General features: G+C 47.6%; 2 protein-coding genes across 3 annotated transcripts in view; one reads left to right on the top strand and one right to left on the bottom strand.

The window, feature by feature from the left end:
* LOC119710231 (agouti signaling protein) overlaps window positions 1-13,696 on the top strand; it is a 21,526-nt gene extending 7,830 nt beyond the window's left edge. For both annotated transcript variants that reach the window (XM_038159009.1, XM_038159010.1), the window contains exons 2-4: window positions 9,245-9,447; window positions 11,558-11,619; window positions 12,591-13,696. In XM_038159009.1, the coding sequence (XP_038014937.1) occupies window positions 9,267-9,447; window positions 11,558-11,619; window positions 12,591-12,767 (420 nt within the window). In that variant the 5' untranslated portion in view covers window positions 9,245-9,266 and the 3' untranslated portion in view covers window positions 12,768-13,696. The remainder of the gene's footprint in view (window positions 1-9,244; window positions 9,448-11,557; window positions 11,620-12,590) is intronic.
* A 12,605-nt stretch (window positions 13,697-26,301) lies between these two features.
* On the bottom strand, window positions 26,302-51,650 carry AHCY (adenosylhomocysteinase). The gene is made up of 10 exons (XM_038159165.1): window positions 51,499-51,650; window positions 49,676-49,866; window positions 46,916-46,991; window positions 45,011-45,163; window positions 40,118-40,230; window positions 37,289-37,496; window positions 36,405-36,492; window positions 35,429-35,546; window positions 30,955-31,149; window positions 26,302-27,278 (listed from the first exon to the last, which is right to left on the bottom strand). The coding sequence occupies exons 1-10, from the start codon at window positions 51,524-51,526 to the stop codon at window positions 27,147-27,149; spliced, it is 1,302 nt and encodes a 433-aa protein (XP_038015093.1). The 5' UTR covers window positions 51,527-51,650; the 3' UTR covers window positions 26,302-27,146.
* Window positions 51,651-71,469: the final 19,819 nt, after the last annotated feature.

The following is a 71,469-nucleotide window of genomic DNA, read 5'->3' as shown; positions in this document are numbered from 1 at the left end:
CTCACCACAGCTGTCTCTGAAAGCCAGTGAATCTGGGCTCCTTGCTGCCATACATATAAAGTATGATTCCCACCTTTTTCACCTGAAATTTGAGCTATGATGGCACAGAGAACTCAGCTGAAAATCCTCCAGAGAGAAATTTGCTTTCTTCATTTCCAGCCTATCCAAGCTCAAGTGGTTTTGGTCTAAACAGTGTGGCACCTACCTAATTAGAGGGGGCTTGATAAACCAGCATAACTGTGAGAGAAAAATACACACAGGATGGTTTGAAAGAGTGTGTGCTGAGCTGTCCCCTCCCTCTCACACACACACACACACAGAGTTAAAAATGGTTGCATTTATATTGATGTACACAATAATATATACAGCATCTGTAAATCAGGGGTTTAAAATATATGCAAACTAAATTATGCCTGTCATTGCATATTCCTGCACTTGGCAAATCTTTTTATGTTGTCTGACCTTCTTAACTGCTCTGTAGACATCAAGGAGCCACAGAGATTTGGAGATCATAGGAAGGATTGATGCAAAAAGGGGAACTTTTGCTAGTGGAGTGTAAGGAAATTGGGTACAAAGCACAGGACCACTGGAGGTGTTGCTGGATGGCCTTTTATCTCAAGCAATTATTATTATTTGCTGGCATTCTTTCTGACTTGCACACATTTTTGCTTCACATTGGTGACCAAAATTGGACATGATTCTCTAAATGAAGACCAGTATGTGCATTATATTTTGAACGCTTTCATATTTCAGTTACAAAATACTTCTCTAGACACACCCTACAATTCAGTTGCCTTTTTATACACAGCTGCATCATATTCTCACTTTTGGTCATGCTGTGAACAATACAGCCATTTCTTCTTCTATAATTTGAAATCCAGAAGTCGTTACCTTCAGAAATTGGTGGGTTTTGGCTCTCAAGTTAAAGTGCTTAAATGTGACTCTGCCCTGTTGCATCTCATTCAGTTTCACTGCTTCATTCCTCAGGATTATTCAGCTGGAGATGCTAAGGACAAAGGTGGGGAAGCAATGAAAGTGTGCAAAGGAAAAATAACTAAATACATGGCAGGCAAGAGAAAGCTGCCAAAAGGGAATTCTGTCAAAAGTAACAGGGCACAGTGGATGGCTGAAAATGAAAGAAAACAGAATGTAGGACTAAAAAATTGAAATAAAAGGAGCAAGAAGGGTAGATTGAGTTCAGTAACTTAAAAAATGTTAAGGGTAAAATTGCACAGAAACATATTGCATCAAACACTACAGAATTCTCTCTGGTGCAGTTCTGTCTGCATAACAAACACAATTCATTTTAGTGAACTGATTGTGGGGTCAGTATAGGGGAACTAGAGAAGACACAGTTCCTCTTGGACCAGGCCCCTGTTCTTGGGAATGACAAAAAATACACAAAAGACCAGACAGAATTTGGAAGAAAGAGCCAAAGGAATGAGAATGAGCTGAGGAAGGCCTCCAATGCCACTTGTCAGTTTGATTTTGGTTTTTTTTCAGGCTTTTTTTCAGTTTAAGGGTGAAAAGGAGCAGAAATCTGGATGTAACACACTGGAATCCCATAGAAATCCCAATCCTAGAAATTCATGTCCCTTTTTTTTTCTGCTTAAAAACAAGTGAGGATGACACCATTTTATACAGATGAATAAGGATTTAAACCCATTTTATTAAAAGGGAAACTGAGTTCTTTCAGCCACCTGGCCACTGCAGGGAGGAGTTTGGTGTCCTGCCATCCCACCATGCTCCGAGTGAGGGTCTTGCACAGGCAGGAATGTCCCAGTCTAGCAGCATGTGAGCACATGGATGAAATCCCTGACTGCAAGGGGAGTAAAAACCAAGCTTGACTTGCAGCTCTGCCTCCAGGGTCATTCCTGGGGAGCCAAAGGGAAATTATGTGGGCTGGAGGAAAACATTAGCTGGTAGCTTTAAGTAGGGGTATTAGAGGAAAACTAAAAATAGCCTCAAGTGTTACCCTTAAAAGAAAACAGACTTGGACCTAATTTTGTTTGAAAGTCTGAAAAAAGTTTGATTTTCAGCTGCAGACATGGCTGTCTCCATAGACAGCACATGGATCAGTTTTAACCACACCAAGTTTATATTTAGACCCAAGCACCACAACTGAATGCTTTGCATTTTTTAAAAATGAGCCAAAATGCAAAGGTAGGACATGAAATAATGAATTAAGTGTGAGACTGGAACACTCTTGGAACCTGCTTTCCACAACCATGGGCAATCTTTTATGAGCAAATCAGAAAAGAGATGTTAGAATGAAAGATGTCCAGAAATAAGTACACAAATAGGACAATCCAATAGTGACATTTATCCTGGCTCTTGAATAACAAAAACCAGATATTGGGGGATGGAATCAATAATCATTGACTGACAAATGAGGAATCATGTGCAGAACAAACACAACGTCTCTTGCAGTTTGTGTAAATGCATTTGCACAGTGATTACTGTAGTTATGTGTACAAGTTAACCTGAATTCCTGATTCAATGTTAAAACCCAGTGGGATTAGCACTGAACTGCTCATGGCTCCCAGAACAGCTGAGTTTGGCAGAACTGGTGTAATTATAACCCCAGTGATCTGAGCTAATGAAACACAAACCCTGCAGAGAAATGTCCATGCAAGCACTGGGGCTGAGGACAAGATGTCCATGCAAGCACTGGGGCAAGCACTGGGGCTGAGAAATGACATTTCTCTCCAGGCAATGTAGTGGTATTTATTATCCTGCATCTCTCTGTGCTGCAGGAAAGAGGAAAACTGGGAGTATATTGAGGTTTTCTGTTATGATCAGTAGCAGATGGGGTACAAGGGGTATCTCCCAAAGGGAAAATACTGAGCCTGCAGTGAAGGTCAAGTGGAAGGGATGGATGTGCACACAGAGACCTCCCTTACTGGGAAATAGCCTTCCACTCTCCTGGCAAAGTCACTGAAGGTGAAAAGATTAGAAAACATTTGGAAACTGGCTTCCTGAGCAATGCCAGAGAAAGCCTTCATCTCAGTCTGTGGGCAGGCTGTATTAAACAACCTGCTTGGGTCCTCCTCCAGAAACATGAATGGTGGCACAACTGCCAGGTGGAACTTGAGTAAAACATGAATAGATCCAAATGCTGAGGAAAACATATTCCCTGGTGTGGAATCAGAAAATCATGGAATCACAGAATGATTTGGGTTGGAAGGGACCTTAGAGATCATCCAGTGCCACCCCCTGCCATGGGCAGGGACAGTTCCCACTAGACTAGTTGCTCCAAGCCCCGTCCAGCCTGGCCTTGGACACTTCCAGGGATGGAGCATCCATGTACCTGCAAAATTAGAAATTCCATTCATTTTTGTTCTTTTGGATGTGCTCAAGAATTTGCCTTTTGCAATTGGATTTGAAGAGCATGAAAATGCTCTAAGAACTAGACCAGAACACAACAGGGTAACAGGAACATGCTGGATTTTCCCTTTTCATGCTTCCTAGGATCTACTTCAACACATGAAGGGCAGACCCCACCCTAACCCAGGTGGAATTGAGCCTGTGTTGAGTGTATTTCCAATCTGCAGAGTCACATTTCCACATTAAGGTCTCCCTCAACTTTCCTCTTATTTTAATAGTGTGTTGAAAAAAGGCAGATGTGCTGGGTGGGGATGGCAAAGAGCTGTTCCAGGGAGGCATGGGAGAACATGGGGAGGGGATTGAGGAGTTCGGGTGTCCACTCAAACACCAAAAACTCTCTGCAAGGTCTGACCCTGTCACTATTCTCTCAGAGGTGTATGGCAGGCCCACGCCAAAAAGGGGCACTGAGATTATCAGCCCAGTCCCCCAGCACTGAGTGAAACAACTGAAATTCAGTGAGGTTCAGGTCAGAATCCAGCAGAGCCGCCAACAGGGTTCTGTGGTCAAGCAATTTCAATTGCACAATTTGCATAAATTTGAATTTAAATTATTTTGTGGTTTAAGGAGGAATAATGGCTGTTTCTGTGGTTTTTCTTATGTGTTTTCACATCTTTACAGCCCTGGAAAAGCACCTATCTTTTCTGTGTGTATTCTGTGCAGTTGATCCTAAACTGTTAGGAAACTTCCAAGGCAGAGGAAGCCTTGTGGCTGGGTGAGCAGAGCTCTGCCTGGGGCACTGGTGATTCCCATTTGTCTCAGGGGGATCGTTCCTTTCCCTCCGAGCGCTCCTTAACACACCGTTTCCCTTTTTACTGCTATTCCTTTGCTGAAGCCTGAGGGTTGAGTTGGGATTGCTCTGCTGACTGGATAGGATGGTTCTAGGTGACCATGGAATTCCCTCAGGAGGTCCTCAGTCATCCCGTTAACTTCCATGTTTCATTTCCCAAATTTTTCAGTCTCTCGCCTTCTAAAAATCTCAACACTTTTCAAGGCAGCCACTAATTCCTGGGTTTTTTCTTGCATTCCCTTTTTTTTCCTGTCCTCTCCTATGGTTTAGTGGGCATGGTGGTGTTTGTTCAAAGGTTGGACTTGGTGATCTTGGAGTTCTTCCCCAGACTTAATGATTCCAGGATCTTTTCAAAGCAGAAGCTCAGCAGCCCAGTGTAGGTGAAGATTTACTGAGTGTAAACTGGTTTTTTGTATTTTATAGGCCTTTGTTCACCTACTTTACCATCTCATTTTCCCAAGCAGCTGTTTTCAGCTCTGTAGAAAGATGCTGATTAATTTGTGAGTCAACCTGAAGTTGTCAGAAAATCTGTCTAAGAAAATTTCAACTTGTCCCTTCCAGCATTCGTGGCAGACTTTTTGCTTTAATGTCTCACAATCTTCACTCTGTTGTGTATGAAGATGAATCTCTGAACAGAGTGAAGTCAGCTGTGACAAGAAATAAGTTCTCCTCAAAAGTGTTGAATATACCAGGGTGTTTCCAAGCAAACCAAATTTCCATGAAGACTTTTAATATGGCACCACAAAAAAACTGAACTAAAAAGAGAAAAATTATGGTTCCCATCATCTGTTATTTTCCAAATTTACATTCGGGAAAAATGTTTGTGAAAGACAACAATTGGGGTAGAGATTAAAATGCTTTATTTACATATTGAATATAATAATCCAAAGCAGAGAGGCAATGGCACAGAAAAGGGTACTGTGATCTCTGATGACAGTCAAGAAACTTTCAAATGTCTGTCTTTGTTTTGGTTTTAAATAAAATTTGGTCATTCCCCCGGCAATCAAGGCCATTGCAACATATTAACTATTTCCTTACATAATTTGCTAAACTGCAGCTAAAGTTCACTTCTTAAATTTCATTGCTGGGCAAGACTAAGTCTCCAGAACCAAAAATTAAAAAATCATATGTTAAAGTTCTCCTTGCTCATTTTAGTAACATTAGGGAAATTGGAACCCTCCTCTCAAGACTCCACTATTAAAGCTATTTATTCTAAATTGTTAGGGGCTCTAAAGGAAAATAAACTTTCAAATGTAAGTGCTAAGAGAGAAACAGATGTGAAGACAGCTAGAGGTAAGGAAAATAGTTTGATTGCTTTAATCAGCCTTTGATGAGTCCCAGAAGGAAAATAATGGGCAAAATGGAAAAGTAAGCCTCTCTTTAATGCCAGAAGAAGAAAACAAACTTAGGGAAGGATTTTGCAATACGATGCAAAAGAGGAAACCCAAGATCAGTCATAGAGTCATGGAGTATCCTGAGGTTGGAAGGACTCACAAGGAACATCAAGTCCAACTTCTGGCCCAGCACAGACACCTCAGCAATGCCACCCCGTGCCTGAGAGCATTGTCCAAACACTCTTCAAGCTCTGGCAGGTCTGGGGCCATGAACACCTTTTTACTCTACTTCTGATTCCACTTTTCTCCTCCTTCATCCCTCCATGAGCTCGGCCCTCACAGACTCCGCTGCTCCAGGGAGCATTGCTTTTCCAGCCAATGGATAGAATTTTGCAGAACAAACACAAATTCCCCAAATATGTGCAATTTCCAAGTTCAAACACTCACCCCAGAGCTGTACAATCCCTACCACCCAAGTGCTTGTGATTAAAAACCGCCATGTGCACCAGGAGTCAAAGCAAGCCAGGTTTGCATTTCTGCCCCAGCCATGGTTCAGGTGTTGCTGTTTGAAGTAAACAGATGTCAGCTGTAAAATTTTACTGTTTGCTCAGACAAAATCACATCTAATGGCAATTTTGCTGCGATAAAGACAAGGAAATACAACAGAAACAACATTTTGGGATGGAAACTTGCTTAAATGGTACGTTGGGGACAGGCCAGTGTGGTGTCCATCAGGCAGCTTTGTGGCAGCCAAAATTCCGGGTGGGCAGCACACAGTGACCTGAACACCACACCTATCTTACAGAGTGTATCCTGCAACAAGGCTAAAAAGTTACTTTAAAAACTAAAATCTGCAGCATGAACACCGCTGTGTGCAAGGCACAACAGCTTCCAGCTCACAGCTTGCTCTTGTCGTTCCAGCTCAGGGCAAGGAAAGAATTAGAGCCCAAATGTCTCCAGCCACTTGCCACAGACCTCTGTTGTGGAATTGTGGAATAGATTGGGTTGGAAGTGAACTTTAAAGGTAATTTAGTCCAACTCCCCTGCCATGAGCAGGGACATCTTCATCTAAATCAGGTTGCTCAAAGACCCTCTAACCCAACCTTAAATGTTTTCTGGGATCAGGCATGACCACCTTCCTGGAAAACCTGTGCCAGTGTTTTATCACCCTCACCATAAAAAATTTCTTTCTTCCCTTTAAGCCTAGATCTGAAAAATCAGGAAACTTCAAGGTATAGCAGGCTAAGACTTTTAGGCAATATATTATATATAACCAACTGTATTTTTAGAAAACATAGACAAGCTTTTGGGCACACAAGTCATTATTTAGTTCTTGTATGAATTGTAAACATCTGCCTAGAACATGAACATCACCAGGGATACTCAGATTGGTAAAATCTGTTAGATGAAAAGAAGTTCCAATTGTGAGCTGAATGGTTATGACCTAATGGCTATTTACACACATAGGTATGTGTTAGAGCAGTTTTTAGGAAGCATCAAGAAATCTCAGTGAGGTTTGGGCATCTTTTGTAAAAGGAGATGGGGAAGAGCAAATAAAAGGGCAGCTCCTCTGAAGATAAGAAAAAGTAGGATCCTGACCTAGCACATATTTTCACATACTCCCATTATAAATGGGCAATTCCCACAGGCCAGGGCTGAGCTTCTGTACAAGAGTTTGCAAGATCAAAGGAGGAAAAGAATTAACAAAGAAGTGTCACCTTGTTACTTTACTAAACTGTAGTAACTGAAAATTCAATTTTACCATGACAACAAAAAATTCTCATGGCAGGACTTGTTCCTTTGGTTACTGGAATTTTTAAAGTCTTCTAAACAAGATGCACTTTCTCCTCTCAGATTCAGAATCAAATCAAAAGCTCTTCACATCTGATATGATAAAATTTTAATCAACTCATTCAAAGGAGACTCCTACCCACAGCCATGACTCTGTTCCAGCCAGGGTCTGAACTTTCACATCTGCTTTGAATGACTCCAGCTGTGCAGCATTTCAGACACAGCAGCACTGCCTCCCCAGAGGTTAATCCTCCCCTGTAAAACTCCAGGCTCAGATACATCTCTTTCAGTTGCAGCTCATGCAGATGTATAAACCACAAAGAATCCAGCACGTGCATCCCTGCAAATCCCAATGGAGCCCAGACAGATCCAGGAGTGAATTATGGACTGTCAGAATCGTTTGGATTGGGAGAGACCTTAAAGCCCATCCAGTTCCAACATGGACAGGGACACCTTCCAGTACCCCAGGCTGCTCCAAGCTCCATCAAAGCTGGCCTTGGACACTTCAGGGATCCAGGGGCAGCCACAGCTTCTCTGGGCAACCTCTGCCAGAGCCTCGGCACCCTCTGAGTAAAGAACTTTTGTCTCCAATCTAAATCTCTCTCTTTTAGTTTAAAACCATTCAGCCTTGTCCTATCACTCTCCGTCTGGATAAAAAGTTGTTCTCCCTATCTTTGATAAGGGCTGAAGGGGTTCTCATGTCTCCCTGCAGCCTTGTCTTCTCCAGGCTGAACTCCCCAGCTCCCAGCCTGGCCCCAGAGCAGAGGTGAGTGTCCTCATGGCACAGCTACAGCCACCAGTGGATGCAGCCTCGCTCCCCCCACCACTGATTTGGCACAGGAACATGGTGTGCAGAACAGACAATTCCAGAACTGATCCCAAGCACCTGGAATTAGAAGCGTAACAGTGACCATCTCCCAGGGAGGAGTGGGTCAGTGGGGCTATAAAAGCAGGTGTAGAACAGACCTGGTGTAGCAGCAGTGACCAGACTGAAGCCCTCTCAAGGCAGAAACTCTTCATCTTTTAACTCCCCAGTAATGAAGTCATTACAACCAGATGAATGGCCCAAAACTCTTGGTTTCACTCACTCTTTTTACTGCATCCAGCAGCTTTTCACTGACACAAAGCCACCCATAAATCTGGAGACTGGCAGTGCCTCTGGGGGAACGAGACTCCCATAACCCTGACAGTGCAGAAAACTGATGCACATGGAAATAAAAAATCAGCTTTGAAATACAAGAAAGTACAAGAAAAGGAGTGCAGGCTGGTGACACGCTCTGTGTACCCTGCAGGGACTGTCAGCTCAGGTGAATGGCCACGCTCCACAGCTCAGGTGCCTCCATGAGTATCCCCGAATCCCAGACTTTGCCACATCTTGGAAGTTATTCAGCACATAACCCCAAGGCACATGAACAGTTTACAGCACTGGGCTTTTATAACTCACATGAGTTATGGCTGTGATTCATATGGGATTAGAGCAGCCACTTTGAGGTGTAATAAAACAAGATATTACTTCATTATTTATTTTTCAGACCAGAAAATTAACAGGAAACACAGTTGGGGGTAGGGAGTGGAGGGTTTAAATTGTCATTATTCTTTTATGTTTTCTAGCACATTTTTTTTAGACAAGATTTCCTAGGAAAATTTTGATGATGTGGTTGAGTTTCTGCCCTTGGCCATCTAATAACCATTATAAAGCTCAGTTGGGAGGACCTTCACATCTTATGGGGAATAAACCTTTTGTGAAAAGAATCAGGAAAAAATAACATCTCGGGGAGTTGTATTTGAGATAGCATTGTTCCACTCTTACAACTACAATCTTAGGTATTCCAGTACCAGATGCAAAGTGCTGGAAATAAAATAATTGTCAGAGATTTGTTGCTAAAGCTGCACAACGTGACAGAGAACCATTGCAGAGATTCATATCCCCGCATCACTTCTACAGGTTTTGACCAGCTTTGGTTTTCATGACAATGGAATTTTTCCTCTCCACCATGGCAAGAAAGAACCTCTTCCTCAGCCTCCTGCTCTGCTACAGCCTCTTCAGGGCTGCTGATTCCCACTTGGTCATTGAGGAGAAGACAGAATGCAACGTGTCCAGGAGGAGCAAAATGGACCTCTCAGATCTTCCACCCATCTCCATAGTAGGTGAGTAAAACCTGCCCTTCAGTGCCAAATTAACAGGATTTGCAGGAAACGCTGCTTTTGATTATTCTGAATTATTTGGATAACTTTGCTTGGCTTCATAGGGCACAGAACTGTGGTGGCTGCAGCACCCAAGAATGACAATGTGGTAAACCTCAGTTTAAGGGAAAAAACCCCAATTTATTTCAGTTTTACAGTTTTCCCTTCAGATGCCATCACACTGTAAACCTGTTTTATATTGAAGAGAAGTGGTCTTGTGCTAATATGGGAAACAACCTTGCTTAGACAATCTTATGCATATGAGAAAAAAACATAATGTGAGGATTTAAGGGTCTGCTCTTGTGGTAGAAAAATCAACAGTATTAACAGGTATTAATATAACCTCAGTTTACCTGGTCTTTAAACAGGGGAAGAAAAGAGCACTGCAAGGGAGAGCCAGGGGTCATTAATTTATCTGTCCAAGACAGGACCAACTCTTTCTCTACAGTTACTGGCAAATGTCCCCCTGTCCTGTTTAGGAAGAGCCTCTTTAACTCTTTTCTTCACAAAATTCTTTCCTCATGTCTGCCTTAACTCTTTCCATGTTATTTATACCAACTTCTCTCAAGAAACTCACGGGTGTTTGGAGTTAATCAGCTACAGAACATTCATAACTGTATCAAAATGCTAATAATTAAAAAAATAAACCTTCTCTTGTTTAGCTCCTTTCTGCACATTTTTAGGGCTGTAGTTTAAAGCACTCTGGTTCTTACCTTGTTTCCTGTGTTTTCTCCATGCTCTTGCTCCGGACAACATATTTTTAAGGAGAAACAGTTGCCCCACACATGCATTTCTAAAAAAATCTGAAACTCTGAATCCTGAGTTAACTCAATGTTGTTTAACTGAGAGTTTAGCAGAGCTTGTGCTGTTCTGCAGCCTCCCAAGCTGTACCATTTCAGCGTCCTTGTGATCCTTGATGCCTCCACTCTCACAATTCCCACAACTTTTTCATGTCCCAATTAAAATCAGAACTATAAAATGCAATCCCTTCAGCTGATATTGCATCTTCTCACAGAAGTGAGCCCATGCTTTTGACATGGCAGGTGGGCTGAGCTGTGACACATTTCTCCCCAGTGCTTCTTAGAGATGCATAACCCTAGCTTTTAGTAATACAAGAAAAATAAATGAAACCCCTCAAACCAGCTCAAAATATTTGTTCTTCATTTTACAACTCAGTAAATCCTAGCAATTATAAAATATTCAAAAATGTGTTGATAGAGGATCCTGGAATAGATAAGGAGCCGCCATTCACCGGTGGGGATATGGATGGTTTTTTATCTCAGTCATCCATTTCATACAGGTAGTGCTTATTACAGAACTCACACACCCAGAATAAAGGTATCAAAAATACCACAATGCCTTTGTGAGCTGGGAAGTGTCTCACACTTTTAACACTCTTGCTGTGTTAGAGCCCAAAACAAGCCCCAAAACAAGCAATTGAATTTCCACAGTTATAAATATCTCAAATTAGATATGGTGACAAATACATAGAGGGAGCAAAGTTACAGGCATGTGAATGAAACACCTTTGCAAGTAACATTATGTAAAATGAGGTCGTGGGGGGAGAAGGAACAATGAACTGCAGAATGAAAGGTGGCATCACAGATGCAGAGTATATGCCAAATCAGCAGAGTTTTTGCTTGTGGAAAGCAGTGTACACTTGTTAATTCCTTCCAAAATTATGCATGTAGCACCACCTTTTAACAGAAGAAATTACAGAATTCTAAAGGTTTTTCCTATTTTTCTTTATGTGGCTACTGTGCATGAGCACCCCAATCTTTTTCACAGAGACCTTTAATTTTATTTCTCTGAAATAATTAATTGTTTTCATCTACCAAACAATGCGTAAAAACTCCCTTCTAAAATACAAATATCAGTGGCTCTTCTGCTTCACACAAGCAGCAGTGACAGAGTTCAGAGACTGAATTGAGATGAACATCACTGCAAAACATGCAGCAATGAGGTGGCAATGCAGGTTATCTGCCTCCTCTCGCACAATAGATATTTCAATATCTCATTGAAATAACATTCTGTAAAACTGATTCCACATTTTCCTGTGCTATTCTCATTGAAGATTTAACTAGAAAATCCCAGAAAGTCAGCAGGAAAGAGGCAGAGAACAAGAAATCTTCCAAGGTAGGTGGTTGTTCAAAAAACTTTGTTGGATTTGAACAGTTTGTTACTTCTAGAGCTTCCCTTGGAGCATTCATTTGAAAGGCTTTTACTGTCATTCCCTGATTTAAATACATACAGCTTAAAGCTCTAAATGTGGTAAAAATAGATGTGAAACAATAATGGTGGAAAGAAAATTAGAAGATGTGGCTGCCCCATCCCTGGCAGTGTCCAAGGCCAGGTTGGAAGGGGCTTGCAGCCACCTGGGATAGCAGAAGGCATCCCTGTGGCAAGGGGTGAGATGACATGGGCTTTCAAATCCCTTCCTATCCAAAGAATTCCATAACTCTGAGTTTCAGAAGTGCACAGGGTGCCTGCAGCCACTGGGCTCCAGAGATCCCTCCCAGGTCCCAGGCACATGCCGAGCAACCCAAAATTTTCCACCTTTCCATGTCCACAGCAGAGAAGCTGCACTCCTGGGGGGGATGAGAGGCCTTTTCCCACTCCCTGAACTGTGTGTGCAGGGGAGGATTCCCATGGATGCAGGATCACTGGGCTCATGAGGTGGAGCACTGCCAAATCACTGCCCTGCTCTCTCAGCTCAGCAAACAAGACTGACAGGGAGTTTTCACTCATCTGAAAAGCTGAGAGATCCAAACATGACACCTTCATTGGTTTTATTGATAACTTCACCATCTGAGTACATTTTGGCACCAATGTACTGCTCCCAGTTGTGCAATTCTTTACTGCTGCCACTCTCCCTCCTAGAGACCCTTTCCAAAGCTCCATCCAGTCATGGTCAAAATGAGGTTTGTCATTTTGATCAGAAGGTTGCTCTCAAGCCACCCTTTCCCATTTCCCCGCCCCACCATGCCTCTGCATTGCTAGCACAGCTCCCACTGCCACAGCCAGCTGCTCATTCCCCCAGAAGCTCCTGCTGTTCACCACCCTCATTTCACCTGTCTATGAATTCTCATGTTTTTTTTTTCTTCCAGAAAAATGCTAAACGCAAGATATCTCCAAAGCCAAGGCCCCCACCTGCTGCTAACTGTGTGCCAACCTTCAAAACCTGCAAGCCACACTTGAATTCCTGCTGTCACTACTGTGCTTTATGCAAATGCAGAATCTTCCAGACGATCTGCCAGTGCCTGATGTTAAACCCCAAGTGTTAAGCGAAGTCAGAAACACTGCAAGCCTTCTGTCTTTCATTAGCTTCTCAAGTGCACATTTCAAATTGCCCCATGTCTCTAGTAAAAAAATAGAGAGCTCTGAAGCTTGAATTTACCCCTCTTAAAATTTAATGGACAGTCGTTATTATGGGGTTTATGTTATCACAAGCTGGATGTTATTTCAGGAAGCAGACAAACCAGGGAGATTGGCACTGATTAGGCATTTTTAGCGAAAGAGCTGTGTTTTATGATGAGTTCTGGATTCCTGTGGGTTTGAGCTTTTATTTGAAGGGTCATATTAATGCCAGTCTGCAGAATTGTCTAAGCAGCACCATAAAACCTGCCCCCACGGCACCCAAATGGCCACTAAAACAGGACTGGTTAGGCCAGTGAGGGACTAGAGCTGGGCTTTGCCCACAGGGACATCATCACCATTCAGCACAGCCAAAGTGTCAGGCTGAAAATGCAGGGTTTGGGTTTAACTCCATTTTCACATATTCAACAAAAATCAGGACAAGAATTTATGTAGGTTATTCCACCTGCAAAGATGGACCCAAGGCTACAAGGACATTTTTTAGTCATTCTCAGCTAAGCATTCACCTTCAGGGGTTTCGGTCATTCTGCCACCAGGCAGTACCTCCCAGGGGTATGACATATATATATATACTTAAAACCTAAATGTATCCATGCCTTGGAATATAAAAACCAGATTTTTTTTTTTCTCCAGTCATATGTGTAGGAATCAACTCTTCAGCCTTTCTTCTCCTGCTGCCAAGGACGCTGCATGTACAGAGCCCAAAAGCAGGAAGACATATCTGGAACTTTGAGGAAGAAAGGAAAGATCAGCAAAAGATGAATGTATGTCCCACATGTACATCTTTAAGCAAACCATTCCAAGCAATCAATTCTTTGCCCTTTCTTGCTGCAGGAGCTCCCAGAACCATCTCCAAGTTTGAATTCAGGCAGGAATATCGAAGAGCTGCAGCAACCAGGGGAAAAAAAGTACATCCCATGCTGTATCAAGACTTAAAGGCTCAAAAAAGAGATGGCTGAAGCTCAAGGCAACAGAAGATTTCTTTCTCTTGTTCTTGAAGCTCTTTGTCTTAAATTTGAGGTATCCAAGATGGCACAGAAAGAAAACCCTTCTTGGTTAAACTCTCAGGAGAGCAAGGAGGGAGCAGACGCAGAAAATGTCCCTGACACTGAAGATTTTTTATTTGCCAGACTCCAGCTCTTGTTTTTTACCTCCTCTGTTCTATACTTACAGTGTCTCTCCTCTGCTCCCTTACTATTTTTTCTCCTGCCATACTTCCTTGTTTTTAGTGTTTTCCCTTTATCCAACTGCTATTCTTAGTTACCACAGGAGCACTCCAGGGCCAACCCACATCTCCCATGTTCTCTCCACCTGCCTGCACCAGGGTCCCTTCCAGTCCTCTTTAGCTTTCACAACCAGATTTTTCTAGCCATGAATTTATAATCAGGAAATCAGGAATTTTCTAATCCCCTGTGCAGGTGTAATTGAGAAGACAGTTGTTTACTGATTTATTTCTAAACACAGCTGAGGGCTACAAAAGACTTCTAGGCAGGAAAAGATGATACAGGTGACACTCCAAAGGGCTCAAGCGATATAAATGTTTTTTAGGTTTTTTTTTGTTTTTAATTCTAATAATCAGTCTAAAGCCCAGAAGTCAAAACTAAGGTCAGATATTGACAGAAATATTTGTTTATACTAGAGATATATATATAGTTGTTGGATTAATCCAAGAAAGAACCCTAATGATGACAGAATGTCATTGTGTTCCTTATCTTTTATAAGGCACATCAACTGGCATGTCTGATATAAGCTTGAATTCTTGTAAATATATGTAAATGTGTCTTTTAGCCAGATTTCTTGGCTTAGGAATCTGTAGCCACTCAGTTATTTTGAAAAAGGAGATGAGAAGGAAGAACAATACATTATAATGGATTTTGGAATGTGGCTCCTTCTTTTACTAGGTAAAGATCTAGGTTCCATCAAACTTTTAAAAAATTCTCATAAGTATAACAAACTGTTGTTGATTTGATGCCTTAAGTTTTAGCTTTCCCATTTTCCAGATTCTGTACTGCATTAGTTTATAACTTTGAATTTCATATAAAGTGTTAGCAAGCTCTCCTCACAGCTCAGTCAGACAAAACAATCCTTTTCCAGGCCCAGAACCAAGGACACTGCTGCAGCTTCAGGCACAAAAAGTGCAAACAACAGCGAATTAAAGAGAGCAGTCTGGGAGGATGGGATTGCAGAACCTGGAGCTGTAATTGGACAATTAAACCCCAATATGGAAATGGACAAAAACTTATAAAAGTATGAAAACTCATGGCCCATATTGGTTGTAGCCTTGGCCAGGTTCCTGTACTGTCCAAGGTGCATCCTTTGAAGGCCTTTTAATAAATCCCTACTTTATTCCTGTAACACTGTCTAGCCTCTGTTCCAGGTAGCCTCTCAAGGCATCAGATTGATACTAAAAACATACCAATAATCACACTACTTCTTATGTGGAAACAAGATCATTTTTGTAAGAGGAAGTCCAGCTGGTCAGAAAAATTATATTTTACCATGGTCAAGGGACGTGGGAGCAGAGGGAAGGGAAAGAAGGAGAGCCAGAAATCCAACAAACAGCTGCTCTGGAGTGCAGCTCCCAGTCCAGCTTTGCAGAACCTCAGAATGGTTGAGGTCAGCAGAGACCTCTGGCAGCCATCCAACTGGACCTGCTTGCCCAGGACCACGTCCAGGCAGCTTTTGAACATCTCCAAGGAGGGAAACTCCACCCCCTCCCTGGGCAACCTGTCCTGGTGCTCAGTCACCCTCACCATTAAAACCAGGAAAAGGAACGTTTCCTAATGTTTGACTCTGCAGTATGTCCCTGTCTCTCTCGCACTGGCAGCCCAAAGGGGACATAGCAGTCCAGGGATGAGCTCCTCAGTGAGGAGCAAGGAGGGATCCTCTCCTTGGCCTGTGCTGACAATGCTCCCAACACAGCCCGGGGCACGGTTCACCTTCTTGGTGCTCCCCAGGTGCCCCAGGGCCTTTCCCAGCTCCCTGCTGGGCGTCCCCCAGCATGTCCTGGGCTTGTTCCTCCCCAGGGACAGGACTTTGTGCTCCTCTTGCTGAGCTGTCCAGCCTGGCTCGGTCCCTCTGCACAGCAGCACATCTCTCTGGCACATCAGGGCTGTGTGCCCAGACACCTCTGAGGGCTCCCTCTGCCCCACCATCCACATCATGATGGAGATGTAGCACAACTTGGGGCTCTCAGACAAGGAAATCAAAGTGCCAAGACCCACCCAAGGACTTCCAGAGACAGCAGCTGACCCAAACAAGGACAGGACGGCACGTGTAGGCAACGAAGGAAAAGGAAAAAAGCTGTTGATGACAGTAAGGGAATTTGTTTTTCAACATATATGGACATAGTTTTTGATATAGCATCTATCTGCAATGTATTTTTAAATTTGATTTATTAATAAGCCTTCTTTGTAACTGGAATTGATTAGAAAAAGGCTTTGCTTTCTTTGCTGTTCATCTATCACACCAGAGAATACATATCATCAAATACTCTGGAATTGTTATTAGCCTTAGTGACTTGACTTTTCTGGGTAAAGATCACATTGCATGAGGTATTGACATAGGATGCAGAAATCAGCAAAATATGTACACCAAATATTTGCTTCAGTGTATTTAGTTTGAGCAGTTATTTATACTGAGGGGATGTTTGTCAGAGCAGGAGTTCCCCTGGAGTCCCATCAGAAATGTCATCAGCACACAGATGATAGAACATGCACATGACAAAGATGGAGTATGTAACTTTTACCTGTCACACACCAAGTTGTCTCCATTGAAAACTTACTGGAATTCAAGTGTAGAGACAGTCTCAGGAATGCTCTGTGACAGAGTCATTGTCCTCCTAGAGACTAATGGAAATTTTACCCCAATTACAGGCTAGTAGGATGAAACACAAATAAATCACTGTTAGCTTTTCCATATATCGCGCGCCTTGTGTAAATTTAAAACATATACTGTATTTTCCTGACTTGATTGCTTAATGTCACACCCACAGCCCATGAAATCCAAGTTTATCTTGATGGATAAAACAAGTGGTAGAATTAACACCTTAATGGCTATACCAAACTACCTCTAAACACATCACAGTTTTCCAGGCTAATCACTCAGGTTCCCTGGAAGACTGCAAAAGGAAACCAGCCAAAGCCTTTAGGAATTGCTGAGAGAAGGGAAGATTTGATGGAAGGTAAAAATTACTTTTTCCAAGTTCTCTAGAAGAGTCAGCAGTGTCTGTGACTTTATGGCTGAGGGTGGTGAAAAACTGAACGAGGTCCCTTTGAGATGGGGACAGCATTAAACCCATGATGGAAAGAATTACTGGAGCAGCAGCAGGAGATTTGTATAACCAAACCGAGGGGCCGAGGAAGAACTTGTGACATGCCAAGCTGTGACTCTGTGGGAGCTCTATTTTACAGGGCCCAAATGACATCCATTCCAGTGCTACAGCAAAGAGGCCTCTCAGAGCATGGTAGGACACGCTCCTCGTGAGGTCCTGCAGCCTCCAGTTCACTCCCTGGGCAAGTGTAGACATTAAATGGTACTCAAGGCCAATGCAAAAAACCATTAAATCATAATATATTTCAACAGAGCATTTTAAGATGAATTAGACCATTCTGTGGCCAGAAGTGATCTACAAACACGCTAAACAGACCAGTTCAACACTTGTCCATGTCCAGTGATCTATTGAACTCCAAGACCTGCCTCTGAGTTGCCCTCTCAGGCCTGGAAAAGAAAATCACTAACAAAGGATTCTGTTAGCAAACCCAGGAGCAATTTTTTTCTGTCTGTTCCTGAGCTCCAGCCTTGCTGCTCTTCTGGGCAGTGCTCCCCACACAGGCAGTGATCTCAGAACCCATCGGGAAACACATGAGATGGCCCTCATGCGTGGTTACTGCGCTCCAAAATCCCAGTTACCCCTCTAATACCTGTAGAAGATTTGCCACAGGCACCTCATTTCCAAAACCAAGAATGCACAGCAAGCAGCTATTCATTGCCAACTAGAAATATAATCTTACATTTTTGTAGTACATTTTTAATAGTTGGAAAGAAACAATTGCTTCCTGGGCCAGGTGCAAACCACTTGAAGCACCATGTGCTTTCCTGACTGTAGGGATGAGAAAGTCACCAGTCAATTTTGGCAAGCTCTGGCCAAAGGCAATGAGTGAAGTCCTCAGCGTTATAAAGGCAACAGTTGGCAGATCACAACGTTGTCATAAAAACACCACTGGGGACATCACAGGTGGGCAAACACACACGGGCAGTGCTGAATCTTGGCACTCCATGAACAATTCTTTCCTCTCTTTGTACAACCTCCGCTTCAGCTTTCATTTTGCCAGTGTCCACATTCCAACAGGTATTTTTCAAAGGCATCAAGCTCCTGGGATAGCACAAAGAACAGGAATACACGCACCAGTCCCACAGTGCATTTCCTCGCTCTTAGAATCACAGAATGGTTTGGGTTGGAAGGGACCTTAAAACCACCCAGTCCCACCCCTGCCATGGGCAGGACACCTTTCACACTCCCAGGCTGCCTCAAGCCCCATCCAGCCTGGCCTTGGGCACTGCCAGGGATCCAGGGGCAGCCACAGCTGCTCTGGGCACCCTGTGCCAGGGCCTGCCCACCCTCAGCATAAAAAGCAAAGATCTTCTTCATATCTGGTTTAGATCTACATTCTTTCAGTTTACAACCACCACCCCTTCTCCTGCCACAACAGGCCCAGCTAAAAATTCTGACCCCATCTTCCCAACAGACCCCCCTCAAGTACTAAAAGGCTGCAATTCGGTCTGCCCGGAGCCTTCTCCCGGCTGAGCTCCCCCAGCTCCCCCAGCTCACCTTTGTGGCCTCCTCTGGACTTGCTCCAGCAGCTCCATGTCCTTCTTCCTTTTGTTATGGATGAAGAATGAGATAGTTGGCTCTCATAATTAAAGGGTGAACATTATGTTAGGAAAATTAATCCACAAACACCAGAGGTTTATGTCCAAAAAGGAGACAGAGGAGTCCTTTTACTTTATTCCAATAAAGGCAGAGGCCATGGGGCATTCCCCTGGGGTCTCTCTGATTTCTGGAGGACGCAGCCTCCTTTTTATCCCAATTTCCCAGCCACATTTCCCTTTTCTCTTTCCCCATTTCTGAGGTTCAGACTTCCCAGAACGCCTGATACCAGAGATTACCCTCTAATGTATAACCCTCCCTTTTGATTTTTAATTCTTATGGAATTTAGGGTTTTTCCCCATTGTTTCTCTCATCTTTCAATGTCTAATTTCATTTATCACCAAACCTAAAGTCTTTTCCATTCATTAATCAGTGGGATCTTTTTCATTGTTTCTTTTTTCTCTCAGTGCTGGTTTTATCTACCAGCAGACCCACAGCTTGTTTGTAAAGACAAATCCACTGTTCCTCTCAATTAGATGTATGTTAAGAGGAGTTTTATAGATGTATAGTTGTGTTACTGCAATGTGTTCCCCCCAGTATTGTTATCATGGGATGGCCTTGGCAGTTGGGGCATTTGGGGAGGGTTGGCTCTTTACCATGGCAGCACCTGACCTCCAATCAAGGTGTAAGAAAGTGATCTCCACCCCTGGACAGCAAGGAAGGAGTCGACTGACAGCACTTTAGGAGAGGCTAGAGGTATAAAAGGCAGAGCATCCATTTTGAAACAAGCATGTGGCGGATAGTCATGGGGATGGGGGGGGGTCCCAGTGCTGTAATTTTTCCTTATTTGGTCCTTTTGTTGTATTTTTGGTTAAGGTCTAATAAACCTTTAACAATTTCAAGAAGTGAGTGGTCGTTTCTCACACGTGTGAGCCCCCAGAGCTGCAGGCAGCCCCCTGAGAGGTGAGCAGAGAGGCAGGGTCCCCTCACTGCCCTGCTGCCCACGTGTGGGGTGAGCTTGACACACGGGGGGTTCTGGGCTGCCCAGTGCATGTGGCCACCCACAATAATAGCACTTAGACCTGTACAATGGAGTTTCTCAGCTAGAAAGGGGTTTGGTGGGATATTCTTCCCCTTCACCAGCAAATTATCCCTGATCTGGGGACAAAGACACCCCAGTGTCAGTGTGGCGTGATGGGCTAGTTCAAGTTTTTCTGGTCCTTCAGAATCAACATGAGTATTTTCTGCCTCTTGCACAGTCACATCAGAGAGGGTTGGCAGAGGGAAATGAAATCCTGCCCCTTGCCTGGCCTGACTTCCAGCAGAGGCCCTGTGCTGTGGAAGAGGTTTTACAGTGACTTCTGTGAGCCAGAGAGAAGTTTGATAAGAGGATCCATGTTTACCCCTGAAAGAATTTTTTACCAAGGTTGTTGACAGAGAGACCAAGAAAGAAAGAAGGATAAATAAGAGAAACCTGCAACTGCCTGTCCCAATGAGCACTTTGTTTGACTTTCCTGACCGATGAGTAAAGGGTAAACTGAAGAGTTTTGTAAGAATGTACAAAAAGCAGGCATGCTGTAAAAAAACAGGTTTGAAGCCTTCTGAAAATGGAGTGTTGCTTTGGATTGTGACCATCTCAACTACAACACTGTGTGAGACCAGGAGCACCCATGCCAGGCTGGCAGGTGTGATGTGGGACCTGGGGGACACCATTCCCACCTGCAGGAGCAGCACCAGGCCAGGGACCTGCGGGGCTGCCTGAGAGCACAACCACCCACTCTCAAAGTGCCCCTCTGAAACCTGTGGGGCCTGCAGATTACTTTCTGAGGTAATACAAAGATTTTATTGGCAAGCTTCCCAGATGATATGCAGATGGCCAACATATGGTCAAGTCACTCTCCCAGAAGAAAAAGGAGGCTTTAGCAAGGTTTTTGGTTTTTTTGGGTTGATTTTTTTTTTCAGTGAAATGAGAAACTATATCAATTGCTGCATGGCATATGCACATATCTTTCCATCCAGGAAATCCTTAAAGATGAAACCCTGTCTGAAATATGGGAGCCCTAAAATGGCTATATTAATGTCATAACACAATCCACATGTGGTTTCATTTAATACAGATAAAGGCAGGAAAAAACTAAAATACACCATTTCCTAGTGATCCACTGCAGACTCCTCTGAATCAGTGGAAATCATCTATTGACTTTAATATACTCTAATATACTTTAATAACACCTTCATCACTCACTCTCTACATTTTAGCTAATCTATTGGATTTACCTAACAATGTTCATGTGGTACCGTTGCTATTTTGGGCAGTTTCCTCAGCTGAAATGTCATTTGGGATCTCATATGGGCTTCCCTTCACTGTGCACAGCTGTCTCAAATAGATGAACAACAGCATTATGTGACTTACAACAGTAATAGCCAGAAATGAACCACGAGAATACACAGCCTCACTCTTCCTTGTGTTTCAAAACAAGTAAGAGTGGAATTAAAAAAATTATAAATATATACATAAATTTATTAAAAGAATGCTGTTTCACTTGTTGGTGAAAGACATTAAACCTTATCGTCTTCTAAAGTGGAAATAGGAGCATTCAAAGTAATTCTACACCCAGAGATCCCTCCTTCTCTGAAAAGACCTTAGAAATATCTGACAGAGCCAGACCACTTTAAACATGAAGGTTTTAGTATTTCAAAGATTTCCTTGCTATAAAACAGTGATTCAATTCATGTTAATTTCTCGGTTTGGGAAGCAAATATTTGGAGCCCTGCTGCTTCATCAGGGAAAGGGTTCACGACTGTGGCCCAATAAATATTCCCTTACAGAAATGATTTTCTGGTTAATGAAACCAAAACCAGGGTGATACAGAAAAGTATCAGGTTTGCTGAAAAGTGTCTCTGGACTTTGCAGTGGAACAAGAAGTAAAAACTTTACTACAAACTTTCTAAGTATCCTAAATTATTTAATCTTTCTGCTGTGCAGTTTCAGGGAATTAGACAAGAAATTGGGGTGTCCCCATCCCATAAAAAAGATGCTGTAGAACCTTAAACCCATTTTATTTTTATCCCACTCACTTCTGGAAGTATTTTTTCACAGACTTGTTTGGTTTTTTGTTGTTGTTTGTTTTTTTTTTTTTTTTTTTTTTTTATTATTGTTCAGTCTATTGTTTGTTTTTGCTTTCCCTAAGCTGGCGTGCAAACCACAGGCACGAAGGGGATTTTAAAAGAGAAGAAAAATAATTGTAATTGTTACAGTGGTGCAAAGCTGTCCAATGGCAAACAACGCTACTGCAAACCATGCTGAGGCTTCCCAGACTACATTTACTACATTTGATTTGTCTTAGCAAAAAGCCCCACGGGCCAAAAAAACCACAATTAGCTTCCAAGAAGCTTCATATCATCTGCAGGAAGAACCACTGCGATGAAAACAAGCTCAGTCATGAATCGCAGAGTCATCAGGGCAGCATCCCTTCAGCCATGCCTTGTTCCCCTCTGCACTGATCTGTATTTCCCAAGGCAACCTGTGCACCTCCATCAATCTCCATTTCACAGAGCTCCAGCCTCGCAGAAAAATAAAGAGCAGGGCCTAGGAAGACGATATTGCAAATTTAAAAATCACAGAGTCTGGCATTTCTGGTTGAGATAAATGGAGAAAAATGTAGAGCCTATGCTCTTTCATCACTTCTGACTCAACCATGGAGGGAAAACAGAGGCAGGAGATGCCTTATTTACAAGAGAAGAGTATTTTCTCTGGTAACAATAAGGAAAGCATTAACAGAATGTTAGTCTGAGACATTTGAGAAATACTTGATTACTTTTGGCCAAATTAGAGCTGTCTGATTGTACCATGAGTACAATCTTTCATAATTAATTTCATTTGATCACCAGATTCCATCAATTTGCAGGGACAGATTTGCCAGGATGACAGTGCTTGTTACCACCCAGAATGACCCAATCCCACTGAAGACAATGGGACAGTGGAAACCACTTGAACGTGCTAAATAACAACCTGAAATTGGACACAACATGAAACAGTAACTTTTCCCAGTGTGGAAACAAATCTGGTTTAATGCTGCTTTACTACTGAAGGTTTTTTCCTGATCGAGCAGAAGGAAACAGCAGGAAAAGCCCTGCTAAATTAGCCAGGAATGGCTAAATTTAAGGAACAGCAATTAACTAGAGTGGACTTACTATTTCAGTTCTCAGCCTGTGGTTGCTGGTCTTGGAGAGATAAGGGGTGGGAGGAAGCTGCAAATCTGAGCCAGCTGCCGCTGTATGAAAGAGAGCACACAGCTCTCCTCATTCCTCACCCAGTGCCCACACTTTCCCAAACTGGACATCCTTTGGGCACACATGGAAATCTCACTTGCATTTTTGTCCCTCAAAATGAGCCTGCAAACAAGGCTGGGGGAAGAGGCTGCTGAACTGAAGGTAGGGGTGCTTTGGGACTTTGTCCATTTGCCCAGCCTGGTCGGGAGAGGGGCCCAAGGGCTACTCTGGGACAGCCTCTCCCCACATCTCCCACAGGGAGCAAACACTGCTCTGTGCATCCATCCCCTGCTCACCCAGACACCAGACCTGAAACTGAATCTCACCTTTGTTCCCCCTGCCCCTGTCAGCCCTCCCTGTGCTTGCAGTGACCCAGCTCCCCCTCTCCGGGATTCCCTGCTGGACCCAGGGGGCCCGTGGCTGGCATCTCGCCCAGTGCTGGGACATCTGCAGTGCAGAGGCCCACAAATGAGAAAAGCTGGAGCCTGTCACTGTCCTCTGACTCACCAGCCAGATGTGGGATGCCAGAGGAGCCCATTTGAGGGATTTTGGTGCTGGGGAGGGGGCACTCCCCAGCCTGGGCACCTACAGAGGTCAGGCTCTCCTCGGTGCTATTCTTCATTCATTAGCTCCTGCTAAAACCATTGTAAAGCAGCCACACTGGGTCTGGCAATCTGTAGTTAGGCAGCCTAGATGCTCCACCTCAGGCTAGAGGGAGCTCTGAATTAATAGCATGTAGATTGGAAACAAAGAGGAAGGAGGGAAAAAATCAGTTGTAAATGATTTAGCTGAACTTTGCCATCAGCTGTGTTCTTGCCCACAAAGAGCAAGCAAGCAATAGGGCTGAGTGAATCCAGTGTCATTGAGGTTGAAAAAGATCTTAAAGACCATGGAGTCCAACCATTCCCCAGAACCTCCAAGTTTGCCACTAGCCCATGTCCCCAAGAGCCACACCCATGCAGCTTTTGAACCCCTCCAGGGATGGAGACTCCAGCACTGCCCTGAGCAGCTGTGCCAATGCCTGGCCACCTTTTCCATGACATTTACTCCAATATCCACCCTGACCCTCCCCTGCAACAACCCGAGGCCATTTCTTCTTGTCCCAGCCCTGTTCCCTGGGAGCACAGCCCGATCCCCTCCCCCGGCTGTCCCCTCCTGTCAGGAGTTGTTCAGAGCCGGAAAGTCCCCCCTGGGCCTCCTTTTCTCCAGGCTGAGCCCCTTTCCCAGCTCCCTCAGCCACTCCTGGTACTTCAGCCCCTTCCCCAGCTCCGTTCCCTGCCCTGGACACGCTCCTGCCACTCAGTGTATTTCTCATGAGGGGCCCCAAAACTGACCCCAGGATTCGAGGTGGTGCCTCAGCAGTGCCAGCACAGGGGGCAGTCAGTGCCCTGCTCCTGCTGGACACACCAGGCCTGGCACAGCCCAGGTGCCCCTGGCCTCCCTGCCCACACTTTGGCTGGAATGTGGATTGTACACGGTAAGAAAGCAGCAGGGAGTCATTATGTGGAACAACAGCATGTATTTTTTAAAGGAAATCAGCTGCTACACCAAAGGTCAGGTTTCAAAGTCTTCCATTCATCCTGGAAAGCTTCTGAAATGGAAGAATAATCTGTGTATTTCATTGCAGATTATTCAAAATTGCCCTTGAGAAAGAGTTCAAACAGCTCATATCACAGTGAGGGCTAAGATTACCCCACTGAGGCTAAACAGCTGTACCTAAAGAATGTGAAGTGCACAAAAAAAGGCTGAACAAAATATTCAACATGCTCCTGGTTGCAGTCCAGTTCCCAAACCACTCTGCTGACAGGTACTGGCCACAGCAGTGCTGCAGCCACCAAACCACAACTGCACTGGGAGGGAGGCACAGAAATTCTGCCAGTGGTTTTATTAGGGCCTGTGTCTGATCTAGTCCTCTTCAACGAATAATATAGCAAAATAATATTAATAACATATAAATAAGCAAAAAATTAAAAAATACCTAATATATTCCAAATATAAATTTTGCATTTTATCAAACCAACATAATCCCATACTGCTAACTTGTTCACAATAGTGGACTTTCAGCAGCAGATCAGATTTTCATTAGTTTGGTTAATGAATATGCTGTGCTAGGAAGCCACTGAACAGTTCTTGCTCTCAGAGTGGTACTTTAATGCCCTGGCCCAGGGCCTTGCAAAGCAGATGAGATCCTTTTAGAGCTGGTCTGGACACTTCTCTTGATTTGTCTGTAGAATCATGAATGTAGTGAAGATGGAACAAGCCCCTTCCCAGAGGCACAGAGGGAGAAAATGAAGCACAGGCTGTAACACAGGAAATTCCAGTTAAATGTACAGAAAAATATCTTCACCAGAGGGTGGTCACATTCTGGAGAGAAGCTTAAGGAGATGATGTGATTGACCCAAGACAACTGAAACTCTCCTGGGCAAGTTCATCTTAGCACGGCTCTGGTGTGAGGACAGGGATGAACCAGAGACCTCCAGGTGGCCCTTCCTAATTGAATTTTAGGAACCCATGATCCAAGAGCAGAATTATAGCCTTACACTTCAGCATAGCAGATTTCAGCTGTGAAATGGGTTGAGAAGCCAAAGCCCAAGTAGTGGAAACAAAGGAATAAGGATAGCAGCAGTCCTTGTTTTCCTACTGCACTTGTTCTACCACAGTGACATTTTGCACCATTGTTACTCAGTGCCACAAGCACAAGGTGCACATCACCTACATTTAGATGTGTACTCCACTGCGGTGTCTCTTGAAGGATAATCACCATTAATGATTATGGAGTCATTTATGGGGCCCCTGTGGGACCCTAATTCAGTTCAAACTGGTGCTTTTTAGAGGTCAATGCAAAACAAGACCATGAAAAAAGCTGAACACTGAGCAACATCTTTTTTACTCATCGCTTTTGTTTCCTCCTCCAACACTTCACACTCCTCACCACTGATCACTGAGGTCTGGGCACAAATCTGAGAATTTCAAGAACTTTGCAACATCATTCCAAACCTTTTATCTTTTCACATCCAGAAACAGAGAGGTCTGCAGAGGACAGTGGCAAGAAAGAGCTTCCATGGCATTTGGAGATAATCCTGTGTGAGCAGAGTGACCATCCTGTAAGATTCAGCCCTTCATATATTTCCTGAAAAGGAGCTTTTCCCAGCCCCAGCACAAGATGCAGAGCAGCCACAGAAAGAGCTTTTGCCTTGAGGACACGCCACGTGGGTACATCAAATGTTTTCAGTAGCTTAAAGAGCACACAAAGGTAAACAAACCCATGGCAAACCCCAAAACATCTCACTGCACAAAACAAGTCAGGCCACAGTCAAATCTTTAATAAAAGCACTTGAAGTCAGTGACAAACGTGATACAGCAGACATGACAACTCAGAGAAATCAAGTTGGGGGTAGCAGTGTGTTGCTGGTGTCTGTAGAGGATTGAACAAGGCCCCTAAACCAAATGATCCCCTCAGTGGCTCCTCAGCTGCTCACAACACTCCTGAAGGCTGCTAAAAGTCTCTCTTGCCTCACCCCTCCTCAAGCTGGTATGGCAGAAGCACAAAATGGTCTTGGTTCTGACCAAAACCAATGGAGTAAATTAACCCAGGAAAAAGCTCCAGCTCTAATCTCTGAACAGGAGGCTGAGCTGCTTTTATAGCAAGGAGACCAAGCAACCCATATCCTATTTCCTCCAGTTTCACAATATGCACTTTACCAGGGCACTGCTGTGGAGAGGGCCTGACACTGCCAGTCTCTACTGGGATTTACCTGATTGGAGCAGGGCATGGCAAAAGCATCTGCCTGCAGAAACCGTTCCCCACCTCATGGTGAGCCTGTTCAAAGCTGTCAGCCACTTGTGTGGCAAGACTACACATTCTCATTTAGCCACCTTCTGTCCTGCTCCCCTTACTGGAGCATTACAAACCAACAAAAGGTGCACAGGATCCTTTTCACTGAGATATTAGCTAAGTAACCAATTCTAATTCCAGGAGTCAGTGGTCCTCATCCACTGACAGGGCTCTGAAGGCTCCCTGGTAAAAGGAGGAGTTGTGCAGCACTGAGAGGAAAATGGCAAAAGGGTTGTCCTCAGAAGCCCAGCACACACAAGAGCTTTGGAAGGTTGTATCCCTGCACTTTGGTCTTTGGGTAGTGCCATCTGCTCAGTATCTGTAGTGGTCTGGCTTGAAGGGCCCATCTCTGGACAAGCCCAGGTATTTGGCCTGTTTGTCACTCAGCTTTGTCAGCTTCACACTCAGCTTGTCCAGATGAGCAGCAGCCACAGCTTCATCCAGCTGGAAAACAAAACATTGAGATAAGAACATTAGAACAGAATTCTATTAGTTCAAGAAGTCACAGTCCAGAGGGCAAAACGAATATGTGGAAACCAACAGCAGCAACAAGGGGGACTTACACTTACAAAGCTTTCTTCCTGCCAACATCCCTCACCTGTTTGAGCGCAGGCCTGCACTCACATGGAAGAGCCTTGTGCTTTCGACAGAGTCAGGTTAAATGAGACAAAATTTTATATAATCAAACCCATTTCAATCTCATTTACACATTCACATCCATCCAGCAAGCAAAGAAGAGAGATCAAAGTCTTCAGATAAAAGAATACCCAGTTTGGTAAAATGATAAAGTTTCCACTACAAAGACACCTGGACATACTACACTGTCATTCTAAAATATTATGTAAGTCCTAATACTGGAAAAAAAGTTCTTGCCTTCTCCAGATATCCCACACATAATGGGATAATTATGAATAATTTCATTATTTGTAGGGCACACGAATAATGAAATTCATTCCAGACTCTCCAGTTCAGCAAGACTACTGGTATCTACTGGCACTGTCTTCATGAAGAATAAACCAAGGTGGGCTGTAGGACACAAGCACAGAAAGGTTGATATAATTTCTCTATCCTAGAGGTGTCAGGCAGATATGTAAATGCAAGAAATTGAAAAAATGGATAAAGTGAGAAGGCAGTTAAGTGCTCCAAGAGCAGGTACAGGAGAATCAGAAAGCAAACAGAAGGATGCTGACCAAGCTGCTGTGTCAGAGGGGGATGTACAGCCACAGGGGACATTCACAGGTAGAAAGGACAGCACAAGCAGGGATCAAGGACAAGTGTGATCATTTATAATTCCTGCAAAAACCCAGCAATCATTGCAGAGTAAACAGATACAAGGTAAGTCTAACACAGAGAAGACCAGCAATATTTCCCTCATACTAAAATAGACATGAAAGGCTGCAATATAACTGAAGGGCAGTAGATCAACAAAACAATCAAGGGCCAAACCTGCAGCTTGTGAACTAGCAGGACCTAAATGATTCAAAAACTAGTCCTGGATTTCCCCCTCCAAGAGCCTGTGGTAACAAAGCCACTACCCTGAAGTAATGCCATGCCATGAGCCAGGTAAAAAGCTCCATCTGCACAGAGGGTAACTCACTGCAGCTCAGCCTGCTCACAGTGACCACTGTGGGCCTTTTCCCTTGCCTTTAGGGAACCAGTACAGCCAAAGGCGACAAGACAGAATCAGAAACCTAAGGGGAAATGGTTAAAATGGTGGCAGTGAACCATGAAATCCACCAAAGAGTCAGGTAAACCATGAAAGAAAGAAAACCTAAGGGGAAGGTCCGTGTTTAGAAGGGAAACAAGTATTTAAGCCTAGTACATCCTGTCAGGATGCCATGAAACAAAAAAAAGGAGGGTTAGAAATTGTATTCTCATGTGGTTGATTAGACAGAGGTGTGAAGCTCTCACAGGTGTATTTCCAGTGAATTTAAGACAGATTCCACCCACTTGAAAAGGAACTGAGTCCCTGACAATTCCCAGATGAGGTTTTCAAGCAGCAGCAGGGATCAATTGTTTCACAGCTGCTTCAGCTTGGGGACTTCAAGACTTAGACATAGAGACACACAAATTTAGACGAAGGTAAGCAGACATTCTCACCTTAAAATCAAAGCTAAGCAGGACAGATTTGGTGCCAAGAACATAAGAGACAAGAGGTTTCCTGGATTTCCAGGAACACATGTTGCAGAAATGTGTGCACATTTGTAATGGCCAATCAAAGCAATATTCTTGCAGTCAAAGAAACTGCAGTGTGAGGTACTTGGTAATTTTTAAGTCTTGCATTTGGACCTCAAAGCAATAGCACAGAACAAGGAAAGGCATTAACCCAGAAAATTATCACAGAAAGCTCTTTTGTTGCTTCTGACAAGGTGACTGCTTTATTCTTTGAATAAAGCCCTCTGTGAGGCACAGAGGGTCAAAAGTGTTTTGTCACAGTGGATGGACCTGAGGAGATCACTGCCATATGCTCCCCTAACAGGCAAATTCATATTTAATTACTTGGGGCATTACTTCTCATTTCTATGTATTTCCAGTTCAAATATGCTTACGAAAAATTGTTATTCAGCGAGAGGATGAAGTCACATCAGCAACTCTGGGATCTATTTTCAAGAGAACTGTCAATAAGACTGTTACTTTGAAGACAAAATCGTGGCAGTTTGCTGATCCACTCCTACACTGCATTTCTGGTATGCTTTGCTTGATCCTTAGCTGATGAGTTCATAAACTTAAGTTCTTCAGAAAACATTAGTAAGCCCAAACATACACATTCTACTTCCCAAATGGAAAGTATTTTCAAATCTACTCTCACACCTGGTTGTGCTCCAAGAGCAGTGGGATTTAACTCCAGCATCTTTTTCCATGAACCATCTCAAATTCTCAGGCTTGTTTTGGAAAATTAAAACCATGTTAGTTTTCTAAAAGGAATATGCAAGCTGTGACACGATCCAGACTTTTCCAAGAACAAAGAATGCAGAGATAAGTTTAAAGGGAAATTTGAGGAAATCTGTCATTAATATTTTGTGAAGTTATTAGGACCAGATTGTGATAAGCTCTCTTAAATGGGATCAAGACTCTATCAACCACAGTAAAAGGGATTCAGTTTCACTCCGGCTTCAACTCTGCCCACTACACTTTGCCGCTGGACAGGTTTGTAGAAGGAACAAGCTGGTTGGTTGTGGGGTTTCACCCCCGGATTGGGGTGACCCCAAAAGATGGAAAAGTCCCTCCTCCAACCCGTGCCTTCGAAGAAAGACTCAGTAGTCTTCTGTTGTCTGTTCTCAAGGTTGTTTATTGTTGGTTATCTACAAGATTCTTCTCCCTGAACTGCTGTGGCCTGTTCAGCAGCTCAGACAAAGGCACTCTGCCCTCCCAGGGGGCTGGTGCCATCTTTTATATCATATATTACGTACTACATGTTTATGCTTTTTCTCCAATGCCTACTATCTATATTGAATGGTGACTTTCTACTCTAAACCAATCTGTGAGTGCCAACACCACCAAAGACATGGAGGTTAGGAAGGAGAAAGAAAGAGGACAGGGCACACCCAAGTCCCTCCATCTTAGAACTCCTGACCCCCATGTACAAAACTTGGACCCCTGCGTACAAGGCTTAAAACCCCCCTGTACAGCACTCAGAAATCCTACCCTTTACTTCGTGACTACTTCTACTACAATATCTAAACTTTTGTGACTTCTTGTTCTTCCTGCAAAGTTGGTAAACTGTTCCATGGGTCAGATTCAAAGCCACAGGGGTTTCTGGCTGCATGCCAGGGTCTCAGATGCTTTTGACCTGGGTCTGGAACATCCGAGAATGTCTGTGGGACATTCTGAGTTCCGACAGTTGGTAGAAGCTCTCCAACTGCCACGAGGCAGCACAGGGCTTCCCAGCACCTAGAGAAGTCAAGAAGTGCCTGGATGTTCTGTCACTGGACAGGCAAATCCCAGTTCTGCACATAAAAGAACAGCCCGCTCACACCCAGCACGTTCAAAGCCAAACATCCCCTGAAGGACAGAACCACTCTGCAACAAAAACCTTCAGCAGGAAAATGAGTTCAAGCACCAACAAAGCCACACCTCAAGTTGCCTTCCTTACTAGCACCAATGTGTGGCTGTCACTCACCTTCTTTGGCAGGAAGTGGACCCCTACGGCGTATCTGTCACTGTGGGTCCAGAGCTCGATCTGTGCCAGGACCTGGTTGGTGAAGGAGTTGCTCATGACGAAGCTGGGGTGGCCCATGGCACAGCCCAGGTTGACCAGGCGGCCCTCGGCCAGCAGGATGATGTGGCGGCCGTTGCGCAGGGTGTAGCGATCCACCTGTGGGAGCAGCAGGGCCACGTCAGACACGGGGCAAACCTGGGGGGTCAGGGGGCTTCCCTGCCCCTCAGCAATTCAGGTAGAACACAGACACCCCTCTCTCCATCCCTGGTGTTTGCAAAGCCTGTAGCAACCCTGGGCTTCACAGCACATGCACCTTGGCATCTGCTTTGTACTTTACCAGCTCTCCCATTCATTGAACCAGCTCTCCCATTCATTGAACCAGCTCTCCCATTCATTGAACCAGCTCTCCCATTCATTGAACCAGCTCTCCAACTCTGCTGGCTTTTCCACATGCCAGTGTAGTCCCAGCCAGCTGTGATGGGAATGTGCTGCTAGCAGGAAATCCCAGTTCATCTATACCCACTGGTCACAACTGGTGTGTGGTGACAGGGAAGAGGGAACACCTCTGCATGCAGCAGTCCAGAGCCTTGGCATCTAACACAGGTAACAGGTGGAGCCCTCAGCCTGCTGAGGGTCCCCTGGAACTGTTCCCACCTCTGCAAGGCCAATACATACAACAAACAGCTGTCCTGGCTCTGGTGTACCCTGCTTTGCTCTTGAAGGACCACAGGGATGAACCTCCCCGAGCCACCCCAGGGACAGCAGGACTCGGCACACAGAATCCAGGCTCAGATGTGCTAAGGAGACAGGGCCCCAGCTGTGAGAGTCCCACACAGCTCAGGACACAGATAATGTCACTGTCCCACACAACTCAGGAGATAACGTCACTTAACGTGTGCCCCAACTGCCTGGGCCAGACTGGACTCCTGCAATGTTAAACTTAATTCTGCTTCTCCTTTCCTCTCATTAGCTCCTCCCTGCCCTGCCTTCACCCTAGAGGAGGTTACAATATTAAAGCAATAGTGAAACACCAACATGGCCCATAAGTCACAAGAATATTCAGTGTTAACTGGTATTGATTACTCACTTCATACCAAGCATTTGGGGAGCACTTTGGAAATACTTAAAACATAAGTTTTTCAGCAACCAACTCTGACAAAGCCTAATGCTTCAGACCATTTATCTTCTGCTAGCACAGCAGAGCATCTGTGACAGACCTAAAAGGATCCTTCCTCACAGCTGTATTTAAACTTCAGAAGCTACAAGTTATTTAAGCAAAACACAATTTTCAATTTTGTTCTTAAAGCTTTAGCATGTAAGCTAAAAGCCACACGTGATGAAGCTGTAATTGTAACAATACCCTCTTCTGAAAATCATCCTTGTGCAGGACTTTAGCAGAGGTGCCAAGAGCAACCAATATAAGCCATGTTTTCTGTAATAGGTATTTTGCCTTCAGAGCAGGTGTGTGCCTCCACCTGCTTGCCCCAGCTATGCTTCAATCACAGCACCATTTTCTGCTTCTCAGGTTCACATGACAGATTATTATCATTTCAGCACAACACATGCAGGCAGTAACCACCTGAAAGAGCAGCCCTAAATCAGCCTTGATTTCTCCTGCCCAAAAGCACTCAGCAGGTGGGATAAGAATGATCTCCCCTGAGAAGCTGCAGCTATTATTTTGGATGGCAATTCTCCCTTGTGGACCAGCAGTGACCAGTGCTCAGTCCACCCAGAAAACACCATATGGGCCATCACGAGATTATGGGAGGAAGTAACAAAAGAAGGAACCAGATGGGAAGCAGAACGAGAAAAAACCTGAGAACAGCTACAGTGTTACTTATAACAAACACTGTATTTAGAGACTGAACTACTGAAAAGATAATTGAGCAGTTAAAGTAGCATTTCAGTTTTGAAGTCTGAATTGGGTGGTTTAGGTGTCAAAATCTTATATCCTTACATAATATCCACACAACTTGCCCCTGGACAGCTGCTGGTTCGTGCATAGAACCCCACAACTGCAGCAACCTGTGCTGACAGGAGTCATTCAACGCACAGGGGAACATGGAAAATGCAAAATGAATGCACAGAAATAAATATGAAATAGTAGTGGTACCAGCAGAGGCTTAAGTCAGTACTGTGGAAACACATCTTGTATACAAGCAGATAGAATAGGCTGATTTGTAAGCTCCATAAACTGCTCCAGAAGTAGAATTCAAATTACCCAAGCAATAAGCTCCTCTCCACACTTAGACAAATGCCTCCTCCTTTTTCCCATTGGAATTTACTTGGCTCTGGACTTTCTGGCTGCTTTGCACCTCCCTTCACATCATATAGGAATAACTTAAAAGCCAAAGTTCATGGACCTTGACCTTTCCTTGCCCTCTCGAGTTGAGTTTGTGCTGCAGGCCAGTGTCTGATACTCAAACACAGCTGAGGAGGGCTGCAGTGCAAACCCAGAGCCAAACCAACCTGCCAGCTTTTCAGTAATAAGCCTATTTCCTCCTTACCTGTCCTCTGAAAGCAACACATCAGTCACAATGGTACAGTAAGATGTTTTTCTTATTAAAGTAATAAACATCTCTTATATCAGCCCAGCATTGGTACTGAAACTTTCATGCTGGACACAGTTTCAATTACTTTGTACCGCCAGCTGAAGGTAACCACCCTCAGCCCTGGCATTAATCCTCTCATCAAGAGAGATGTTCCTCATAGAAAGTCAGGGAATTTTGCTCTTGTACTATGTTCCCCTCTCTGGTTCAGGATAAGAAAAGAAGCTGCCAGGTTTCAGTAAAAATCTGAATATTTGGAAAGTTAGATTTCTTCAGCATTGATCCATTAACCCTGACCCCAATTCCATCCTTTACAAAAGGTAATTTTATTTTTGTTTAAACCAGAAACTTGTTACAACTCTCATACCTGGGACCACACTGCACTCTGTCATCAATGCCAGACGGGCTCCTCAAAGCAAATCATTTAGAAAGGGATTTACTGCCTCTGTGCAGGGAGTTTGTATGGTGCCCTATTAACACCCACTTAAATCTTCAACAATGTTTATTCTTCAATCAGTCCAAGGTTTAGTTTTAAAAGAACCTGAGCTAGCAGAAAGCAGGCAGGTACCTGTGGGCTCCTCTAGGAGAAGAGCTGCTGAGCAGAGTCAGCTCCACTAAGGGCACGGGCAAGAACAAACCTGAACACAGTGACAACTTGAGGGTGTAACTCCAGACCTGGTTAAGGCTGTGCAAAGTGACCCAACATACCTTTCACAGGTGCTTAGTAAGACTTTGATGTAGGTGGCCAATAAGCCACAGTTATGAAAATTGGAAGGGCAGATGGAGATCTGAGAAGCATGTTTGTGTGTGGTGTTATTAAAAAGCATAAAACCTATCCCAAAATCCTGCTATCAGCAAGGGCACTCCCTCTTTAAAAGGTAACCACAAGTCCCTCACCAAGTCAGATAAAACCTGGTTTGCTTTATGGTTCTCCCTCAATGCTGGTGTGACAAAACAGTTTTGATCTAGTTCAGTTTTGTTTCTCTGCTCTAAGACACACAGTTGAAAAGCTGAAATTTTCAGATTCTGATTTTCCTTGTGTAGCTATAGCCATAGCTTAACACAAATACATGGCAGGCATGCAAGCTGAGCAAGGGTAAAACATCCCGCCCGGTCTGCCCACACAGGTTTCTAAAAGGAAGCCACCAAGTTTGGAAGAGAAACTCCAGTTTGGAAGAGTACCAGGTAGGCTTTCCTAAGGCTTCAATTTCAGAATAGATTAAAAAAGCACACCACACTTTGAAAACAAAGAGGTGTGAATTTTTTCAAACCTTCACAGAATCCCAAAAGTCATTCCATTGAGATTCCCTTAGGACCATGACTGTTCTGCTGCAGAGCAGTACATGAGCAAACTCCACAACAGGAGATTCAAATCAGGCACCAGGCAACCTATGGGCTCTGCTCTTAAGTTTTATAGGGTGGCTAATGGTCTGCTCTGTATTTCTCATCTACCTTGCTTTTGGAAGCTGAGCTATGGCATTGTTTTCAGCTCAGGGCTATCAAAGCAAGCACATTTGCATAGCCCCTGCCCCAAACATCAAGGCTGAATGGCTCAATTAACTGTCTCTACAACCAACACTGAGGGTAGGCTCTTGTCTCTCAAGGAAGTGGGAACACATGGAGGAAGAGGTACCCATACCAGGCACCTCTCCCCAGAGATCACCCTGAGGGCCTTGGGCACTGGTTGGAAATGATTTCATTCATGCCAGCCCAAGACTATCATGTGCAGCTTGTCCCAGCTTAGCAGAATCTGCATTCTGACCAGAGCAACAGTGGCTTCCAAGCTAGAAACACCAAAGAAGCTGAAGAGAAATACTCTCTAGAAAAGGACACTGCGTAGCTACTGTTTTTTCCCAGCAGGAGAGCCTGTGGAAAGGCTGCCTTACCTGAGGTTTGATATTCACTGCCTCCACTGCATTGTCATTCAGCCATTTGGCATCAACTTCCACATCAAAATGGCCAATATTACACACTATGGCATCATCCTTCATCTGCTCAAAATGCCTGTAAAAAAAAAAGTTGTATCAAAAGTTAATGCACACAGTTTTCTCCCTCAGTAGATGCTCCAATCCACAGCCCTGACAAGTGCCCAGCTCAGTAACTGCATTGACTCTCACAAGATGTGCGGGGCTGGTAACTCCTCCAGGCATGGTAAGTCTACTGGAAAAGACTTTCCATCTTCTAGGGAAGGACATTTCCCAAAGATATAAAAACTTTCTCTCAAGTAAGTATTTTCCCAGTATGAAAATTAATAACCTTTTGTTTGATTGGTCAAAACAAATACCTGCAGTTATTCTCCTTCTTACACAGAAGAAATAATTTTCCTCATGACTTTGAAGTTCCCAGAAGTTTTACATCTCCTCCCACCTAATCTGATCTTCCATTACAACATGTCCAGTCATCATGGCAAAACAAGCAAGGAGTCTGTGTGGAGCTGGGGCTATAAACTGGGATCTAAGAAGCAGTAACTAAACACTGCAGGGCAATACACTGAGAACAGGCTGGTTTCAGCTGCTGATACATACCCACAGATGGAATCACTTTGAACCTTTACCCGCCTCCTCTTCTGTTCACATTTGTCTGGCCTAACACAGAATTCAGCCTTGATACTCTCAATCTCCAAAATTCAATCTACCTTTCTTTTTGTTTCTCCATCATTACATTCCGTAAGCCAGGAACAACTGCAATGTGGCAACATCCAACCAAACTGACCAAAGACTTAATTTCTTACTAAATTAATGCTAAATTCTGGTGTCCAGAAGTCAGACTGTGTGCTAACTGCTGACAGATTATGATTGTATTTTAAAAATGAAATCTAACTGTACAGGTATGCTTTCACTAAGCCAAGTGGCTTGGCCATACCTGCCCTGCACAATGTCAGTGCAGCCAGTGGTGGTGACAAAGATGTTGCCCTCTTTGCAGGCCTCCTCCATGGTTGTAACTTCATAACCTGAAAAGAGAAAATGTTACTTTTCTACACGACCACAAACATTTGTTAACAAGTGGGGCACAATACTAGAAGTAGAAAAGTACAGAGAAAGAATGAGTCAAAAGTTTCTGCCCACACCTAGCCTAGAAATGATGCAAGGAAGTGGGATATTGGTCTTGCTAAACAGCAACAGGGCACAGAAACCATCCATCCCTCACCCTTTTCAAATCTGTGGATCTGTGTATTCAATCTGTGCAGTCTGGCGCAGCACTCAGACTGGATTCAGGGGGTCAAATTTGCAAAAGAAGTGTCCCCACAACACCTGCAGTTCTTGGCAGGTATGAACAGAAATGGGATAAACTGATACCAAAAGGCACAGTTACATGAGGCACCCACAGAAGAGAACAGCTCCAGAGCATGCCTTGAGCTCAGTTGGAAAGACAGAGGACATGGCACTGCTCTTCAAAAAAAACCTATTGAGGGTAAGGTCTGGTATTTTTTAATGTTTTAATTCCAGTCAAGCCTTATCCCACACGGGAGATCAGAACTGCATAACTCAAGGACAATCCTTCAGCCCTACCTCCTCCCACGGTCTCTTGAATCCTTGATTCCTAGCACACCTTCAAGGCCTCTAGTAACAAACTCCTTCCCTAACTGCAAGGAAAGAATTCCTACAGTTAAACTGGATTCAACTGTACCTCAGTAAGGACAGGGCTGAAACCCACTGAACCTTTTTTTGGCCAGCTCTTATTTACTGCTCTACACTGACACGCAGACCCTGTCAGATGCCCCAGTTCCTGCTCTGCTCAGCTCCCACCTTCCATGGCTGCCTGGAGCGCGTTGATGGGATCGATTTCGGTGATGATGACTCTGGCTCCGAAGCTCCGCAGGGCCTGGGCGCAGCCCTTGCCCACGTCCCCATATCCTGCCACCACTGCCACCTTCCCAGCAATCATGACATCTGTGGCACGCTTGATGCCATCGATGAGGGACTCTCTGCAGCCATAAAGGTTATCAAACTTGCTCTGAGGGAGAAAACAGAGCAGTTTCAGAACAGATGAAAGCCACTCAAGTGAAATTTCCTTAAATAAAGAGAATGGACTTATGTGCAAGTAATAGGAGAGTAATTTAAATACTTTAACCACCATGAGGGACAGGAAGCAGACAACCTGGTTAGATGTTTTTATTCATCCAGTTTCAGTCTATGGAGCTATATTGAACATGGGCTTCAACATGGGGAGAAACATTTAATAAATACATTGTATCTACTCACCAGGGCTTGGACTTGCTAAAAATTTGTAAGAGGTAACCTGAGTGTCTTTCACACCAATGTAGGTCTGAGTTCTTAAACCAGATGTTCACCAGTTCCCTGCTGCTGTTTATCAGACAATGAACTGAACCAAGTGCCACAGCAAGGCAAAACACACCAGCAGCATATCATCTTACAAGACACATTCAGCCTGCAGAGCAGCAAGCTGCCCACATCAACCAGGAGCAACTGGTTCTTGCAGCCCCAGAAGATCCAAATTACATCTTTCCCCATGAAGGGTTACCCTAACACTGTCAAGTTACCCTAACACTGTCACTCACTATTCTCAGACTTGCAAAAATTCAGCAAGCAGTCATTCACAGTAACGGTCACTGCAACCAGGACGCCCTGGATTTCATCTCCTCATGGCCCATCACACAACATCCTCCTACTGTAACACTGACGTTAATAGCCAGACCCTCCAAGCAAAAGTGCCCAGATAAATCAGATATCAAATACTACCTCACCCCTTGAACACCTTCCTAAACTCAAACACACCTTGTTGTGATTTTTGTAATGCTCCTTCTTCTTCTGGAGCCTTCTGTTTTGACCAGGAGGAGGGGCTGTACAAACAGATTTGATTATTTGGGGAGTTACAGAGACCAAGAATTTTTAAAGAAGCTGGCTACTACTCTTGTGTTGTGCTTCACAAGGAAGCAATACTAAAAAATCTCCATTCACAGCAAAATTTTGGTTTTAAAGCCTGTCCTGGGTTTCTACAGCCTTAGGGCAACAATCCTTCTCGCTTTTACTTAACACAGCACTGTCTGCTACAGGCAATCCTAAGATTAAACTCCCAGAGGCAGCAATCTGGTCTAGTGGAAAGCACATCCACAACACTTGCAGTTCTTGTAAGTATGAACAGAAATGGGATAAACTGCTCATGGCAGAAACTGGCCAAAGTGTAACAAATTATATCTCAGATCCAGAAGTTCCTGACTCAGTGCCTATAACCATTACCAGAGGCATAGCTGCCATTAATACATGAGAAAACTGTGTTACCAATCCTTCAAATTCTAGAGCTAGTGCCAGTTGGTATCCCTCTTTCCTAGTCCTTTCCTTGCAGCATGGAGGAAAAAAACATGGTCAGATTTGATTCCTCATCACCAAACCCCCCAAATGCAGTCAAAGCCTCCCAGGTGTCTGTGCATTCCCATGCAGGTAAGAGTACAGTGCTGGACACAGACATCTGCCCCACCCAAAACACATTTGAGTGGCAGAGGGGAAGAACAGAGCTGGCTGCTGTGCCTGCCTTCTCTCTCCAAGTGTTAGCACAGGAACCTGGCACCAACTGCAAATATCAAACTGGGAGAGCAGAATTTGTCAGCTCAGTTGCACATTTTCCCAGAGATCTGTAATTGTGGTTAGTACAAATCTTGTACTATATAAATACCAAACAGTACTTGAAAACAAGCACTTGCTTGGCACTGGAATCCCAAATCGCCTCAAGGGCTTTGTTAGAAACATCTGAATTCCCAGTCCACCAAACATTACTAATAATTATTATGCAACTGGCACAAATCTGGGTGAAAAGGATGTGAAGAACTTCCTTCAACATTAACTGGATTCCAGCCTCACTACCTATGAAGTGTCAGGTGCATCTTAGTGAGCAGAAAGGAGACAGCAAACTGCTGAGAAGGCAGGCCAAACATGAGAACTGCCAACCCAACAGGATAAGGTCTGTATGGGAACTTGAAATAGATTCAGTAACTAGATTTAAAAAAACATCAAGATGCATAAACATGTAGTACACCATTAATTCCCACTATAATTCATCTGCAGCCAAAAAGCACCACCACCCTTTAAAAACCATTCCACTTCATTCTCAATTCACCAGGGTTTATCTTGGAAGCAGTACTAAAGCTAAGCAAGGGATAAATATCTCCCTCCTGTCCTCTCCTTTGCATCTGCTGCTCACTGAGATCAGCCATAGGCTGACCAACCAACCTTTACCAGCACAAGCTCAAGGAGGTCACACTCTCAATTCCAGCTGGTATCTCACACCTGCCTGGGGGCTTTAAGCTACTCCGAGCGAGGACAAGCTCCTTGCCACAGGTACTGACTGTGCCCAGGAGTCCTCTCCAAAAGTGTGTTCACATTATAAAACAGCAGAAGAATGCGTGTCCTTACATACAAAAAACCCAAATCCTTGATGTCCTGACAACAAGGCATTTAAAATGACATCAAGGTCTCACTTTAAGGAGGGTGGAAATCACCATTCAGAACCGGTTTAGGAAAAGCTCAGCAAGAGAATGAATACCTTCATGGCAATGACAATATCCCAACATCAAGCTGGTCAGAGAGCAGAACACTGCAGAAGGGCTCTGTCTGTATTACCTTGGTGACAGAGTCATTCACATTGATAGCTGGCACTTTCAGGGTCCCATTGGCCTTCATTTTGTACAGGTTGTGAACCCCAGTGGTTGTCTCTTCTGAAATACCTCTAATTCCTGTGGGAGGAATAAAAGTATTCACCTTAGCTGGAGTCAGTGCTGTGCAAACCAGGCCATCCAGGTGCTGGGAGCATCCCCCCAGAGGCTTATGTTAAACAATCCCTTCCCAGAGAGAAGGGACGAGATGAAAGCCCTCAAACAACTGCAGGAACACCAGAGGACGTGCTTCAGAGCCACACACCTACGCACCTGCCGGTGCTGTGCCCGGCTCCGGGGGAAGGCAGGCGGATGCTTTGCCGCAGCCCCTCGGGGTCGGTTTGTCCGGGGGGGCAGGATCGGGGCCGGGATCGGCCTCAGCTCCGGCCCCGGCGCGGCCGCGCTCCGCGGCGCCGCAGCGCCCTCTGCTGGCGGCCCGGGGCTCCCCCTTCCGCTGGCGGCCCGGGGCTCCCCCCTTCCGCTGGCGGCCCGGGGCTCCCCCCTTCCGCTGGCGGCCCGGGGCTCCCCCCTTCCGCTGGCGGCCCGGGGCTCCCCCCTTCCGCTGGCGGCCCGGGGCTCCCCCCTTCCGCTGGCGGCCCGGGGCTCCCCCCTTCCGCTGGCGGCCCGGGGCTCCCCCCTTCCGCTGGCGGCCCGGGGCTCCCCCCTTCCGCTGGCGGCCCGGGGCTCCCCCCTTCCGCTGGCGGCCCGGGGCTCCCCCCTTCCGCTGGCGGCCCGGGGCTCCCCCCTTCCGCTGGCGGCCCGGGGCTCCCCCCTTCCGCTGGCGGCCCGGGGCTCCCCCCTTCCGCTGGCGGCCCGGGGCTCCCCCCTTCCGCTGGCGGCCCGGGGCTCCCCCCTCTGCCCAGCCCGCACGGACGCACACCATATCCTGGGCTGGGAGGAACCCCCAGGATCACCCAGCCCAGCCCCAGCCCTGCCCAGACCCCCCAACAGCCCCACCCTGGGCATCCCTGGCAGTGCTGTCCCAACGCTCCCGGAGCTCTGGCAGCCTCGGGGCCCATTCCCTGGGGAGCCTGGGCAGTGCCAGCTGTTCCCTGGAATCCTGTCACTGGTCACGGTGATCAGCCTCCTCCTCTTCCCTCACAAGGAAGTTGTAACTGCAATGAGCTCTCCCCTCAGTCTCCTTCAGCTGAACACCTCAGCCACTCCTCACATGGCTTCCCCTCAAGGTCCTTCACCATCCTTGTGTCCCTCCTTTGGACATTGTCCAATAGTTTAACATTTTTCTTATATTGCAGTGACCAAAACCACACAATATTCAAGGTGAGGCTGCCCAAGCCCAGAGCAGGGCAGGCCAATCTCCTCCCTTGACCAACTAACTGGTGATGCCACCCATGACACAACTGGTCCTCCTGGCTCTAGGGCATTGCTCACTCAGATGCCAAATCTAGTCCAAATCCATCCTCACTCCTCAAAAAATCCAGCTGTGAGCTGGTCCAAGCCCAGGCAGGAAACTCTTGAGAGCAATTCAACATGGTTTTCACAAGAGAACTTGGACAGATTCCCCAGTGGAGCCTGAGATGGAGCCATGAGACCCTCCTGCTTCCCATACCACTCTGTAGCACATGAAGGAAATGAGACCAACAGCACTAGAAGGGAAAAGGCTGATTAACTGCAGAAGGCTCCAGAAAGCTCACTGCAGCTTTTTAATACCTGAAATGGGCTTACGAGATGTGGACACACTGTTTAGCATGGCCTGTTCCAACAAGACAAGGGGGGATGGTTTTAAATTGAAAGACGGTGATTCAGACTAGATATAAGATACCTATTTTTTTTCCTTTTCTTTTACAACGAGGGTGGAATATGCTGCCCTGAGAAGTGCTCTAGGTCCCATCCCCGGGAATGTTCAAAGGGCTTTGAGCAACCTGAGTTGAAGTTGTCCTGCCCATTGCAGGCAGGTTGGACTAGACAGCCTTTAAAAGGTCCCTCCCAACCCAAACCATTCTGTGATTAGGCTGACTGAACCCCACCACTTCTATCTTACCACAGAGCCCTCAACAGCCCCGCTCCCCTGATGGTCACCTGCTGAGGGAACGCATCCAGGCTTTGGCATATTTAGGGCTTGCTTAGAGGAGCAAGGAGAGTTTAAAGTTCACAGTGCAACCCTGTGTACAGAGAAATGGAGGATCTGTTGACAATCTCCCAAAAGCATCAGTTTCCAGAACTGCCTGGATCATGGACAGTCATCCCCTTGAAGAAAAGCTTTTGGAGATCACAGCAGGAACCTCCACTTCAAACCTGCCCTCTCACCTCTTGTGTATCTGGCAAACAAGAGACACACTCCTCATCCTTCAAAGGGTCTCCAGGTGAGAGTCCTGAGCTTAGCAGATTTTTCCACGACACTAAGCAGACCTCACATCCCATATGCCAACATCTTCCCCTCCCTAGAGGCACTCCAGCAGTGCCCCAGGTGCCATTCGCAGCGGATGGACAAGTTTGAATCAAACTGACACAACCTTGCTAAATGCTCAGACCTGTATTTGTCACCTGAACAAAGAGCAAGTCTGATCAATGAATCACAGCGAGCCAGTCTTCCCCACACTCGGCTTTTGCACAGCTGACTTTCCCCATTGGTCAGTTCTCATTTTCCCCCTTTCTTCCTTTATTTATCTTGGTATTAAGGGCATTTGGCTTAATGGAATAAGCCAACAGTACAAAGGCCATTCTGCCCTCTAACTGCAGGCACACTTCAGGAGAGAGGAAGCTTACTGAGCAGTTCCACATACACATTTAACTCATCTCCTAGTTGAAGCAATACTACTTTCAATTGTTAGCTGCACACTAGGTCCGAATTATTTAAATTAGAAGTAACTGAAGCATGGAAGACAATTCCCTCTGAAATAAGCCCAGAAAACGTATCCAGCCTTTAAATGGCAAATGGCATTTTCAGCTGCCTCATGCCAAAATGTCTCCCATGCTCACAATCCACACACTGTGCATGCTCTTCCAAGGTCACTCTCATTCCACTGCCAGAGAGGTCAGATTTACCCACAAGCCCTTAAGATATATTAGCCTCTGTTAGCTATAAGATATCAAAATTGGATGGTACACTTCTTCATTTAAACAGACTTTGCAGCAAAAGGCTAAGCACAGTCTCAGACTAAGGAGATCAAGACTCTACTCCATGAGTCCCATTCTGGAAGTTTTTCTGTTTCCAAGGAGCAATGGAAGGTAAAACAGATCAAATTTGTCATCCTCTACAGAAATCAGTCTTTTTACTGAACTGCTGCAAGAAGCTTTTTAACTACAGCCAATGCAGACAGCCACACATTTTGGGAAAGGAAACCCTGACAGACATTGCATCCTCCCTAGACTCTTTTAAAACCCCAGAGGAAGAGTAATTTCTATGAATTTAGGAAGCAAACCCAGACAGGGATGTTTTTTATCAGAGGCAGGCTACACATGTATGTCAAAACATGAGACAGTTCAAGAGCCATTGTCCTACTGCACTGTATTATACTGGTGCCTTCTCTACTGGGAGCACAAGACTGGCAAGAGGGTGAAAAGGGCTGGAGAGGAGAAAGAAGGACAACAGGAGGGCTGAAAGTGTGAAAGAAGCTCAGCTCAAGTACCTCTGGAAACAGACACCAACTAAGGTGTATATGGAGGTGAAAAAACCCTGCAAAACCGAGAATGAACACAGGAAATACTTTCTTTGGCCTCTGACAACACCAGGAAGACAGAGAGGGATGACCAATTGTATTCAATCGTATTCCTGGGCATCAAACCTGGGAAAAGCAAGAGGTCATGCATATCACAAAGAGGCAACCCAGGAAGCACCAAAACTTTGATGGAAGAGAGGCTGAGCAAAGACCAATGAAAACCTTTCATCAAGGTTTAAATAACACAAAGATGTTGAGTGTTGGATTATGGGTGACATCAGGCTGAGGATGAAGGACAAAGTGAGGCTTGTCGCAGAGAAAGTTTCCCTCTTTCTGGTGCCCCTACCTGCAGCAGCACACGGATGAAGGGCAGAGTCCCAGACTCCCCACAAACAGCCTTATTGACAGCCTGCCACCTTCAGATTTTTTCCTCCTATCTTCCTACTAAAGCAGAGCATGAGTCAGAGGAGAGCTGATCCAGCAGGCTTCTACAGCAAACTCCCCTCTACAAAAGCACCAACACACCCCACTGTATCACCACCCAATTTCCTTCACATCCCAGACCAAATGTGCCCCTTAACAACCCTGGGCACACATCTTGCTGCAGCACAGCTGATGGACACTGGCAGGGCTAAGGAGAGTTTGAAATACTTACCAGGCACAGATCAGCCTGGTCATGTCAAATTTCCTTCACATAAATCTTTTGCATAAACACATGCTAGCAACACTACACTGATCAGTTTTACTAACTTGCACTGAAGGCAAATCAAAGCAAGAGCTCCTGACTTCATCAGCATCTTCACTGACAAACTGAATGAGTATTTAAGATAGAAAACTGTTCATTTTCCACAGAAAGCTACAGGTGGTCATGACTTCATTCAGAACTGCACTAAGGCAATGGGTAAGAAATGCATTAATGTAAAATTGTTAACTGCAAACAGACATTGAGCAGTTCTAGAACAGAGCCCTCTTTCAGGAAGCTTTTGGCATGACAGCAGAACTAACTAGTGGTCATTCTCAGGTAATGGGCACAGTGAAGTATGGCCAGGACAGGTCACTGCAGCTACAGAGCAGAGGTGGGAACAGCTCCTGCAAGTAAGAAATTCTGGTCTTGAACTGTAAGGAATTTTCACAGCCAGTTTGTACATGCCTGTCCCTCTTCCCCCACCTCTTTTTACACATCCCCCACCCAAACAGCCTCCCAGGCAGAACTGTGCCTGCCAAAACAAAACACAAGTCACCTTTCAGCAGCTGTGGGTATTTGGTATGAACTAGGTTGGTAAGATCTCCACCATCATCCAGAATCATGTTGAGGGGCTGCCCATCCTTGAAGTACAGGGTCTGCTCGATGCACCATAAGTATTCCTCATCTGTCTCCCCTTTCCAGGCAAACACTGCATGGGAACAAACACAAACCATTAGCCAGTTTCTTACTCAGCATGTAGTGAAGCAGCCAAAGGAAGATTTCATCAGCAGCTCCCAGTAGCAGCTGACAGACAGATGATTATCTGTGCCTGCAGGCCAGCAAGGACATCTGCACTGAAAAACAGACCTCAGAATAATCACTGTTCCAGGCCACAAACATGGTCAAAATTTTGAGACTTCATTGTTCTCCTTATTCTTCTTCCATGTTAAAAAGGAGAAGACAAAGCAAACTAAAGCAGACTCACATCCACAGCACCCCACTCATTAGAAATAGCCACTGGACATAATGATACGGATAAACGAATACACAACCACAGCATTTTCTAGCACAGCAGAAAAGAGGGACAGATTTCAGCATGAGCTAAGCAGCAGAATATAAACTCTTCAACTCCGAGTTTAAATTCTAGTCTCTCTAGCCCAGCCCTAAAATCCAAGTTGAGGTGCCTCATCTGCTCTAATCAGGTTGTATTTCTATGTCAGTACAGCCCCAGCAACAGGCTGCCACCACTGGTATGTGGCAACCACTAGGATTTGCTTTTTTCCAGGCATCTGTACTGTCTTCATGCTATACTCAATCCTCAGAAGTACTCAGCCACTCAAACACTTATGGGCACATTATTTAAAGACCCAAACATTTGGCTAAACTGTTGTGTTTTGACTGTTTATGCAGAAAACTGCTTGAGCCATGAAGAGCCAATCATGCAATTGCCTATTCTGAAGCACTGTGAGTCAGGATCTCATATTGAAGCCACAGGACCAACACCCCACCAGGGTCTCATAAATTCAGTATGTGAAGCACAATATTAACAAAAAGAGCAAGTTCCAAAAATAAGCATACAGAGGGCAATGGTCACACACTCTGACAAACACTCAACCTGTAAATGGCTCTTCAGTTGAGTTTTGTGTGTTGAAAGCAGTGAGGAAGAGAACCCAACATCTAAAGAATCCCAAGTGGCCCTCTGACATCCCACACCAGAGGCAATGCCTGAAGTTGGTAGTGCCAAAGGAGCTGATGAAGGTATCACTCTGTTGCCATAGAATGTGCCACAGTTAGGGAAAGACCTGTGGCAATAACTAACTATAATAGAAATGAGAGACCCCTTCCAAAGCAGACTGCCAGAAACCAAATTTAGCCTCTGCCAACAGCTGGGCTCAGTTCCCAGCACTGAGGATTACATTTCCTTCAGCTGAATTACACAGCAGACAGCTTCAGGTATTTATACTGATCCATGAGGAATTGCTCCTTATTGGAACCTGACAGTAACAAGACAGCAGCATCCTGATACAGAACCTAAGGGATATTAGGCAGGAAAACAGCTGGGCTAATTCTATTCTAAAAATATCTTGGGTGTTGACCGTGCCACTGTGACAGGGCACGTGGCAGTTCCCTTACTGTTCCCAATCCCTATTTAGCACAGAGCTTGCTGGAAAGCACTAAACACATCCAGCTGCACACACCTACACACCACTCCATTTCATCACCCAGCCCATTCCATCATCTTAATGAGATCTAACAGAGCCCAACAGCAGCCTTTGCTGGGAGACCTGTGCACAGGCTGATGCAACACAGCCTGAATCAAATGTCCTGGTTTGTAAAAAACACTGCTTCTGATGGGCTGTTTCTATCTGCAAGCTTGCTCAGATCTTGATGTGTACAGTTTGATTTAGCAGGAACAGGCAGTACAGCCCAACTCAGCCAAACCAGAACATGGAAAACTTACCAGGGATACCAGCTTTTGCAATAGCAGCTGCAGCATGGTCCTGAGTGGAGAAAATGTTGCAGCTTGACCATTGTACCTGGAAAACAACCAAGTTTTGTTTGCTGAACAAAGTTCTGAGATATCGGGACTCTATCAAACATAGGACTTAAAAAGGGAACAAGAGCAGAAAGAAATTAGTGCAGATTCCTGCCTCTTTCAGTAGCTCTACAAAGATAAGGTGAGAACTGGGTGTCTAAGTCAGGGAAAATAATATCACATGGAGAGAATGTGAACGAGCTTTAATTGTGCCATATATTCAGCCATCTCCTTGCTCACAAGCACTTCTCCCAGACAGCCAGAGCATACTTCAGATCTTCAGGGGTGCCCAACAGGCACAGGGTGCCCACAAGGTGGGTTTGGGAAGTTTTGGTGAATAAAGGTCAGGTTTTCAGAACAGCCCTACAGCAAGTGTCCACTGAGGGTATGGACTTGCAGCAACACACCTGCTGGCACTCACAAGAGTCAGAAATGCAGCCGAAACATTACACTCAATGCAGGCATTCTCTAAGATTATGCTCACCCACCTCCCACTCTGTGTTCCAGTCATGGAAGCTTTTCCAGCTGAGCTAAGTATTTTCCTCAGATTTCATAACTAGGCTCAGGCACCTAGAAAAGCAACAGCATGTTGCTGAGTTGCATTGAAAAGGATCTGCATACCTACTGCAACTCACAGCACCACTTCCCAGAGCCACATACCCTCTGCTCCCCACAGGGCTGACGGACAGCTATTTATTTGCATGTTCACTGGTTACAGAGCTTGAGTAGAGAGGGCAATAAGGCACAACCACCCAGCCTGCTCTCAGATACTCATCCCACCTGATCAAAAAGTGACATTTTGAAGTAAAGGGTGCAGTAGGAAGCAGCCTACACTACCAACACTTGTCATGAAAACACACCTGAAAGGAGCACAGGAAAACAGAATCCATAACCTAAAGCTGCACCTCCTCACCTAGGTTTTTGCAAGCTCCCCCCATACCAGCAGAGGTGACATCAGGAGGTGTCATGACATTCAAAGCATACAGAATACCTATATACTGTTTACACTTCAGACTTGATACAGACTTGTGGTAGTGACATAAAGCCTAGAATAACTGCAACACCTGATGAGCTCAGACCCTAGTGTTTACATCATTGGTTATGGAAAGGATTATTTTTTGTTACAAATTATGAAGCACAGAGTATTTATTCTATCCTTATTAACACAGCCAAAAAATGGACACCAAGGTTACTATGCTGCAGTGAGCTACATCCTCATTACATGGGGTATCATTTTATCAGTTTCATTCCTCCCTCCCTGGCACCGAAGTTCTGACAGAACAGGTGAACCAGGGCTGAATCCAAACTCAAAGCCTAAACTAATCCACAGGCATCAGGACAAGGAGTTAAAACAGCAACGCATGCCTTTAAAGGTACAACCACATCTTAGAGAAACCAAGTCTCAGCAGGTACCTCCCCTGAATGACTTGGATGAATCCCATATAACACTGATCTGGGGTTATGCTCAGCTTAAAGCAGCTCGGCAATGTTTAACGAAGCACACAGCTGCCTCCTAGGCCAGCCATACTAAGATGCAGCAACCAACAGGAGCAGCAAGGAGCTTTTCCAAATTTCAACAGCTACTGCTTCCTTTTAAATCCTGCGGAGGGACAGGAGTACCACATGGAGTGGCTGGAATAAAGCCAGGACTGTACCTCCACATCAAAGCTCTCCTTCAGCACTGCATCATTTGCAACCACAGGACAGCTCTGAGCAGGCTGGGGAACACCTGCACAGCAGCATGTACCTTGCCCAGGCTAACCTGGCACAGTGTACATACCTACCTCCTCCTCTTTTTGAGGAAACACCTTCACTGCTATGGAGGAAACTCCTCCTTCTCCCAACGCCTTTTAATCAGCAGGACACTGCTCAATTCTTAACTCTTCCCAGAGAGGGATCCTACATAGGGCACCTCTGGGCAGCCAAACTGCAGGAAGAAGGAACTTCAGATCATATACATACTTAATGATCCATCAAAATTCCAGTCAGCTCACTGCTCAGCACACAAGCAATGCAGATTGTGCTCAGATACCTGGTTCTCCTCATGCCCTCTACAGCAAACAATCAACTGTGATGCCTGGATTTCATTCAGCAAGTCAGGCATGGGACACAAGGCAGTAAATGGCTTCTAAGTATCTCAGACTTTAATATGGACGAGAGTGACTGGTTCCTAGTAACACAAAAAATTCAGTGGAGGTGCCAGCCCGCGGTCCCTGAGCCACAGTGCATCCCTGTTCTTTTCTTGCACATCTGAAGGGCCAGCACAAGCTCTCAGTAAACTTCATTAGATTTTGCTGACTTTACCAGGGCAGAGTGGGGTTCTTAATACAGGCTAATCTGTGCTGGAGGCAGTCCCTAGAGCTGCAGCATGAGCAGCCACAGCACTGCAAGCCTGAGCACAGCACGGCTGCGTGGGAGCAGCTGTGGGCACTGCCCAGGGCACAACAGGCACTCAAAGCGCAGCTTGTCCACAGGAAACACACACACCCCACGCCCCAGAGGTGCTGAGGGCAAGCAACAAGCTTCTTGCTCAAGGAGAGAAGACAATCCATCCACGTGGAGATTGCAGCCTCATCCAAAAAGCACAGACATTTGCCAGGATTCCATAACGTGTTACATAAGCAGGAGCAGTGACCTGGCAGAGGGTTACCCAAGAGCTGAGGGAGAAACTCAGAGCCACGTTACCTCAGCCCCCAGCACGATGAGGGTCTCTATGAGCACTGCTGTCTGCACAGTCATGTGGAGGCAGCCGGCGATGCGGGCGCCTTTCAGCGGCTTGGATGCAGAGTACATCTCCCTCATCTTCATCAGCCCTGGCATCTCATTCTCTGCAATCTCAATGGCCTTGCGACCCCAGTCTGCAAGGCTGATGTCAGCTGCAAGAGAAGCAGGACAGGTGTCGGAGTTTGAAAAGCTGAAACTTTGGTATTGGTTCACACACTTGTGGGTAGGCACTGGCTGCAACAGCTGAACTGAACACCCAGCAACAGCTGGGAGACAGAGTTGCAGAAAAACCAGACCCTATTCCAGTTATTTCCTTGTTCTTTGCTATGGTACACAAGCTTAGACCATACCTAACAGCCCCTCATGCTACTGCAAGAGGTTATATATCAACTGTGATCTAGTGCCCATACATCCTGAAGTCCATGAATTCAGTAAGCCATAGCCTTAAGCACTTTTTACAGACACTTAAAAAGAGTCCAAAACTTCCTATAGGGACAGACTTCCACAGTATTGACCTGCATGCGGGGAGGGGTTGGGTGTAGGGCAGGGCACACTGAGAATGTTCCCTAAGAGTGCACCAGGAGCTGAACCCAGCTTAGCTCCCCCTCCTCACAGCAAAGCTGCAGGTCCTTCCCCATTGGTCCTTCCCCCCTGGATCCAGAAAAATGATTTTAAGTGACTGTAATCTTGGTTACCAGTCTACTTTGACTTTTCTAAAAAGTATCTACAGCAGAAAAGTCCAGCAAAAAATAAACAAGAGAGACTTCTGACAGGCTTACTGCACTCATCATGGATGTCCAACCCAGCCTTAAAAACACAAGAGTCAAGCAGATAATGCCCAGCTGCATCAACTCTGCAGCACCAGCCAACACAGATTCTCCTTCTTACTTGGTTTGAGATTCTTTGAGAGATTTCAGAAGTTCCCCATTCCATTTAGACCATAGTCAGATGCTTTTTTTTGTCACCTACCTCATGAACAGAGATTGTTTAGAGCACTGGAGAACACCAGAACTCCGAGTCAGACTGCTGGGTTTAATACAGACACATTAACTGCATTTTGCTGCAGAACGAAGCGTGGGGCCACTGAAACTATTGCACGTGCTAGAGCTGACTGGAGCACAGCCTGTATACCAATGGGACTGAAAACTGCCTGAAAACAGGCAAGGAAAGGACGACAGAAACAAATATATCAAGAGGAAGAGGTTTAATCTTACCCCTGTTAACGGCTTGGTAGCTTTATCAGGGCTGCTTTAAAAATATCATGCAGTAATTTAGGTTCAGAGCCTCTAGGGTAAATTATTTATGAATCTGAGCCTTAGACACTAATGTTCTTTGAATGAAGCCTCCAAGGAACACCCAACTCCTTATAAAAACTGGTGTTCTTTTGAAGTTTCAGGTCTACAGAAATATCCGCCAAAACCTTCAGGGCACATGAGTCAAAGGTCCCAGAATGGGAAATACTTTCACCTTCCGAACTAAGCCTGTTCCCGCCAAGGGCTCTGAGCAGCGGGGAAGGGACTGGGCAGCCGGGCCGGGAGAGCGGCACAACCGCGAGTGGGAAGCCGGCGCTGCCGCGCCCCCGAGCCCCCTTCCCCCGCTGTCGCTCCCCCAGCGCACAGGGGGCTCAGGCCTGGCTCCACCGCGGGCAGGACCCGCCGTCCTTTCCCCCGCGGCCGCATCCAGCGCGGGGCCGCAGCCGCCGAGGCCGCACTTCCCGCACCGCGCTCGCCCCGGCCCGGGGAAGGTGCCGAGCACGGCGGAGCCGGCCCGAGGCTCGCACTCACCCACTTTATAGGGCAGTCGGTCCGACATGGTGAGGCTGCGCGACCGGCGGGCAGGAGAAGGCGGCAGCAGCTCCGGGCGCGCTTTAAGTAGAGGCGGCGCCGCTTTGCGTGAGGCGGGGCCGGGCTGCGCTTCCTCCGGGCCGCGCCGGCCGCGGGCCCGCCTCCTCTGCGAGCAGCGAGGGCACAGAGTCCGTGGGCGTGCGCTGTCCCCAGAACCTGCCCGTCTGCAGAACCTGTCCGTCCCTAGATCCAGTCCCCCCGCCCCCAGATCCTGCCCCCTGGTACGGCCTCTGCTGCAGCTTCAGCCCCGTGCCCGAGCAGGCTCTGGCGGCCGCTGCACCCGCCGCCACTGGTGCCAGCACAGGAGCCGGTGCATAAATATCGGCAAGGATGGCTCAGAGCATGGACCAGGCTCTGCTCTGTGGGACCCAGCGATGGGATAAGAGGCAATGGGCAGGAGCTGAAGGAAGATCCACTTGAACATGAGGAAGATCTTTATTTTGCAAGTGACCACTCACTGGAACAGACTGCTAGAGAGGCTGTGGAGTCTCCTTCACTAGAGCTGTTCCAGATCCGTGCTGTGGGATGGGTCTGTTTGACCCAGGATGTGGGACCAGAAGCCCCACTGTGGTCCCTTCTAGCCTTACCCATTCTGGGATTCTATAACCCAGAGCCACATGAAGCCACAGCAGGTCCCAGGGCAGTGCCAGAACAGCCCTCATTCCCGATGCCAGGCCTCTCCACATGGACACTGAGCAGGCAGCACTCCCTGTTTCACTTCCCAAAGAGGATCCCACGAGATGTTCAGTGTGAAGTGTTACCCTTGGGTACACAGACCCCTCACTGCAGCAGGGAGCAAAGCAATGGGCAGGGTACAACTGGTGAGATACCAGGCAGAGCTGGGGCCAAGGTGTGAGCAGCTCTATCACCCTGGACCTTGGACTTGGCTGCAGGCAGTTCCCCTCCCCAGCTTGCAGCCCTCTGCCAGGTGCTGGGCAGGGCTGCCAGCCCCCAGGCACAGCCAATGCCTGCTGCGCACGCAAGAGGCACAGCCCCGCTTCGGCCTTGCCTGTGGGTCACGCACACATCTGCTTCTGTTCTAACATCTGAAATACGTTTTTCATAAGCCTCAGTCATGAACTGGGATGAACTTTCCAGCCACACTGTTATACATGTCTCCTTTAAACTGTGAAATACACGAGTGAGGATTTCCTTATAATTACACAGAAATTCTCATTGAATTCTTTTGAAAAGTTTGAAATAGATCTCAGGGCAGAGTTTTTCCTGAGACCCCAGTCCTCAGTCCACCCTGGAAGGGTAAATATGAGGGTAATTATTTTTTCAGGTGGGCAGCAACTGATCTTCAGTGACTGTCCTACAGTGAACAGACCACAGAAATCCCAGCAGAATGCCTGGACAGGCAATCAGTACGCATGGAAATGTCAGGATTTCTGTATAATACTCAGAGTGCTGCATGTGCACTGGCACACTTGATACCATACAAAAGAGTTCTGTAAATCAAAAGGTTGAATTACAGAAATGTAAGCCTGAAGTGCAGGCTTCATTCCTTTCATTTTATCCCTCAGCATCCAAGCACACTTAGTTCCTCTCTAGGGATAACACAAAATTCCCCGCTGGTGCCCATGAAGCTGCAGCCCCTCCCGGGCTCATCCCTGCCCCAGCTCTGGGGTCGTGAGCACGGGAAGCACTTGGAGCTGTTGGAGGGAGTGCAGAGGAGGCCCCAGAGATGCTGCAGGGGTTGGAGCACCTCTGCTCTGAGGAGAGGCTGAGAGAGTTGGGGCTGCTCAGCCGGGAGGAGAGAAGGCCTGGGGAGGCCTCATTGTGGCCAGGCAGGACTTGGGGTGCCCTGGGCAAGGATGGGGACAGAGTGTTCAGCAGGGCCTGTGGTAGAGGAGAAGGGGGCACGGATGGAAACTGGAGGAGCTCAATTTAGCTTTGATCTGAGGAAGATGTTTTTCTCCCACGAGGGTGGTGAGGCCCTGAAACAGGCTGTGCAGAGAGACTGTGAAGCCTCATCCATGGAACATTCAAGGCCATGCTGTGCCGCGCTGCTGTCCTAAAATCCTCTACTCCCACAGCCGTGGGGAGGAGGCGGCACCAGCTAGCAGCGGGGGGCACTACCCAGATGAGTCCGGGACGTCCGGGCAGCACCTTCGTCAGGAAGGATCCGCGGTTGGCGGCGGCGAAGGGAAGACGAAGTTATAATGAAAAGAGGGTCTTCTCCGAGTGGGGCAGTCCAGAGCCTTTATTGTGTCCAGGGGAGTCCACAGGGGGAAGACCAAGAGAAACGAAATGCAAGGGTATATAAAGGGGGTGGCACACACACGGATACATTACATTAATCAATGAGGGGAAACCGAGGAGGGGAATTGTAGATAACTGACACGACAAACTACCAATGGTAAACAAGATGGGGAGGGGCTCCGAGTCCCTGTCCAATCACCCTTCGGGGAAAGGAGAATCTTCTGGAAGAAGGGGAGGGGTTTCGGGTGAAGGACAGGGCCCAGGAGGAGGGGAAAATGTATCAACCTAAACTTATCACCGGGGAAACAAGGGTGGAGACAAGAACGTGGCAACAAGGGACCAACTGGGGAGGGGGAAACCAGGGCTGAACCATTGAACACTGAGTAACAAAATGGGGCTGAACAATATAAATGGGAATTGAACGCACACTACAATAATGCTGGAAGAGGCCCTAAGCAACCTGGACTGGTGGGAGGTTGATCAGGCTGGAACAAGATGATCTTCAGAGACCCACCCAAGCCAAACCATTCAGGGATTCAATCATTTTACAATAAAAAGCACCCAATCTGAAGGAGCCCTGGAACTTCTGTCACATCACAGCTCCCAGATTCATTGTGTCACAGCCAGTGTTTCAGGTGGAACTTCCAGCATCTCTTGATGAGCACAATGCAACCATTGCCCTTGTAGCCAGCAGAGCCTTCAGTCTGCTTGGAGACCACCCTTCACTCTGGTTGCACCAGACTGTTCTCAGCTTCTCATTGCTCTTGGCATCAGTCCTAAGCTTTTCATGCTTCCTGGATCTCAGCACAAATCCCAGCAAGATGTGTACTCCTCTCCCAGTGAAAGTACAGTGCCATTCCAGGGAGGGGGGCTCCCCCTGACTGCCCAGGCAGGCTGGAGCCCTGCATAGACATACAGGAATAACAGAGATGATGAACACAGTCCATTCTGTATTTAGATATCTAAATTGTTAGGTTCTTCTGTAAATATGTTTATTAGATTCCAGGTGTTTTATAGGTCCCCTATACTGTAAATGCATTTCTAAGGTCGTCGTTTTTATAGATGTCCTTTAGTCTGTAAATATGTTTGCTATGTTACTGTTTTAGATAGATCTTCTATACTGTAAATATTTTTTATAGATTGCTGTTGTTATAAGAATTCTTATGTTGTACATGTTCTGTAGTTTGTTGTTGTTTCTGCTCTTCTGTAAATACATTGTCCTTGTTTGTCACAGCCCAGCTCTCTTTGCATTTGCTTTGGGCACAAGCAGCATTTGCAGAGTTGTGGTTTCCACTTGCTCTGGGTTCCTGGGGCTGGAGGTCCCTGGGGGTGCTGGCACGGCCACCCCGGGGCTGGGGGTCCCTGTGGACAGGGGGTCCCATTGATGCCGCTCCCAGAACTGGGCACTGTTCTGTTGCAGTGTGTTTTCTCTAGGTTTTATTAGCATACTCACTGTTTATTTGTGATTTTATAATCCCTTAATATTGTTCTCCCCCTACCTTTTGGAGTGGTGGAGGTTCGCCATTTTGTATCCAATGTTCTAAAATTAACTTGCACCCTCATTGTTATTCAGTTCTCTTAAGTGTCAGTCCTTCTGTTTGTTACCCAGCCACTCCCTGCCAAGCTTCAAACTCCTCCCCTTCCCAGTTGTCAATCTCCCCTATCCCTACCCTTTTCCCCAGAACCTTCCTTGCTCCTCCTCCCATTAGATGTCAATCCTTCCCCAAACCTGCCATCTCTTCCAGAAGTTTCCCTGTCAATTTTGTATCCCTTAGAACCCTATTGGTTTACTCAAGTTATTCCCCTCCTCAGTGTCCCTCCATTGGTTCAAGCATAAAATACCCTGCCCCAGACCCCTCCCCAACCATACCTCTTGCCCTAAACCCCTCCTCCCAAGACATGTCATAAAAACCTCTGTAAATCTTGAGTCTGGGTCTTGGGTGTCTTGGAATCCTGGACATGGGGAGACCACCATCAAGTGGAACTACCCCAGTTCTAGCCCAAGACCTGTGTTGCTGTTTCTTTGTTCCTGTGCCAGGCCATCGCTGATAGCTGGGATCTGCAGAGCTTATGAGGGGGTCTGTCGCACCCCTGTTGTCACCAAGCTGAGTCACCTCAACCTCAGTGCACTGTGACACTGCTCGTGTTCCTGGGCTGCTGCAGAGCAGTGTCCCCAAGAGCAAAGCTGTCACCAGCAGAGAGGGGGCTCTGACAGCAGCATCCCCTGCAGTGATACCACCAAAGCAGGCAGGAAATGTTTGGCCACCCTTCCTGCTGGAGCCACAGGGACTTGTGGGCTGAACCAGCATCATGCCACAGAGACACAAAATCCATGTTCACGCTCTAAAAGTTGTGACAGCTGGAGCCAGGATCTGGGGAGCAGCTTTGCAGCTGCAGGGCCAATGTTAAAGTCTTGAAGGAGCCCCCGCACAGCGCGCTCATTCCTTGTTGACCCGAAGCTTTTTTGAGGTGTTACTCCTGCAGGTGACCTCGTGGCTAAACCAGAGGACTTGGTGACATCTGGCCTTCCTGAGGCTTCTCTTCTGCAGGTGCTCTCAAGGGCAGACCGTGGCATTAGCTGAGCACAGTCCTTCATGAGGAGTCTCCTGTTCTTGTGGCTGGAGCCTTTGGGACTAGAGTGCAGGACTTGCTGTCCTGTAACCTTGCCAAGACTTCACTCTTGCAGGAGCCTTCAAGGCACGACTGCAGCACTTGCTGACTTGGACCTTTTCCAAGCCATCTTCTTCCCCAAGTGGCCATGAATCCAGGCAGTTACACAGAGCAGAGACCTGTGAGCGTGCCCAAGCTGGCCTGGGCGAAGGAGGAGAAAGAAGGCCCTGGAACTGCTCCAGCACAGCAGCCTGAAGAGGTGCAGAAGTTCCAGCTACTGCACAAGGGTGGGTGGCAGAGCCGGGCCAGAGGGCTGGTGCCTGCAGCCAGCATGGCCCCATCCCATCCCATCCCATCCCCTGAGGACATGCCCATGGACAGGACGGAACAGGGGCTGGGGCAGACACCCCGCCGCTGTGCTCCGTGCCCTGGGGCGTCACAGGGCTGTCCTTGCCTGGGGAGGGCAGGGCTGGCCTTGTGTTCTCTGGCCTCTCCTGCAGCCCCTCAGCTCGGGCTGTGCTCGCTCTTTGCCAGGTACAGCTGTGGAGCGCACACAAGAGCAGGAACGCACCCGTGGACTCTTCTGCAGAACAGCGCAGGTACCTGCAGCCATCCCCAGCCGGGCTGGGCCTATTGTCACTGCTCAGCCCAGCAGCATGCTTGGAGCACTCCATGGAACATCCCTCACTCCTTGCCCTTCTGCTACAGATGGTTGGCAAATTCATGAAGAGGATTCGGGTGGAAGAAACCAGCGTCACGGGCACTGTGGTCAGAGCGTACTCTCCCATCTTCAAAACCAAGACCAGTGCTGCCCTACTGGATATGCTTGTGGAGGAGGGTCCTTCCAGTCCAAAGCAAGTAAGCAGCCTGTGGCCTGGCTTCGATCCTCCCAGCAATTGCTTGGCCTCCAAAGCCATGCCTGCTGCCCACTGTAAGCCTTGAGGCCATGGTGGCAAGGGAAGAACTTTTCAGGGCCAGCTGGCTACATTACTCCCTCTGGCAGCTTTCTAAGTCTCCCCATGCTTTCTCCAGGTGCCCGCTATGGTGGTGAGCCACCAGTGGCTCGTGGCCAATGAGTTTCCTGAGTACAACCTGTACAGGCCCCTTCTAGATCTGACAGAGACACAGCCTGCTGATGTGGTGATGGCTCTCCTGTGTCTGGCCCCATCATGTGACAGGTATGGGGCCCACGTGCCCACAAGGCTCAGGGCTCAGCAGCCCTCTACAGCCTGTCCCAGGTGTCTGACAGACAGAGAATTCCAGGGCTCTCTGGCTCCTCCCTTTGCCTCCCTTTTCCTCAGTGGCCAGTCCCCACAGGGCTGGGCTGCCTGTGTGCTGCCAGTGAGGGGCAGTGGCCAGAGGCAGGGCTGGCAGCCAACTCAGCTCCCCACTCCAGCCCAGGCCATGGTGCTGTGTCCCAGACTCCCCTGAGACAGAGCTCTGACCCCAAAAAGCTGCTACCACCATGTGGAAGACCATTGTTGCATCCCAAGACAAAGAAGGGGCTGCTGAAGCAGGGATGACCAGGGAAAAAACACCCCTTTAAGTTAGGGTGACCCAAGAAGGTGTTCTCCCACAGTTCCTTGCACCTTTATGTTAATGATCAAAGTTACATCATCCCTTTTCCCCTCCCCAGTTCTAGAAGGTTCCTCGCTCCTGCTTTCCCTATTGGTCCCTGTTCCCTACAACTCCTCCCCTGGATCTCAGGTGGTTGTTGCCCTTTAGTCCTGCCTTTGTACCACCGCTATCTCCTTTACCCATTGGCCCTCAGACCTGATGCTCTGCCTCCCTAGTCTCGTACATAATCCTGGACCCTCCTTTGTTCTTGGTTCTTTGTCCCTGGTTTCTTTCAGTGTGTGTTAATAAATGCCACTGGAATACCATAAGTAGAACCCCTCCTGCTCATCTTTCTCTGTCGACCATTGAGTAGCATCGTGTGACATAAGCATCTGGTGCGTGGTGAGCTATCCCTTCCTGAGAGAGATGCTCTTGGGAAGGAAGTGGTTTTGGCAGTTCCTGCTGTCCCACTGTAGCTGGGACCTGAACAGGGGCCTTTTTAAAGTCACCCTGAGAGCATCTCCAGTGGACTTTTGTCCCTGGACACAAGTCACCTCAGAGCTCCAGCTCCCAGAAGGGATCACCTCGATTTTTCAAGGTGTTCTCCAGAGGGCAGGCCAGCAGCCCTCGATGGTGCAGTTTGTGGATTCGCTGCAGAGGATTGGTTGGAGTTGACAGACCCCCATGAGACCTTTTCTTTTGACTTGTTGGTTTGGTGAGTGTTTAGGGCACCGGGGGAGAGTACCTCTACAAGTCATTTTCAGTTTTTCATTTTCCTTTGTTTCATGGGTGGAAAATTTTCATTTAACCATAATGGGAACTAAATTATCCATTGGGGAGTGGGAGGTTTATGTCCAAGTTACGGGGATCCTTGTAGCAGGAGAGTTTAAGTTTTCTAAGGGGGATTTAAAATCTTTCCTTCACTTTTTATTTAAACACTTTCTGGGGATTACCTGGGAAGATGTTGTTTCAATTAAGTTTTGGGACAAGGTGGGGAAATGTTTATACGTTGAACAGGTTAAAGGGAATTTTTAGGTGGGGAAATAATATCCTTTGTTTAATTCAACTTATAAGTTGATCAAGGGAAAAGGGGAAAGTTCAGGACCCAGTTTACCCCACTTGTCAACTTCCTCCCCAGTCCTATTCCCTCTTCCCCTAAGCGTCAGTCTGGAGGTGGAACCTGCCCTGCGGCACAGGAGAGCCACCTGCCTCCTCCCACCTCCTACCCCTCTCTGTCCCTTTCTCAAGTTGGCACCGGCCATGCCATCTTGAGCCTGAACCTCGCTCCCTGTCCACCTGCACCCCTTTATCCCAGTTCTTCTCCCTTTTCTGTGTTCTATGGGCCAAGATGATGCCAACCTTGTGAGAAGTTCCAGTCAGCTGGAAGGCTCGTGTCCACATCAATCCTTTCTCATCCTCTTCGGAGGAGGAGGACAGTGACAATGACTCCCCAGGCTCTACCACCAGGCCTGGGAGAGGTTGGACACGAGTCAGGCTGTCAGTGATGGTAACCTGGAGATGGCTGAGAAGCTACATAACTGACTCCAGTCATTCTCCAGAGAGGAAAGAAACACAAATGGGAGCAAGTGCCATATTCTGAGCTGAACTGCAAAATGGCCAAAGATTATGGCAGGAAGTCACCCTACTTTAAAAATATTCTTGAAGTGACCCTTTCGGGCCATATCCTCACCCCACATAATATCAAAGATATCATGTCACTCCTGCTGTCCCCCACGGAACTCCTGTTATGGGGGTCTTTGTGGAGGAAGCAGTTGAAGCCTTTCTATCCAAACATAAGACCGAAGATGAGAAAGCCCCATTGATGTTGGAGGAAATATGCGGAGTAAGTGATTTTGATAAGCCCGAAGACCAGGCCAAGGTTCTCCCTATACTTGTTCTGGAGGACAATAAAGCTGCTGCTTGCACTGCACTGCTCCAAACACCTGATGGTTTCCTATCCCAACAAGACTTTTCTGACATCCGCTAAGGCGCTGACGAAACTTTTATGAAGTTTTTCAACAGGCTCAAGGATGTGCTGGATAAGCAGATCAACAACCCTCAGGCCAGGGAGGAGTTGCTCAGAAAGTTGGCAGTGGTGAATGCCAACACCAAGTGTAAGAAGGTTATTAGAGCACTTCCGCTGGAACCTGAGCCCACCATCTCACAGATGGTGGAGGCCTGTACAAAGCTCAGTTCCATCGAGCGCACAGTCACGCTGGTCATGAGTAGGGGTATGTGGGAAGCCATGGCCACCCAAAACAACATCATATCTTTCAACTGCAGCCAAGTGGGGCATGTGCAGGCACAGTGTCCATTCCCTTTCCTTGGGCCAAACAGAATATGCCATCAATGCTACCAGTATCTGTCGGGAAATGGCCTGCAGAGCGCAACACAACCCTGTGCGATGACAGGAAATGGCAGGTCGTTCCTCCCCAGTCTCCCTACCATCCAGGAGCACCAACACCTGGCAAGCACATTTCAGAGGACTGTGATTTCCAGAGCCTGCTCTGGTTCTTCTGATGGACCAACCAACTAAATCCTGATGGGTTCTGTCCAGTATACTTCCCATTCAATTTGATGACGATGCCATCGCCTATATCCCAGCAGAACACTTTCAACCCAGGGAACGATCAGTAAACATATTATTAGTTGGGAATGTCAAACATGCTCCAGATTCCATCCAGGTAATCCCTGAGGTTGTTTTAGTTGACCCAGAACAGGAGTCTCTGTTACATGTACCAACCCTCCATTCCTTTTAACTAAAGGAACCCCATTTGCACAAATGTATGTCTTAAACGGACAGGACTTTATGGACATGGACAATTACAACATTCACCTGACATAGGTGCTGGAGAAGGACAAACCAAAACTCAAATGCCATTTGAGTTACAAAAACAAATCAGTATCTCTTTCAGGTATGGCAGACATGGGAGTGAATGTCATCCTCATTTCTTGCTCTGATGGCTCAGTGACTGGGAGCTGGTGTCCCCTTGTGGCACAGTCTCTGGGATCAGAGGAGCTGTCACCTCTCTGAGGAGCAAACACCTTATTACCATTGAGGGACCTGAGGGACAGGTGGCAACCTAGCAGTTAGGCCATTTGTGGTACAAGGCCACATGACACTGTGGGGCAGGGACCTACTGTCCCAATGCTGGGGCTAGGCTAGAAATCCCTCAACCATCTTGGGATTTCTAGTTGGGGCCACTAGAGAGCACACCACCTCACCATTCACCTGGAAAACTGACAAACTGGTGTGGGTGGATCAGTGACCCCTCCTGAACAAAAATTAAAGGTGCTCAAGTCCCTCATTGAGGAACAGTTAGCCAAGGGCCACATAAAACCTTCTACAAGCCCTTGGAACACCCCTGTCTTTGTTATTAAAAAATGGGGCAAAGAAGGTGGAGGCTTCTACAGCACCTCCGTAAGATCAGTGAGGTCCTGGAGGACATGGTTCCCCTGCAACCATGCTCCTTTCCCTTGCCCTCCATGCTCCCTGGAGATTGGCAGCTCACAGTCACTGACATCAAAGACTGCTTTTTTACCATTCCATTCCATCCCAGAGATGCTCCCAGATTTGCCTTTTTTGTACCGTTATTAAATATGCAGGCGTCCCTGAAGAGATACCAGTGGCAAGTCCTTCCCCAGGACATGAAGAACTCACCTGCCCTGTGCCATATGTATGTTGCCTAGATTTTGTCACCAATCTGAAAGACGTTTCCTGATGTAATTATTTTCCATTATAAGGATGATATTTTAATTTGCACCCGGACTGACACTTATTTGGAAATTGTATTACAAACCACCATAAGTACAATTGAGGAGGTGAAATCTGAGATTGCAACAGACAAAGTTCAGCGTACCTGCCCCTGGAACTACCTTGGTCTTCGCATCGCCAAGCAGACCATCATACCCCAGCAGCTCAACATCAAGGATGATCCCAGGATGCTGAGAGATCTACACCAACTCTGCGGTTCCATTAACTGGGTTAGTTTGCTGCTAGGGATCACAAAGGAGGACCTTGCCCCTCTCCTCAACCTCCTGCAAGGCAACAATGGTCTGGACTTGCCATGTACCATCATACCAGAAGCCAAGGTAGTAATCCAGAGGGTAGCTGAAGCTCTATCCACCCGGCAAGCCCACTGTGCTGACCCTGCCGTTCCTTTCCAGTTTGCTGTCTTGGGTAAGTCACCCAAATTTCATGGTATTTTGTTTCAGTGGGACACCTCACTCAAGGACCAACTTTTGATTATTGAGTGGGTGTTCCCTTTCTCATCAGCCTACCAAAATAATCACCAACCCACAATTGCTGACAGCGCAGTTGATGGCAAAGGCCAGAGCTCGCCTCCAGATCTTTGCTGAGTGTGATATCACATGTACATATCTTCCATTGACGCTACGCAGTCTGAGCCTTTGCTCCAGACCAATGAGCACCTCCAGTTAACTCTTGACTGCTGCTCAGGCCAAATTTCAATACATTACCCAAAACACAAATTGTTTAATGAGGCTTTTAATTTGGTCCCAAATTCATGAAAAAATAAAATTTCTCTCAAAGCCCTAACACTCTTTACAGATAGCTCTGGAAGATCCCACAAGTCAGTTATGACTTGGAAAAACCCAGACACTCAGAAGTAGGAGTCTGATGTACAGATCATTGAGGGTCTCCACAAATTGCCAAATTAGCAGCTGTTGTCAAACATCTTTTTAATCTGGGCACTGCTTTGGCTTATGTTGCTGGAGTAGCTGAAAGAGCTGAGCATGCTTTATAAAGGGAGGTGTCAAATCCCAAATGATTCCATTTCCTCTTGAAGCTGATTTATCTCATCTCCCACTAAGAGCAACCTTACCATATTATGCATGTGAGGTCACACACCGACCTCCCTGGACCAATCATTGAGGGAAACCGGAGGGCAGAACTCTTGGCCATGGCCATGAGCGATTCCAACGTGCTACCAGATATTTTCAATCAGGCCAAACTAAGTCACCAATTCTACCATCAGAATGTGCCAGCTCTTGTGCAGATGTTCAAGATTATGATACACCAGGCCAGAGCAATTGTAGCCTCCTGCCTCAATTGCCAGACATTTGCCTTACCATCTATGGGGACTGGGGTTAATCCCCGAGGCTTGGGGAGACATCTGGCAAACAGACGTCACACACTACACACCTTTTGGACATTTAAAATACATCCATGTGTCCATTGACACCTTTTCAGGTGCAGTACTTGCATCCACCCATGTGGGTGAGAAGACTAAAGATGTAATTAAACATTACTACCTGGCATTCGCCGCCTTAGGAGTGCCACAAGCTCTTATGACAGACAATGGTCTGGCATACCCACCTAAACAATTTAAGCACTTCCTGGACTACTGGGGCATCAAACACAGCACAGGCATCCCTCACAACCCAACTGGATGGTCTATAGTGGAAAAGGCCCTCTGAAACATCAAGCAAGTCCCTGATCAGCAGTGTGGGAGGTCGAAACATCATCTCCTATCTAGAGGCTCTGTAAAGCTTTGTACGTCATCAATTTCTTAAACAACTCCTTTACACAGCCAAATTCCCCCACTGTCAGGCACTTCTCTAATTCCACCAGAGCCCATCTTGAAGAGAAGCTGCCTGTGCTGATCAAGGATCCTGAAACTAAGCAGATTTGAGGCCCTTTCCCACTACGTACTTGGGAGAGAGGGTATGCTTGCATTTCCACAGTGCAGGCCCCAAGTGGATTCCAGGAAGATGTGTGAAGCCTTATCTGGACCCCATAACATCTTCAGAATGTTAGCGTTCAGGAATACATAATCACAGAATGATTATATGCAGGTGCTTTTATTGAAGAGCTCTGGGTATCAGGGGTACAAACCCAAATCTGACTCTGACATGGGTTCGGGATGAACATGTTTTTATAGTCTATCATTATATAACTTTCATAATAATTATTAAACTTATATTGTTCTTTTGTATACATTGATTTCATCCAAGCATGGGTTTCTCATGGTCCCCCTCAAACTTCTAACATAGTTTTCTCATGATTCTTCTTATGATTAAACAATAATTATATTTAATTACTAAACAATCATCACATCTAACAATTATATTTTTTATCATATACTGGTTACGCAGGTGCAATTTCACATGATCTGGCAAACACAAGGCCTAACATTTCCCAGGGCCTACTTTTAACATTTTCCCAGGGCCCACTAAGTCTAGCTTTCTTTCTAACTCCCCGAATTTTCTATGATTTTAAAACCTTTTACTATCAAGAACTGGACCAGCCAAAACACTGAGACCATGACAATGACCACAACAACAATCAACAAGCATCAGCAGTGTGGTGATGAAGAAGAAAGAAACAGAAACAACCCAACATCGTCACTGGCATGCTAATCACAAGATGATACTTTTATTCATCTCCATTACAGAATAACTACTAATACAGACAAAAAAGTTTCCCTTTTTCTGCTATTTATTACCCCTTCTCCCTAATTCCTATTCCCTGGTTTTCTCTCCTCAACCCCTCCTCCTCCCTACATTTCAGTTTAATAAAAACAGGGGTTATGGTAGAGAGGGAAGATTTGTTTAAGCTTTTACATGTTCCATGCTCATTTATTTTAACAATTTTCAAGGCTGCAGCCCTGCCACCCCACAGAAAACACCAAGATGCCCCTCAGCCTCAGCATTTGGAGCCAAGTTATTTGGACATTGGGGCATCTCAGGGTGGCCATCATCCATCATAAGGGGCATGATGTTGGTTTTAAATGTTATTCTTACTTTAATTATGTTTTCAGGTTTTATTAAGTTTATCAAGAGAACTGTGGGAGAAGCATTTTTAATAAATAAACAAGGGAGAGATGTTGCATCCCAAGACAAAGAAGGGGATGCTAAAGCAGGGATGACCAGGGAAGAGACACCCCTTTAAATTAGGGTGACCCAAGAAGGTGTTCTCCCACACTTCCTTGCATCTTTATGTTAATGATCAAAGTTACATCATCCCTTTTCCCCTCCCCAGTTCTAGAAGGTTCCTCGCTCCTGCTTTCCCTATTGGTCCCTCCTCCCCTGGATCTCAGGTGGTTGTTGCCCTTTAGTCCTGCCTTTGTACCACCGCTATCTCCTTTACCCATTGGCCCTCAGACCTGATGCTCTGCCTCCCTTGTCTCGTACATAATCCTGGACCCTCCTTTGTTCTTGGTTCTTTGTCCCTGGTTTCTTTCAGTGTGTCTTAATAAATGCCACTGGAATACCATAAGTAGAACCCCTCCTGCTCATCTTTCTCTGTCGACCATTGAGTAGCATCGTGTGACATAAGCATCTGGTGCGTGGTGAGCTATCCCTTCCTGAGAGAGATGCTCTCGAGAAGGCGATGGTTTTGGCAGTTCCTGATGTGCTGCCGCAGGCCATCATGTGCTCATGCAGGACTGCAGAGCCGGCCATGCTTATACTCCTTGATGTGCTGGCCAACTGGCCAGAGCACAGCACGTGCACCTCCGATGGGGACCACACGGCTGTCCTTGCCCTGGCTGTGAGTTTCTGCAACTGGCCTTTGCTCACCCCAACCTCACCTCTCCATCAGGTCTCCATCCTCCCTCCCCCACAGTGGCTCCCTGCCACAGGCACTGGGCTGAAACCTGCCCTAGGGGCAGCTTCAGAGCCACCAGGCCCGGTGCTCCCCCTGCGTCTCTGCTGGCCTCTCCCTCCTGCGCTTGGGCCCTGCTGCACGGACACCGTGGCACTGAGCTCGGCCTGCTCTGTCCTTTGCAGGCAACCGTGGTGATGTGGAAGATCCTCCAGATGCCCTGTGTCCCACATGTAGTGACCGTGTATTTCCCCCGCCTCTTTGTGCATCTGCTCTTCTAAGTGCTCTTCAGCACGTTGGACATGCCAGAGGCGGTCGATACCTTCTGGAAGGGATGCCAGCAGCAACAGGGCCTTGCCACCAACCCCAACAGGTGGTCCGTGCCAGTCTTCCTGTCCCTGCCATGTGCTCAGGGCAGGAGCCAGTGCTCCCCAGCGTGACCTGGGCTTTGCTCTGCATACAGCTTTGCAGAGCAGACCCTGAAGGCCCTGCTCTGCCGACTGCACTATGAGGATGTGGTGGTAGCAAGGAAGACAAGCGTGGCTGGGACATGCTGCTCTGTGCTGACACCCACCACTGTGCTGTAGGTGTGCTGGCCAGGTGAGAACCCCTGCTCCCCAGCTGCCCTCGGCATTTGTGCCCTGTGCCCGGGATGCCCTACACAGTCCCCATGGTCGTGGGCCACAGGACCTTGTCACCAAGGGTCGGGTAAGGAGACAGCAAAAGCCTGGCAGAGGAGCGTGCCCAAGAGCAGCCACCTCCCAGAGGGCCTGGCTCCCCCTTGCAGGGTGGTGGAGAAAGGCCAGACCTCTGTGAGTCACTCCTGGGAGAGGTTTTCCCCCACTGGCTCAGGATTTTGCTTCCTATTGCCTTCTGTCAGAGAAATTCACTGTGCATGCGAAGCCTTGTGTTCCGCGATTGCCTTCCACCTGCTCGGGCTGCTCAGCAAAGACATGCCACCCCAGGATTTGGCTGCCATGGCGCTCCTTGTGGAGGTGAGCCTGAAGGCCAGTGCTGCCTCGCTGAGCTGCCTCCCAGCTCTCTGCCCTCTCGTGGCTGCAGCTGCCCAGGATGGTGCCCGCGCCCTGTGCTGCTGCCTGGGCCCAGCCCTGTGTGGTTCCGGGCTCCTGCCATCACCGGCCTTGTGCCCTTCAGACCCTGGAGTGCCTGAACTTGAGTGAATGCTGTGACAGTGTCCTGGAGGTCATGTCAAAGAACCTGCAGAGCGAGTGCAGGGAGATGCGTCACTTGGCACTCAGAGGCCTCGTGGTGCTTGGCACCAGTGTCTCGGCGAGAAGGGGGCAGCGGCTGAAGCCGTGCTGCCGGCGTGGGGCTGGGGAAGGCAGTCGCTTGGGCTTGGCTGGCCTTCTGGTGCTGAGGCAGCTGCTGCCGGCTCTCCTGCCTCCATTCCAGCTGCCCGAGTGCTCTGGCACAGGCCTTTGGCCTCTGGGCCCTGTGGCAGCAGGGTGGCGTTTCACGCACTTGTGTTCCACGCAGGCTGCAAGAAAGTGGAGCCTGCATGAAAGGCTCGTGGAGCTCCTGCAGGAAAATGACAGCTACATGCTTAGGATGACCATGGTTCTCCTCAGCGGTTTGTTCCTGTGCAGTGGTGCCCCGATGGCCAGCCCCTGTGTCCTGAAGCTGGCTGAGGCGCTCCTGCTGCTCTTTGAAAATGTAAGGCTCTGTGCCTCCAGCCACGGCCACCGGCTGATACCCGCACACTTTGTGCCCTGTGCATTTTCAGGCCTGTGCCCAGGTGGGCGTGAAGCAGCCAATGCTGAGGTCTTCCTTCCTTTCATATAGGATGATAGCCAGGTGGAGTTGTGCTCCATGTTCCTCTTCCAAGAGATGCTGCATTTTTTACCAGAAAGGGAAAAAAAGGCCCTGAAGTCACACGAGTGCCAGAGCCTGCTCCCACTCTCCTTCCACTGCCATGACAACAAGAACCAGTGTGTGGCAGAGGTGAGGATTCAGCAGCTGCCGCTAGCCCCCTGGCAGGGGGCTCAGCTGCCTCCTGCTCTGGTGCCTCGCAGGCTGCAGCCTCCTCCTAGCCTTGCTACAGGGACCTGTGCGGGTCCTGTGCCCGGGGCCGTGGTGCCATCTCCAGGTTTCTGCTGCTCTCCAGGCCTCCCGGGAAACGCTGCATTGTTCAGCCACGTTTTTGCACAGGAAGGATCTCCAACACATGCTGTGGCTGGATCAGACCTGAAGGTTCGGTGAGGGCCTGGTACGGCTGGCCTGCAAGCCCCAGCCTCAGGCTGGAGAAGCCCCCTGACCGTGCTGCTCAAAGCATGTGGCTGGCAGCTGCGCCCCTGCCCAGTGCTGCAGCCAGGGGCGCCAGCCTGCGCCCCACACTCCGCTGCCTTCCCTGGGCTGTGTGAGCTCTGCTCCAGGCTCCTGTGGCCCCGAGCCGGGTGCCGATGGAGGCCCGGCCCAGCTGGGCTGCGAGGCGGGGCGGCACCGCGGCTCCCCGGGCAGCAGCCGGTCCGCTGCCCCCTCCAGAGCCCGGCACCGGCGGCTGCTGCCCGCCTGGCAGGGCTCTGCGGGCAGGGGAGGCCAGTGCTGGCCGCACTTATGCAGCGCCCGGCCAAGGGGCTGAGCCTGCACCAAGCGCACCCTCCAGGCGCTCTCTCCAGCTGGAAGGGGACAGGAGCCGAGCGGCCGAGCACGTGCGCCACGCCCTGCAGTGCCTGGACAGCCCACAGGAGTCCCTGCGACACGCGGCCATCAGGTTCCTCGATGAGCCACGAGCCCGGGCTGCCCTTCCCCGCCCCGCCCCGCCGCAGCTCGGCCCCGGCCCCGGCTGCTCCCCCGGCAGCGCCATCTGTGCTCAGCTCCATGAAGCCCTGCCTGCCATCAGCGCTGCTGCTGCCGCCCTCTCGCAGCCGTGCCCTGGGGCGGCAGCATGCGGCAAGGGCCCGGCCCGAGCCCTGCCGCTGGCGCCGTGACAGGCTCCGTGTTCTCAGGGATGGCCGGGCGGCACCTCGGGGGCCACAAGCGACAGCTGCGGCACATCAGTCAGGGTGAGTGAGGACAGAGGGCTGCCAGCCCCGGCTGCCGGGGGGGAGCTGCAATCCCTGCCCCGGTGCCGAGGGCTCTGCTCCCTGGGCGGAGCAGGCCTGGCGTGGCCAGAGCACACGCACCCATTTCAGGCCCACGTGGGCCAATAGTGTCCGCTAGCTTCGGGCTGATCCCCTTGCTCCCCGCTCCCTCCTGGCCGTGGCCAGAGGCGGCTGGCACGGCCCTGGCACGGGGGTCTCCTGGGGTCCCCGCAGATCCGGGATCTGCCCGTGGCTCTGTTACCCTCTCTGGCAGCCCTTGAAGACAAGGCAGAGGACATCAGCCCTTTCAACCAGAAGCCTAGCTCTCAAAACAGCCTTTGCCCTCTGTCCTCCATCTTGCTCTCCTGGAGCTCCAGGAGCCACAGAGAGCTCCTGGCTCCATCTTGCAGAAGCTGCAAGATCAATTTTGCAAGGCACGCAAGAAACGGCCTTGCCTGTGGGGCCACAGCTGGCTGTGCTGCTGGAGCTCTGAGGAGAGCTGACTTGAGAGGCTCTCTGTCTGCTGCGGCCATCTGAGCCAGGGGGGATTTGTCTTTTCTTTAAGATTGTTTTTTTCCTTCTTTTTAGTTGTTCTTTAGGATAGAAATATAGAATGTGTTCTAATACCCAGACTCCCAGGAGCTTTCTGTGGTACCCAGCGTCTGCAGGGCATGGGGGAAGAGGGGAAAACGGGTCCCCATGCCAAGCAAGCTGCCCAGGCGTGCAGTGGGGAAGGGGAAATGGCCAGAAGCCCCTTGGCCTTTGGTGCTTCTGCCGAAGCCTTTCTGCTGAGGACAGCGCGGCTGGGCAGAGGCCGCAGCTGCGGGGATCCCTGGCGGCCTGGTGCCTGGAGATGGCCACAAGCCCTCCTGCCCAGCCAGGAAGGGCCACCTGTGTCCTCCTTGCCGTGTGTTGCTGGCTGCATTGCTGAGGGCTCCGAGGTGCCTCTTGGCCTGGCTCCTCTGGAGCTCCCTCGGGGCTGCGCCGCTGCCGGGCAGGTTGGCCGGGCTGGGGGAGACCCTGAGGGGACGGCGGGGCAGTGGGAGGCCGTGAAGGGATGAGGCGCTGCGGAGGCCCTGACGGGACAAGGCGGTGGGAAGGCACGAGGGCCCTGTGGGGGGGAGAGGCTGGCATGAGGCTCCAAGGGGACAGGAGGCCCCTGAGGGGCCCGGCTGGTGGGAAGCCCTGAGCAATTGGGTGAAGAGAAGAGATTGCGAGAGAAGAATTGGATGAAGAGAGCATTTTAAGCAGACACTGGTTTGAGAGGCCTGCTTGCACAACCCTGCATGCGTGCCTGCTCACAGAGATGTGCTAGCAGAGATGTGCTGCCCTTGGAACAGACAACGTGGAGACACCTGCCAGGATGTGCCCAGGGATGTGAAGCAGGATGTTGTGAGGATAAGGAAAGAAGAGATGGGGCAAGATGTTCTACTGATACTTTTGCCAAGATATGCTACGTGACTAAATCTGTGTTAGCTTTTTGCTTTGTATCCAATCCAATATATTCCCACGTCGCTGAACCCTGCATTACCATATAAATGTACCCTCAGATTTGCAATAAACTGAGCACTGATCTTTACCTCCATGAGGATTGAACTGTGACTCTGAGGGCTCCTGTCTCCCTCTTTCACCCCCCCCCATTCCCACCCCCCACCCCCCACCCCATCGTCTCTCTCTGTCTTTAGTCCGAGGCCATAAGCACCCCCCAGGCTGCCGCCTTGTTCCTGACAGCCGGCTGGCTGCTCTGGCGCTTCCCCAGAGAGTCTCCCACACCTAGGGCAGAAGCCCTGGAGGCTGGGCCTCAGCAGGAGGGTGGGCTCACCCCCGAGGCGCCCAGACTGGGCTGGCTGGAGACCAGGAGGGCAAGGGGGCCCTGCCAGGGCACGGTCACTGGGTGCCGCCAGGGCAGTGGGCAGAGCAGGGCTGGCGGCCAGCCCGGGCCCCCGCGGCTGCCCAGGCCATGGTGCTGAGGATGAGGCCCTCCTGACAGAGAGCTCTGGGCCCGCAGAGCTTCTGCCTCCGTGGGGAGGGCAGCGATGTCTCCTCGAGCAGGGCTGCTGAGTCGCTGCTGCCACAGCGGCTCTGGACACCACCGAAACAGCACCAGAGCGCGCACAGGAACAGCAGCACCCCCAGCGCTGGCACCCGCTCAGCGAGGCGTCTGCACCGGCCCCCATTCCAAAGGGGGCCATTCTGTGGGCACCACTGCACATGGTTTAGCAGAAGGCTTCAGCAGAATTGGCCACAATGGCTTTCTCTTGCCTTGCCAGCCTCACGGCAACACTTGGCAGCTGCAGCTGCAGCCTGTGCCCCTGACTGACTACAATGTCTGTGCTTGATGGCAGACTCACCTTCCCCTGGCAGGCATCCCCAGGCAGCAGCATTGCTGCCATTGTGAAAGGGACACGAGCCCTGCGCTGCAGCTGCCATCCCTCTCCTTCATGCAGGCACCTTAAAGACACTGGTATGAGCTTCCAAAGTAAATCATGGACTGTGTTGGAACAAAGGAAGCAGCCGCAGGTGCTGAAGAAAGGCAGCAACTTGTGGCCAACATTCAGGGCTGGAGGGAAGTACTTTGGTATCCCCTGAGGACACAGCTCGCTTCACAAGCTCAGGCTTTCCTGCTAGAAGATCCTGCTTTGCTCTTGCTGGAGGCCATTCCCTACCAATGCATGGGCTTTTGTTGTTTCTGGATCAAGTCTGGTGGACCTGTGGGCAGCAAGTCTGTCCCGTGCGCATCTGACAGCAGAAAAGAGCAGGACATGGCTGCTTCCAGCACTTGTCTTGGCTGCTCCTTCAGGGGGCTGGCACCATCATCAGAGACACAGAACAGCTTCTCCTCCCAGAGTTATCCCTATCCTCTGCACTTCCCCAGGTGTCTGCCTTGATGTTCACCGGGGCCCTCCCTGTTTGTGGCCATCCATTGCCCTG

The sequence above is a fragment of the Motacilla alba genome, chromosome 20, assembly GCF_015832195.1.
Source record: "Motacilla alba alba isolate MOTALB_02 chromosome 20, Motacilla_alba_V1.0_pri, whole genome shotgun sequence".
Taxonomy (NCBI): domain Eukaryota; kingdom Metazoa; phylum Chordata; class Aves; order Passeriformes; family Motacillidae; genus Motacilla; species Motacilla alba.
This window is presented reverse-complemented; position numbering and strand designations above follow the sequence as displayed.

Bases quoted from the DNA above. Each gene is read 5' to 3' on its own strand.
- AHCY (XM_038159165.1), bottom strand. From the start codon at position 51,526: ATGTCGGACCGACTGCCCTATAAAGTGG. The intron at 45,164-46,915 runs GTAAGTTTTCCA...GTTCCCATGCAG, and splicing joins TGCAAAAGCTGGTATCCCTG to TGTTTGCCTGGAAAGGGGAG. The intron at 36,493-37,288 runs GTGGGAGCTGAG...TTCTCTTTTCAG, and splicing joins GCTCCAGGCAGCCATGGAAG to GTTATGAAGTTACAACCATG.